This window comes from Cryptomeria japonica, chromosome 1 (genome assembly GCF_030272615.1).
Source record: "Cryptomeria japonica chromosome 1, Sugi_1.0, whole genome shotgun sequence".
Classification (NCBI taxonomy): domain Eukaryota; kingdom Viridiplantae; phylum Streptophyta; class Pinopsida; order Cupressales; family Cupressaceae; genus Cryptomeria; species Cryptomeria japonica.
In genome coordinates, this window is record NC_081405.1 from 610,455,938 (window position 1) to 610,528,026 (window position 72,089).

The following is a 72,089-nucleotide window of genomic DNA, read 5'->3' on the forward strand; positions in this document are numbered from 1 at the left end:
ATCGGTTGTAAATCTCATAGCACAGAATACCGATTGGTATTGGTTTACATTAAAACCAATGCACTTTGATTAATATCGGTTAACATATTAACTATGAACACTGATTGTTATCGGGCTTAACCAATGCACTCCGATTAATATCGGTTAATATATTAATTGTGAACATTGATTGTTATCGGGCTTAACTAATACATACCAATTAGTGTCAGTTGTCTTGCATATGATAGACACGTTGATTAAGTATCAGGTGGTTTGTTAAGTGATATACACTGATTTAGGTTTCTATCCTCCTCCTTTGTAAACATCCCCTCCCCCATTGTCTAATATATCTATGACTTTTCCAACAACTTTTAATATCACAACAAGAGATAATTTTGTATGAGTTTCTTAAAGCCAACTTTATTACTCTCCCCTTGAAAAATTCAAGAAAAAACCATAAACAAAATTAGGACAATCCTTTTTTCAAGCATCATCAACTATTCCACTAATGAATGTCATGATTTGGAGATTAAAATTCAACAACTTATTGTAGTTCTAGTAACATTTAAATAATAGGTGACAATGAGTTATACACTCATCATATCCCTTCTAAATGACATTTATAACCTATTATGTTTTTATCTTGCTATATGACATTGGTAGCTTAATTACCTATTAGGGGCTCATTGTCATTCATGGTACTATGATTTCATGTGCAATCATACTTGGGAGGCAACGTAATAGCACAGTTCTTCTTGTCTCTACATTGTGGAGCAAGAATAATAGTTGTCAATTGTTCCTCTTTTGTAAGGATCCACTTTACCTTTGTTGATTTTTATCTTTTATAACTTGATATCCTTTCTTGCATAGAATTGTCCTGAATCCAAATTCTCTCCTTGCTTAGACATGTGTGTTCCTTTATTAGGACCTCTTTCATTGTTTTGTAGGAAACTAAACAAGACATCGACCTCTCCTCTCTACTTATACACAAAATGGCTAATTGAAACCACTTCATATACACAAAATGTCTCCTTGCACTGATCGAGCCTCAAAAATGTGACACCCTTGTTCAACAATGGTTGATACTCTATAACACGATGCCTATCATTCATGAGCTCAAGGTGGTTGCTTTCATGCTCAATAAAAACATGATCAGAACTTTTTGTAGTTTCACCGCCATCATAATATCATTTTGCTGTTGTTAACGTCATACATCCTCATGCTACGCTGGCAATTCATCGGGCTCTTCAATTTATTCACTCTTTATATGTTAGTGACTACCTTTAACTTATGAACCTTCAAATAAATCATCATAATGACCCCTTCACTATCTTGTGTTGAATGAAAATCCTTCAATTGGACTGCATTGTATAAGAATTTGGTGTGGATCTTTCATTCTTTCCTTGATTTGCCATTTTTTATTGTTCCACCCTACAATTTTGTATTTGAGGTATGTAAAATAGTTTCTCTATAGTCTTTTTTTATCTTCCTACATTATTTTGGTTGCCTTCATTTAAATTATGTAATGTTTCCATAATATCTCTTCACAACTATCTCTTCCTTTCTTTTGCAATTAAGAGATCAGTTGAATTGTAGGTAGACCCCTTCAAATGACAGGGTAGGCTTCCTTTTATACCTAATATATGTATTGAAATTATTTTATCCCGATGGCATTAAATTAATGTACATTCTCTTCTATCTAGTATTGGTGGAGTAGAGGTTGCATTGCATTGACCTAGGATACATATTTCCGTAGATACAATACACATTAAATGTATCCTAGGTCGATGCAAAGAAACCTCTGCTCCAGAGATCACCAGAAAATAGAGAAAGAATTTTAATTTAATGCCATCGGGATAAAAGGCTTTCAAGACAGATAAATGGTATGCAACTGTATCTATTTGGAATGCATTACCCAAACAGCGCAATCGACCAGTTGCCTTTGAAAATAAAATGGTATGATGAAATCTTTGGGCATAAAATAGATGAAATGCACTCCATACTACTGCTGCACAATATTTTGGTCGATGATATTTTTAAAATAGTAAGGGAAGGTGTATGGAATAACCGAATTCTTATTATTATAAACAATGAATATTTTAAGATCCTTTTATGATGTATAAGTTGAGAATATTTTATGAAAGGTCCCTAAATGAATACACTTTAAACTAATTTTAGCAATGACTATCGGATGTAGACAAAATGAATGATTTTTGGATTAGGATGGTACACAGAATCTACTATCAAAAGGTTGTCAAAAATTCTTGGGACTAGGAGGTGTGAAATGGCCTACTCTTATGCTTTTCATGCCATCAAAATTTGAGTTTGATTGTCATCATTTACTTTTCCAAATTCTTCACATGTAATTCCTGAATCAATCTCCTACACACAAAATGACAAAAAAATAGGTTTGTTGATGGGGGATTTCCTAGGTAAAACCACGGGTTGTGAATTAACCTTGAAGTATAATGTTTTCCTTTTGAGGGAAAGGATAGATCTAATCTAAAAATGCTTAAAATTGAACATGATACCTTGATGAATCTTTCTTGAATCCTCACACAAGGTTTTAGGATGTCATGCAGACTATTGATCATGAATATTGTTCTTTAACTTATGATATAGAGGAAGGGTGTGATAAATGAACCTTTAATATTTTTTCTTTGGAAAGTATATGCTATCCTGTAACTATGCACTGTTTTTGGACTCCAAAAATGACATTTTTACAAAGGAAGTATATAATGTTTTAACTCCCTGACTCCTAGACTCTCATTAGTCATCCAATATGATTCAAAACTAAGGAAAATGCAATCATTTACAAGGTTTAACCTTCTTAGATGCAAAATCCCTTATTTAGCCTCTCACAAACCCTTAAACGTAGGGTTTCTCATATACCCCTCTTCCAGACACTATACCATCCAAATGATGATGGATTCACCTTTCATTTGAAATGTCTAAACACTGTCAATCATAAAATGTGCCCCTCCTTGAGGCAAATTTTCTACTGCTGCTCCTTAGCAAGTAATTTCTCCACTCTTACATTCGTTGTTTTGGTGATCACCTTAGTTCTCCACCTAATCTGCACATCAACCTATTAGTAATTTATTGTACATGTTAGAGGAGTTCCATCCCATGAATATTAGGCCTTTTACATTCATGGAATGACCATTCTCATTGTAAATCAACCAAATCAAATGCCAAATTGCACAAATCTGTTAGAACAGTCAATGCAACTAGTCTAAAGTCTAAGACAAATGGATTATTAGTGCAACTTCCCTACAAATAAGATATTCAAGGTCTCTTAAAAGCATTAGGAATTCTAATACACACTCAACACAAAGTTACCATAAGCCAAAACACCAAAAAAATTCAAGAAAACAAAAATTTGCTCTTATTGCTTGTCCCAGTCTATACACCAACATTCTCTGCCATAAAAGATGATATCTTTATTAAATATCTCCTCTATTTTTGGAGGTAGACATCTTTAGGAAAAGATCTCTTCCTCCCTCTTTAAAATGGTCCCTTTAGATCTAATATAAAAATGCTTAAAATTGAACATGATACCTTGATGAATCTTTCTTGAATCCTCACACAAGGTTTTAGGATGTCATGCAGACTGTTGATCATGAATGTTGTGCTTTAACTTGAATTCTCCTTCAATTCTTGATGAATTCTTTATTGCTTGTTCACTTGGAATTTAATTGATTTTATAGTTAAAAGATCACTTGAATTGTAGGTAGACCCCTTCAAATGACAGGGTAGGCTTCCTTTTATACCTAATCATACATAAAGTATTTGAATTTTTTCTCACACATGAGGCAAGAAATGAGGGGTCATATTTTGGGTCCCAATCATGAGTCTTGTCAATTTAGGATGTGACATGCTAAAGTGGACATCAATGTCTCAAGATCAAATGGATCTTAAGTGATTGTTTCCCTTGCATATGATTTGTTTGGGTGATAAACTTCACCATTCTACTCACAAGAATTTTATTAAGTCTCAAATATAGGGAAACGGAAGGCTCCAAATAGAAAACTTGTACATGCAACTAAATCCATTGACTAATCAGAAGAACAAAAGTAAGAAAAGGTTTGATCATCTGAGAGATGTTGTAGACTTGCAACTCACCAGCTACTTAGTTTTTGTGGGTAAGAATTGTTTATGTTTTGGTTATGGTTGTGGTGTTGTAGGGAGACATTTACAAATTTATATCTATTTTCAATATTTAATGGTTTATGGGTTTGTAATGGTAATTTAATGTTCTTTCATATTTTTGTATATATTATTTATAATAGCCTATTATATTGATTTGTTCTATTATGGATAATGGTGTGGGTCAGACAGCTTTGCCATCAGTGCATGAAAGCATTGTAGGAGTTCTACTTTTAAACATTACATGAAACATTTTTAATTTATTTGATTTAGTGTTATTTGAAAAAAAGTTTATCAATGATGTTTCCTTTCTCCAAGAATTGTCTAGGATCTTTCTGTCAGATAATATGTAACATCCAATGACTAAATCTTTTCTTTACAAATGCTTATTTTATTTAATTATCATCTGAGCATGAATTAAAATTTATATCTGTATGGAAGAAGAACATACAAGATGAAGACTCACGTGGAAGTAAATTTTGTAAAAGAAAGAAAGCAGGCATTATCTTGAATGACATGGAAACAAGCTCATCAGCTGCCTAGAAGAGAGCAATTGGAGAAAAGTAGAGGAAAGTGTTAAAGGGTGATAAATACATATAGAGTATGCAATACAAACAAACAATGTCGAGAGTGTGTGATGTGACGTCTCGAATTTATGTCTGGAGGGACTAACTAGTTTTGGAGTTCCTGTGAAACCTATTGGGCCATGCTTGGAGGTAATCAATGTGTTCATGCAAGGAGAACCTTTTTTATATTATGAGAATGATGCTTTTGCACTGAAGGATATTTGGAAGGCAATATCCAAAAATTTCTATAGTGTGGAACCAGAGTTGGCGGACTCAAAGTAATTTTTAGCTTTCAGAAGACCAAGAGGTTATGTACAAAATCTCCCAATAGAAGAGTGATTTCAAGCATTACCTCTCCCCCCCATGACTATTCAGGAAGCACTTCCTCAGACAAAGGACTATTGGCCTCCATGGGATCAAAGAAAAAAATTGAAGCATAGACTCTTGACAATGTGGTGGTGTCCTTCGTGAAGAACTTTGCACTATAATTGAAAATTCATCATGGAAACTGCAAGATAGTGAAGAGAAATACATTCTTGAAAAGTGGGAAGAATGGATCATGGTTTGGGTGGGGCTAGGTTAGGTGGCTCCTCTAGAGGTTGACAAGATAGAAATCATATTAGGATTTGAAAAAGATCACACTCATGGAACTTCGTGTGCGACTGATCGATTGCGCTATTTGGGTAAGCATTCCAAATAGATACAGTTGCATACCATTTATCTGTCTTGATTAAAGCCTTTTATCCTGATGGCATTAAATTAAAGTTCTTTCTCTTCTATCTGGTATTGGTGGAGAAGAGGTTGCTTTGCATCGACCTGGGATACATTTAACTTGTGTTGTATCTGTGGAAATATATATACCAGGTCGATGCAATGCAACCTCTTCTCCACCAATACATACTTCTACAGATACAACACAAGTTAAATGTATCCTAGGTCGATGCAATGCAACCTCTTCTCCACCAATACCAGATAGAAGAGAAAGTACTTTAATTTAATGCCATCGGGATAAAAGGATTTAATCAAGATAGATAAATGGTATGCAACTGTATCTATTTGGAATGCATTACCCAAACAGTGCGATCAATCAGTCACACACAAAGTTCCATGAGTGTGATCTTTTTCAAATCCTAATATTATTTCTATCTCACCAACCTCTAGAGGATCCACCTGACCTGGCCCTACCCAAACCAAGTTCCATTCTTTGCACTTTTCAAGAATGTATTTCTGTTCACTATCTTGCAGTTTCCCTTGTGAATTTTCAATTATAGTGCATAGTTCTTCATGAAGGACACCACCACATCATCTAGAGTCTATGCTTCAATTTTTTTCTTTGATTCCATGGAGGCCAATAGTCCTTTGTCTGAGGAAGTGCTTCCTGAATAGTCATGGGGGGAGAGGTAATGCTTGAAATCGCCCTTCTATTGGGAGATTGTGTACATAACCTCTTGGTCTTCTGAAACCTGAAAATTACTTCGAGTCCTCCAACTCTAGTTCCAAACTACAGAAATGTTTGGATATTGCCTTCCAAATATCCTTCGGTGCAAAAGAATCATTCTCATAATAGAAAAAAGGTGCTCCTTGCATGAACACATTGATTTCCTCCAAGCGTGGCCCAATAGGTTTCACAGGAACTCCAAAACCAGTTAGTCCCTCTGGACATAAATTCGAGACGTCACATTACACACTCCAGACATTGCTTGTTTGTATTGCATACTCTCTATGCATTTATCACCCTTTAACACTTTCCTCTGCTTTTCTCCAATTGCTCTCTTCTAGGCAGCTGATGAGCTTATTTCCATGTCATTCAAGATAATGTCTGCTTTCTTTCTTTTACAAAATTTACTTGCACATGAGTCTTCAGCTTGTATGTTCTGCTTCCATACATATATAAATTTTAATTCACGCTCACATGATAATTAAATAAAATAAGCATTTGTAAAGAAAAGGTTTAGTCATTGGATGTTACATATTATCTGATAGAAAGATCCTAGACAATTCTTGGAGAAAGGAAACATCATTGATAATCCTTTTTTGCAAATAACACTGAATCAAATAAATAATAAATGTTTTATACAATTTTTAAAAGTAGAACTTGTTCAATGCTTTCATGCATCGATGGCAAAGCCGTTTGACCCACATCATCTCTCACCATCCGAATTCCAACGACAACTAAAGAAACATCCGACAAGGATGTTGTATATCCGACGTCACTTCCATGTTAGACAGTCATCGAGGAGAAAACATAGCATCTGTCAGAATTTTGATGGTAATCCACTAAAATTTGTGGTCAGGGTAGAAAATATAGCTGTCATTGGAGGAGTTCATAATGTCATCGGATGACCGACACAAATGGCATCGTCGAGAAGACCGACGACGATTTTTTGATGGGAAAATTGGTCGGAAGTCCAACGTGGTGTCGTCGGAATTCCAACAATTAGCCGTCAGAAATTAGGCCCAAATGTACTAGTTTTTCCACCGTTGGTTCCTTCTCATAAACTCTGATTTGACCTCTATTCATCTCATCCACCTTGACATTAGCACTCTCCACAATTCTCTGCAATCTCTTGTTATAACATCTATATACTTTTCTTTCATTAGAATAACCAAGAAATATGCCTTCATCACATCTAGGATCAAATTTGCCAATTATATCATTTCTCTTGATATAAAATTTACTACCAAAGATTATGAAATACTTAATTTTAGGTGTATTTCCAAACCATAACTCATAAGGTGTCTTACCAGTTTCTCCTTTGATATGAACTCTATTGAATGTGTATACTGTCATGCTCAAAATTTCTCTCTAGTAGACATGAGGCAAATTAGCTTCCACCATCATAGTTCTAGCTGCATCCAAGATAGTTCTATTTTTCCTTTCCACAACTCCATTTTTCTGAGGTGTCTGGGGTGTAGAAAATTATCTCCTTATCCCATTCTTTTCACAATAGTTGTTAAATTCACCAATGTGAATTCTCCACCATGATTTGATCTTAAGCATTTAATCTTCAAACATGTCTTAGTTTCCACTTTAGCCTTAAAAAATTTAAACTTTTCAAAAGCCTCAGATTTATCCCTTAGAAAAGTAACCCATATTATTCTAGAATAATCATCAATGATTAGCATGAAATATCTATCACCTTGAAAACTTTTAACTCTAGTAGGGCCACACAAATCAGTATGAATAAGATCTAGAACATCATTAGATTTATCTTGTATCCTCCTAAAAGAGGTTCTGGCCTATTTACCCATTTGACATTCTTTACATACCGGATTATAGGGCTTCACAATCTTAGGTATATCTCTACCTACCTTTGCTGAATGGATCTTTACAATGCAATCAAAATTCACATGACACAACCTCTTATGACATAGCCAACTCTCATCAATTTGTGCAATCAAACATGTCTTCTCACTGGAATTCAAATGAAATATATTACCTTTTGTCTGTGTACCAGTTGCAATCTCCAAACCAGATCTGTTAATGATTTTTCATTTTCCATCCTTGAACTATAATTGAAATCCCTTATCCACCAATTGTCCTACACTTAAAAGATTATTCTTCAAACCTTCAACAAAATAAACATTATTAGCATTTTTCTTACCATCCAATGATATAGATCCTTTTCCTTTGATCATACATGCTTTGTCATCTCCAAATCTAACTAGACTACCATCAAATTCTTGCAAAGATAGAAACTTCCCTTTATCTCCATTCATATGATGTGAACAACCACTATTAATTACCCATTCATCCTTGTCTTCAATTTTAGCAGCAAGTGCCTTCTCTTCAGGTACATTCTCTGCCAATGCCATAATATTTTCCTTGATAGCCAAGAACACCCAATTCCTTTCCATTTCAGGAACCACTAGTAGAGTCTTCTATCAGTTCATCATCAGAAACATTAATACCTTCCTCATCTGTTATGTAGCATGATTTGTCTCTATTTTTCCTGTACTTATACGTGTTCTAATATCTAGGATTAGGCTTAAAAGATCTTCTAACTCTTTCTTTAAATATTGAATTCCTTTCAGGACATCTAGATGTAAAATGACCAATCTTATTACATGCAAAACATTTAAAAGGTGCTTTTCCTTCATACTTACTTCCTACCAGTCCTTAGGTACTCTTCTAAAAAATAGTGCTTCAAGTTTCTCAAACTCATCATCTTCTCTTTTGATATCATCTAATTCATTTGCATATAAAGCTTTCCAATATTGCTTACCAGTTGATGATGTAGATGCATGAAAAGCGGGTTCAGACTTCATAGCTCCAGAAGGTCCAAATTCTTCAAGCTCAAAAGAAGATATTTTCCCAACCAAGGTATCTCTATTGATAGATGTATTAGCCATTGTTCTCAACTTATTAATAGTAGTAGCCTTCATCTTCTAAGCCAACAGTAGGGCTCTCAGAACTTTAGAAACATTTCATCTTCACTCAGAGTTCCACCACAACATTGAATTCCCATAACAATCTCATTTACCCTTTCCATGAATGCAGTAATCCTTTCATCTTCTTCCATCTTTAGGTTTTCATATCTCACTCGATAACCATCGAGTTTAGCAATCTTCACTGTAGGGTCACCTTCATTAAGAGTCTCCAACTTATCCCATATAGCCTTTCCAGATGATTTGTCAGTTAATCCTATTATTTGCTGATAAGAAAGTGCACACAAGAGGGCTTCTCTTGCTCTACAATCATTCTCAAGCTCCTTATCCAAGTTTTCCAGAGGAGGATTGCCAGATGCCAGATTATAATGTGTCACACCATTCTGTGAGATCTCCCAAATTGCCTTGCCAAGACATCTTAGATGAGTCTCCATCTGAATCTTCCATACTATGTATTTTGTTCCATAAAGCCTAGGAATATCTCTCGGAAAGATAGCTCCAGATGAACTAGATGAACTTGAATTGTTAGTCACCATAGGATCTTCCTCAAGAGGTTAATCTTTCTGCAGAGAGGACCAGAGATTTGATACCAATTGTTAGATAGTTCATATAATCAGAAGATAACTAAGAGGGGGGGGGTGAATCAGTTGTCATAGATTACTAGAACATTTAGCAATTAAAACTTTAATACCGGAACCCAAAACATTAATACCCAAATGCTTAAACCAAGTACCAGAATAGCAATTAAATCAATTAAGCATAAACAATAATCAGAGAATAAATACCATCCACATGACACCAGGATTTGTACATGGAAAACCCGCTAAAGGAAAAAACCATGGTGGGAAGCCTACCCACAGTCAGATAATACTTCTACAATAAGTATGTGAATTATAATTGAGGGGCCTCCACTTCCAGGAAGGCCAACAACCTAGAGCGCACTAGTCATGACAAAAGGAGTCTCACTGACTACAATCCAGAAGAATGAATGAACTGCAAAGATAACATCTCTTATGCCTACGTACAATTTCAGTTGAGCTCAATACGGGAGGACTAAATCCTCTTACATAAACCCAATTCGATCTCCACTAATTGAACAAATCCTTTGCCTGAATGATATTACATTATTCACACATTACATATCCATTTCCCATTCCTTGACCATAACATAATGATCTACAATGAGATCTTACATCATATATATACAAACCCTCGACCATAGAAAATCAGGTCGGCCACCAGACAATAAACCAATTACATAATTACAAAACATGTTTGCCTTAGACCAAACAAATAATATTCAACCCATAAGACATCTCGGAAACACATCGAGAGGTCCAATTCACACGTTACACTAAGTCGGTCCATAAACTAGATCAATCGAGACCCAATATAGGTCCACACACTAAAGCAATGATCTCCATTTGCCAAGTCTCAAACATGATTATCATCAGCATCTTGAATTTATACCAGAAGTTGCACCAACACCACTTATGCATATCATCACAAATATTCATCAAAGCTCTGTCGGTGAAACCCTCGTCGAGTCGCCAGTACCACAAGCCAAGCTTCCAAGCAAATAGGATAGCATCCGATCTCCAGACCAAAACCAACTGACTGAATATGAACATGAGTATCATGAATAAGATAATTCCATAACCAAACCATACTGGATCATGCCAGATCCAAACCAACTAGAAACCATACATCCTACCGAGACCAAAAGGGTGTGGGTAAAGCATCCAAAACAACTAGTGTTGACATCAATGACAAAAAATCAATGCAACACATAATCAATTCCTCCAAATGGCCAACATATTAATGATCTTATGGTTCTGGTGATGTTCTTTGTGTTATGTGACATTTTCGATGGTGTAGCATGTTGCCGTTGATGTTGGTGAGATTTCTGGCGGTGTTGCATGTTCAAGGATTTGATTTAGGTCCATGTTATGTTGTCTATGGCATTGTATTGGTTAGTTGGTCGATTTATGTATCGTGGGATGCAATTTTATTATTGGTGTTAAGGGTTTAGTTGACCTTTTAGTCAAGGTGATGGTTTGTATAAATAGGTGTTATATTCATGTAATTTGGGTATGGTGGTTGTGTCTACATTATAAGAGAGTGGTATATGTGTGAACAAGTGAATTCATCTTTCAGCATGAAACGTTGAGCAGAGATTGTAGAAGGGCAGACAAATGTGCTTAATCGAAACTATCATTAGGCATTTGGAGATGTTATACTTTCAATTCATTTAAACTGGATTGTAGTTCAAATATTATTGTAATGTAGTAAACCTTCCTTGAGGGTTGTAGCCTTATAGGTCATTATAAATTGAGAGGTGAGCTCTAGTTAGTGTGCTTGAATGCATGTGCATTCCCCATTGTAATATTTACACATACTACTACAGAGTATCATCTTATTGTGGGTAGGTTCCCACCGTGGTTTTTCCCTTAACCAGGTTTTCCACGTCAAAATCTTGGTGTTATGTGTGTTCATTTATGTTCTTATTGGAGCTGATCAGATCTGAGGATTGTGCTTAAATTGTTTAGTGAAAACTGATTCCCCACTTCCCAGTTTTCCTTCATTATTGTTGCTGACGTGACTTTAATCGGTTTTTCAACTAGGAGAAGGAGTTTCTAAGCTGCAAAGTGGCTACAATAAGGAGGATCTCCCTAGAATTTGTAAGGATGCAACTCTTCTCATAATGAAGTACTTCACCTTGGATGGCAGAAAAAGAAGGATCCATACATAAATTTTTCCCATGCTAAATCATCTTTGATATGGAGTTAGAATGAATTTCCCTTTCTGGATTATGTCTTCTTTGTTTCAGTCTATTTTTAATTCTATTGAAGAGGGTAAACCCCCTCTCCACCAAAGTCTCATACCGAGACTATATAGCTTCCACTTATCATTATCCTCTATTGTGGTTGGGTCTACTTATGATCCCAATTCGATTGTTAACCTTATTATTACACCCTCTAATTCTAGGGAGAAGATTATTCCTCAGTCTGATTCTAAGTTGTGCACTATGAAAAACCCTCCTAAAATGGCCAAATTTAGGTTCATTGCTGCCACCAAATAGGACCAACATGTGTGTGCCCAATCTAATATGCAAAAAGATATGGTTAACAAGATTGTTTATGATGCTGGCTTTGAGTCTCAATCCTCGAAGGATTTGGACTCCTCAGATACCTTTGGATCAAACTAGTCCCCTACTAATATTGGAGGAAACCCTAGCCCTCTCCCCTAAACCCTCCCTTCCCAAATAACTCCAAGCCCTAGAGGACTAGTTCGGCTCTAGAAAAAATTATGAAGGACCTACATCAAGATGCCTAAAGACAAGAAGATTTGATAAAATGGCTCTTCATGCAAATGAATGTGGCCATTAAGAAGAACAATCGGCTCAAGGCGATGGCTGAGGTTGAGGCTAGGGCCAACATTTGGCTTGATGAGTTGGATGAGGATAGTGTATGGAAAACTACCAATGATCTTGTGGGTATTATTGGGTAGTGGGAAATGGTGGGCCAAAAGATTGCTGACATGGACTCCAAGATTAAGAATGCAGGTGATGCAGGGGCATCCCCAGTTCTTGGCAATCTTTCATCAACCAAAAGCATTTCTTTTCAGTTTGTTTTCTGTTTTACAGTTTCAACATTTGTTTCTGCATTTTCTTGCATTTGCTCATTGGATCTTCCAGAGCTAGGTTTTGCTTTTGAACATGATCATCTTCCTTATTTCTAAATTCTGAAACATTTGGATCAATTTCCAGAAAGGTATCGCTTCCGGATTTTGAGACAGAGTTCTGGCTTAGAACACCGAAACCACCTAGACTTATTTGCTATTAGTGATTCTTGAGGATCCTTTTTGTAGCTTGCAGAGCTTTAGTTCATTGATTCCAATGTTCCTTGGTGTGTGTTAGACCTTCCCTTTGATTCGCACTTCATCCTTTCAGTTTTCCAGAGGAATCTCTTTGGCAGAGGCTGACCTTGTGGTTTTTCATGGTTGATCTTGTTCTTCGGCATTTGTTCCCTCTTGGGCTGACCTAGATCCCTCTTGACCATATAAATCAATGCAATTTAGCATCATAATTTATTAGAGAGAACATAGAAGACATATCTTAAGATTTAGAGGTCTGGAGTTGACTGATTTTGTAGTTGAGCATGTATGTAGCAAGCTTGTGAGCCAAAGCTTGTAACCTGAATGTTACCGGTTATTTGTAATCAGTTTTCATGATCTAATTCATTCAGTTTGGAATCACCTACATCATATCTTCTTGTTTCTGTTACATGTTTACTCTTGTTTCCTGGTCCAGATTGATCTCTTGGAGGTCCCTCCTAACCAGTGACTGCACAAGCAGGGTGAAATTTATACAAGATGGAAGAGATCAACAAAACACAAGAGACCCTTAAAGAGAAAATTGATGAGGTCAACTGTGCTTTCAAGGATGTGGCTAGCAAGCACAATACCTCCCTATAGGCTATCCATGATGAGATGGAAAGGAGAAGGGTGAAAAAAAGAAGATGCATGGATTCCCTGGGCATAGGCTCTAGCCCCATCGCTTCAATTGTTAAGGCCACCCTTGACTCTGCACTAGTGTCCTCTTGTTCTAGGATTGGATATCTAGTAAAAAATATTTCTTCCTTGATAACATTTTAAGTTTGTGCCAAGATATGCAGGACAAGGGTAGCCCCACATAGTAGACTATGACTTTGTGTCTATGTTGGGTGGTTGTTAATTATTTTGGTGGTCTCAGTTCTTTTTTGTCTGCTGGTTTTTTAGTATAGTTGTTGGCTCTCTATTCATCCTGTTAGGTTTTTGTTGTGTTTTGGTAGGGGCTCTTTTTGTTAGTTGTGCATCCCTCATGCAATATTGGTGTCACTTTGTAGTTATGTAATGGTATGGGCCTATCCCACTTTTATTAATCAAAACATGTATATTGTAATGCAACATTTGAAACTCACCACATTTTAAGTTATGTTTATATTCTATATAAAAAACCTATGAGGGCCCTTTGGATATGGATATCATTCAAGTCCCAACATGTTGACCTTATTCATTTAAATAAACTCAAATACAAGTAGAACATTTTCACATACATCTTCTTGGATTCATTTCAAGGTATTATACGACCTTTTTCCAACCATAATGTTTCGTTCACAGTCCCTCTTCATGTAATTATCGATCTTTTTATTTTATATTTTTTAATTAAAATTGTGAATAATTATTGTTATTTCCTATATTAATGTTTTGTTAGATATTACTCATGAGATTTTATGTTTGTAGGTTTCAATATGGAGTGCACATTGCAAGAGTGTACATAGAATCAACAATCATATTCATAGCCTTTTAATGATAATATATTATTTTAGTTTCATATTGGATGTTAATTTTAATTTGACATGCATGATTCATAAAACCTAAAATTGATCTAAATTGAATTACTTAATACAACCCACAATAAAAAGCATCAAATAATGGATAATGTACAAGTAATATGTTTTTAATAAAGGATAGAAAATTAACTTGAACGTACCTTAACACCTCAAAATGGTCCATAGTTGATCTATATTTTATCCATTCATTAGCCAAGGTTGAATTTGCAACATGAATTTAACTCTTAAAAATTCAAAATTCAAAGTAGAATTTTACCTAATGAGGTTGACTAAAGAGAATAACCTTTGCATAACAAACTCTAACAATATCTATACAAACATTAATTCGTTACTTTCATATATAAGGACAATATTTACATATCATTTAAGTCAAATATGTGGCCATGAGGATCAATTCAAAAACATAGAGTTGAACTAAAATAAAAACTAATTTTGTGAAAGCAACATAAATCTAAAATTGATCCAAATTGAATTACTATATACAACCCATAATTAAAAAGTCTACAAATTACACAAACAACTAAATTTATGTTTTTGTTTTATTTATAAAAAATATACTTATATCTAATTATTACCACTCTTAATTCCAAAACAATTTATTTGTTACTTTATTATCTTAAATTTATTAAAAAAATCCATTTTATTTGTTTTTAATAATAGAATATATACTTATTGTTATTAGTACCCGCATGAGAGATGTTTTAAGTTCATTGAACCTGGTCCAATAGATACTTAATTGTGATAGGTAACGCATATAAAAGATATTTAAAAGTTCATTGAACCTGGTCAGTTAATTTATGTATAATTTGACCAAAATAGGTCAAAATCAAAATCATTTTAATTTTAGTTTTATTTTTTATTATTTAGTTTCCTGGAAGAAATATCTCATGTTCGTGGCTGGATTAAAGTTAGGGTTTTGCAGGTCCAATCGTAGTGCTTAAATTCGTTGCAGGGACCTCGTTGCTTTTGAAAAACCTTTGATTTTATTAACAAATCGCGAATGCCTCGGATAACCCCTTGTTGAGCTGTTTTAACTCAAATATTCCTCGTCTTCTTTTAACTTCAATCAGGCAAAATTGTATAATAGAAATGTCAAAGGGAGAAGTGAAGAGTGAGATTGTTTCTCTTTTAGATGGTGGTCTGACTGAAGGAATAGATGCAGTGGATGGCGTAAAGAGTGCAGGAAAGAAATACTTTCTGCCAGGAGAATCGTTCAAGAGCTGGACCAATTATGGAAAAGCTCTTTGGCAAACGCCCCAGCGGTTCAAGGACCGTGCGCTTTCAAGGGCAGACGAGATGAAAGAGGTGGGAGATATCAGAAAGAGGAGTGAGAATGAAATGAGGAGGACACTCAACTGGTGGGATTTAACCTGGTTTGGATTTGGTGCAGTCATCGGAACAGGTATTTTTGTGCTGACTGGACAGGAAGCCCACAAGGACGCAGGCCCTGCCATTGTCCTCTCATATGCTCTCTCGGGATTTTCCATTATGTTGTCTGTCTTTTGTTTCACTGAATTCGCAGTTGAGATTCCTGTAGCAGGTAATTTGTGATCCCATTCACACCCAGAATTCTATTTCAATTTGGATGTTCAGTGATTTAAGCTCTTCTCAAAAATGGGGGCAGAGGAAAAAGGGATAAGAAACATCAATCGATCAAATTTAGTTATTTAGATTAACAGTGGTGCTAATCAATCAATTAATCAAATTTTCAGTTCGGATGCGATTTTGGCTAAATTTTCACTTCAACTTTATCTTTTCAAACAAAAATCTTAGCAATTTTTTGTTAGGATTTTTTATATCATCTAAAATGAATTAGGTTTCTGGTAAATCGTTCATTTTGATCTCTTTTATAATTTTTTTTGCAGTGGAAGCCATTCCCAGTGTAGATAATTTAACCTTATCTGTGTGTTCTAAGTGTTCAAAATAGTTCAATATATTTATTACGCCGTCTCTTTTGGATAATTGCATTGTGTTTGTAACGATTAAGATAATTATTTTTATCTCTAGCAAGAATATAACTTTTTATAATTTATGTTATATAATTTCATTTCATTATCATTTAAAATTTTGATGCTTTAATTAGTAGATAAATAATTTTACATTTTATTGAAATTTATTTTACATCTGTAAAACTAATCTGGATAACTATGATCTCAACCTCTAAACTAGATTTTTTTTGTCACTTGAATTATTAGATATGAAAGACAACTCTGTTTCCACCTTTTTATCTTATTCAAACTATTTGATCAATATAAAGTTTTGAATCATATGTTTTCAATTTAGCAGATGCCACAAACAAAATATAAATATCTATTTTTTAACTTAAATAAATTTAATGATAAAAGAATATATATTTTTTGACTAGCTAATTGGGTTTGCTTAATAGTAAAGAACTTGTACTCTTAAAAGAGAGGTCACAAGTTCAAATCCTACAGAGGTAGAGTATATATCCCTTATGGTAAACTATAAAATAGAATTAGTTAATTAATCTCATAAACAATTGATATATTGTAGTTGAAGCACACACTCCCACCTTAAACAACTTATATATTAACTACAATGAACATAAACTATACCTTAAACCTTATTTTGTAAACTATAAATTAAAATTAAATTAGATTAATGATAAGAGATTTTCACAATCCATAGAAAAGATAAAAAGTTGTTTCTGGATTAAATTGTGTACAAGATTTTTGAATCAATGTTTTGGATCACACTCCTCCATCCATCATCAGAATAAAAAAAGAGAAAAAAATCCAGAAACAACTTTCTATTTTAAATTAGATTTATAAAACATATTAAACAATGATTATATAAAATTTGGCAATGATAATAACCTACTTTATTGGCAGGCGGTCCATTTGCATACTTCCGGGTCGAGTTAGGAGACTTGGCAGCCTTCATAGCGGCAGGAAACATAATCTTGGAATTGGTGGTGGGCGGAGCCATGGTGGCTCGATCCTGGACCTCTTATTTTGCCACTCTACTCAACCATTCCCCAGATGACTTTCGCATCCACACAAACCTGCCCTCAGATTTCAACCTGCTGGACCCCATTGCCGTCGTGGTCACCCTTTTGGCATCCCTCACCGCCATAGTAAGCACACGACTAACCTCCCAGCTCAACTGGATCTCAACTGCCCTCAACACAATCATCATCCTCTTCATTATCATCGCCGGCTTCATCAAAGGAAACCTATCAAATCTCACTCCTTTCCTTCCCTACGGCGTAAAGGGCGTCTTGCGAGCCACAGCTGTAGTCTACTTCGCATACGGAGGCTTCGACGTCATAGCCACAGTAGCAGAAGAGACGAAAAACCCGTCTAGAGACATTCCGCTGGGTTTGCTCGGCTCCATGTCGGGCATAACCGTCATATACTGTCTCATGGCACTTGCTCTCGTTCTCATGCAGAGTTACATTGATTTAGACGTCAACGCAGCATATTCTTTAGCATTTCAAAGCATCGGATGGAAATGGGCGAAATATGTTGTGGCGCTGGGATCTCTGAAAGGAATTACCACTGTTTTAATGATGGGCGCAGTTAAACGGGGAAGGTATTTAATGCACATTGCCCGAACTCACATGATTCCGCCTTGGTTTGGCTTAGTGAGCGAGAAGACCGGGACACCTATCAATGGAACGGCATTCATGGCAATTGCCTCCGCATCGGTGGCCTTCTTTTCAAGGCTGGATGTGCTCTCTAACCTTCGCGCTATCAGTTCTTTGTTCATATACGCGCTCTTGTCGGTTGCTCTGCTTGTGAGAAGACATTATCTTAGAGGGAAAACTTCTGCAAGTCGCGCTTTTCTTTTGACAACCTTCATTGTTGTAATTATATGCTCATCAATAGGGACTTCTGTATATTGGGCTCTGTCCAGCGGATTGATTGGGTATTATATTACAGTTCCAGTGTGGTTTCTGGCCACTGCTGGTTTGGCTTTGTTTGTTCCCCAAAGTAGAGAAGCCAAATTGTGGGGAGTGCCAATGGTTCCGTGGGTTCCTTCCTTGTCGATTTTTATCAACGTTTTTCTGATGGGGTCGCTGGATTATGAGTCGTTTGTCAGATTTGGGGTTTGCACCATTGTGATGTTGGTCTATTACGCCTTCTTTGGACTTCATGCCTCCTTCGATGCTTTTCACAGTGTAGGTGATACTTAAAATGTACGAGAACATAAAAGAAAGGAAATATGTGAAAATTTGTTTTTAAATTCTCCTTGTTGTAAGAGAATAGAGAATGTAGAGAAAGTGAAATATATAAGAAAATGTAGAGGAAATGAAATATGTAAAAATTTGTTTAGATTTCTTTTTGGGGTGAAATTTAAATGCAAGCAAATGTAAAAGGAAAGAAAATATGTAAAAATTTGTTTTGTATTTTTTTTTGTTATGTGGGTGATATTTAAATGTTTTGATTGATAAAAGTGGGATAGGTCCATATCATTATATATCAGCATAGCAACACTTAGGGTGCATGAGGGATGTGCAGCCAGCCAAAAAACCTCCCCACTAACATAAAACAGAAATCGAGTAGGGCACCCAAAAAAGTTAGTAGAGAAACTAGAAAACCAAGAGCCAGAAGACACCAAGGCAAAATCAGGGGTGGCTTTAACCAGGGACTCCGTGGGGCCAAAGCCCATAATCTGGGCCTTGGTCCATTTTTGTTTCTTCTCCCTTTTCTTCAAATTAGCTTGTATGGTCCAGATAGCTTGTAAAGAGACTTTATGGATGTTGGCCCCATTTCTGCAGGCCAAATTGGCCTCTTCGGAGCGCTTAATTTCTTCCACCTCCATTTTAGTGCAAACATCTTGAGCTTGGCATCCATGCCTTCGATCCTCCCAAATTTTCCTTATTGCCACATTCATCTTCCCAAAAAGCCACTTCAACAAATCCTCCCGAATTTTCCTTATTGCCACATTCATCTTCCCAAAAAGACACTTCAACAAATTGTCCTATCTTGACAATCATCTCGTGGGTGATATTTAAATGTAAGAGAATGTAGAGAAAATAAAATATGTAAAAATATGTTTTGCATTCTCTTAAAATAGTGTTTTGCATTCTTTTAAACAAAGATTCTCTTTCAAGTCTAATTGAAAATAATTTTCAATTTTTTAATAAATACCGTCAAATGTGCATTCTAAGAGTTGCATTGAAATTCTCTATATTATTTCTTATAAATTCTATTATAAAATGGAACATGCATGATATATGTCTAATTGAAAAATCTTTTATTATAATCAAAATTTTTGTTTTGTTTTTTTAATATATTTATTTATATTTTTAATAAGATATATTTTACTAAAAATTTTAAATTAACGACTTTTTTTACTTTTATATATATTTAGTTAATAATAAAGTTAAAGGCAATTATTAACATTTATTTTAAAAATATGTTATATAAAGAAAAATAACAAATTTAATTTTTTTTTTCAACTTTTGAAATATATCTTAAAAGCTAATCTTAAAAATTATTGTCACAATAATTAACAAAGTACAAATCAAGTTGCACATAAATTAATACTCTAATATGAATTGCCATAAACATTAAGCACTAAAGATAAGTAAAAGAATTGTGATCGATTTGTTCACATGAAAAATAGTTATTATTTATAATGTAGTAATCACTTATTATATTTATAAAAAATGAAGCAATCAAAAGAACTATAGATATTGTAACTTTATACATAGTAAAGCTTACAAAGAGGCTATATCTTTTTTTTATTATAGCTTTATTTTTTATATTTTCCAATAAAATAATCTAATTAATTTTTATTTATAGAGTTAAGAAATTTATTAGGTTTTATGGATGTCGACTAATATTTAAATAATTAGATTACTAAATTTATTTATAATTTAATATTTGAACTAAATTTTTTGTATGTAATATAAACTGAAGTTTGAAAATGACAAATTTTAAGAGGATGAAGCTATCCAATTTTATCAAAAAAATTTATAATGAATAAACCTTTTGATATTGTCAGCAAAAATGAAAATTGCAGCCATATGCTAATCCTTTACCATAACATTGACAACTAGGTAGGTAGTATAAAGAGCAAAATCATGCACATTTTCCTATGAGTAAGAAAGTGCTCTATTGCCACTATTATGTATCCAACCAAAATCTCGCTATATCTAATATAACTGCTTAACTCTACAAAAGCTTAAAGTGAAAATTAAGGAAACAAAATTCTGATCTAACAGGCAAGAAAAGTGTAACATATGATTCAAATCAAAAGTGTCAATGTCATTCTGCAATATAATCTCAAGTATTGCTTTGAGTCATACCAGAGAATTACATGGATACATAGCTTTTTGAATATATAATATTGTCCAACTCAGACCCGACACCCTGCCTCAAATGATAGTAGTGTAAGTTACAATACCCACTCAAACTAATGCTGAAATCTAAGAAACCTAGTATAACTTTCGACTTGCTCCGTCTACTTTTACGCTAATGAATTAATGACAAATGATTGCTTGTTCACTCTTGTGAACATTTAGTTTTAATCATATATTTAGGTTGAACATTCTTTATCAGTGGATTTCTTATAAAGAATGTACAAAGATGAAAATCCATAATACCTATAAAGAAAATGATAACCTGTATAATCCAATACCAAATGTCTTTGATGCAACCAAATTGATGGGAAATTTTTCGTAGTCTTATAAATTCTGCCCTGTTTGCTAACAACGTTGAAAATGGTTGCTCTTTTGTATGGCCTGTTCAAAACATCCATCTACCATATTATCCATCTTTTGCCTGTAGTGAGCTAAATTCTGCATAATAGCAATTAGCATTTCACTAAATTTCTTATGAGATTAGGAAATCCAATTTAACAATAATTCTATATTTGATGAAATACAAGTAATGTAATTTATTTTGTTGCCTTTAAGAGTATTCTTCATCATTATTTAGTCATAAATTTAAGACAAGAAATAAAAGAATACGGGTTAATAGAATGAAACCCATTTATAGATAGATGCATATGATACCCTAGTAAATGCATAAACTCCTGCCTCTAAAGGTGCAATAGGAATTCCCTGTCTAATAAATTTTCCTGCCTTAACAATGTAAAGCATGGGCATTCCAGTCGATAGTTCAGGGATTATATCGTGTACAAATGCAATACTGTAGATCGATTCCGAGGACCAAACCAAAACAAAGTTTAAAAAAAATGCTAAGGAATTTGTTGCTTAAAAGCTGCAGTGGACATGTATGTTAAACCATCAATTTACCTCCTAGAATGTCAGCTTGTCCAGATACATTACTATAAACCGCAAATAATTTCTATTGAGGCTCAATCTGTCAAGCATATATGTAAAAGTTAAAATTCCTATTCCAAATGAATATCAAGATTAAAATGTCTATATTACCTATTATATATAGACGAAAAAGAAATTGAATACAAACAACATAAAATTTAATTTTCATAGGTGAAATGTTAGGTACTATGATTTAATTTTTCCATTCAGTGCTGAGCTCTTCTGCTGAATTATTTTTGTACAATTTTGGATGTTAAATCTTGGCTTAGGATTTTTTAAGTTTGTTGTAGGATTTCATGTTTGAGTGGTTTAAGAAAAAAGGGCTGTAAAGACAAATTAATATATGTTTTTGTTAGTGCGACACTTAACTTTGGCAACATGCAAAAGCTCTGAAAAAAATGAACGGGATATAATTATCAATTAATGTCAAATTCTACCAGAAGCCACTGTCTTGTGTGTTTCCACCTTAACTGTATTTTATAGTGAAAACAACATTTACACACCCATACTCAATAGATGGAGTTGTTGTTCTTTGAAAAGGTGAAAAGAAAGGGACAAAAGATTGTACCTCTAGCATGTATGTCAGAGTCTTGAAACCTGCCCAAAACAAATTATCAAATCATTAGTGTGAAAAGAGTAAAAAAAGTAGACTTAAAATGGTGTCAAGATCTAAGCATATAAGTATACATCTTTGAGGATGGTCTGGAAAGCTAGCAGGAGCACTAATTGCAATACACAAACATACACATTTGATTTGTTAGATGAAATACAATCACGCTTGTTAGCAATGCTTTCGTGTAGAGACCAACCCACTTGAAAATTCATCCAGTAACAGAAAGGGGTTGAAAAATTTCAAACTCTGGTCTATTCACAACAAAGAATTTGATCAGATAGACAAGAGAATGAACTAATAATTATAATGATATTTACTGGTTCAAGTACTCAAGTAGTCTAGAAAACTGAGAACAGAAGCACTAAATTATCTTTTAAACGATATAAAAAATATACAAGCATATTGAGAAGTTGTAAAGGAAGAAGTGGGTACCTGCCAATACTGTGCTTGACAATGGCACCATCTCCTTCATATTGTTCTCTGACCAACACCTTCTTTGCTACAAAAATGTGTGGTGTCACAAAAGGAGTCTTGTCATTCACTCTTCAAAAGTTCCAAAATTTTGCTGATGCTAGTAACAACAGAATATGCAACTTATTGAAGTCTAATTGGCTGCTCATGTTTAGTTTAATCACTGTTTAACCTTTACGCTATGCTATAGTTTCATGCACGGAAGGAACTAATAATTTTATTTTATTTTTGGTAGGAAAGTGAAGGTGAACTAAAATTTCATAATTTGCCTCAATATGATGTAATTTAAATGCAATTAAATTGCGATACATGAATTGTAATTCGCCAATAAAATATCATAATTATTAGTTATATTAGGGTTATATCAACAATCTTTAGTTGCCACCATTGATTTAAAACATAATCTAATGACTATCATTGTATTCCATGAGGTAAATTGTGCATACAAGTTGTACCGCCTTTATTTCCATTTTCGTTTCTTCTTTCGTTTCGCCTACCCCCCTACATACATACATATATATATACATAGGGGTTGAAATTACTTTTAAATTGTTGACCTCAATGAAAATCAATGGTCTACAAGCAATTTTTGCCTCCATGAGTATTACAAACTGTTGGTACATTTATCTCATTAAATACAAAGAGGGCTATTAGATTATTTTAAATTAATAGTAGAAACTAAATAAGTAGAGTCCACCCCTTAAACTCATTAATGATTTCCATCTTTAGGCCTCTATTTTTCTATTAACAATATTTTTTTTAAATGAAATGATTCACAATAGGAATTAATGCATACTCTTATTATTTTTCAAGATTCACTAATATTTCCTACCAAAAAAATTGATATAAAAAAATTCACCAATAAAATTAATTTTTTTTTTGAAGAATGGAAAGATTCACCAATAAAAAATGTTTGTTTAAAATAAAAAATAAAAAAATTCACCAAGACTATATACATTTTTTTTGAAATAGGGTTTCTTAAAGTTATCATTGATTTTCAATCCAATGTATAAAGAGAGTCGTGTCTATCAAGCATAGTGTTAGTGGCGTTGTTGGGTTTGGGAAGCAATGTAGGCATTAAAACAAAAAAATGAAGGCAACATATTGAACATATTACCCTACCAAAAAGTTCTATTGTAATAATACACAATCAAATAAATTTAGTAATCATTTAATTATGAGAAAATTTGAATCATAAAGTGTCCACTACTGTCAAACATCGTGTTGAAATCCAGGTTTGTAGTGGCCAAATGGCTATCAAATTAAATAAAAAATAAACAACGGCAACAATCTAATGCCCATCAAATTATGACATATTGAATTTCTTGGATAGTCATTAGGATGCTAAATTTTACCATTAATATGAATTTGTAACATTCTTAGGCCATCAAATTTAATTATAATCTATATGGTTGTAATAGTTTTTCAAAAATAGCCAAGATCAAGAGCTCAATGAATAACACAGTAAGAGAGATAAAACATTGATCATAATAAAATGTATTCTAATCAGGATACAAAATACCATCAACTGGATCATAAAAAATTACATACAATGAAGATGAGCCTACTTATAAAAGTATGGATATAAGAGCACACAATCATGACATGTGGCTCAATGAGAAACAAGGGTAGGTGAGGGTAGGTAAGAGAAATGATAAAGTATTCCACAAGAGGTGAATCACCCACCAAAGGTGGATTGTAACAACAAGATAAGACCATAAAAGGTGGAATTTATCCTACAAGTAACTTCCCTATGTACACACTTCCTTAAGTGTCTCATACCCAAACTACTATGATATTACCCTAAGTACACTTAAGTAAAGTATAATTATGAGACATAATTTACACCAACACCCCCTTACGTGTAACTTAGAGGAATGTAGACTCAAGCTACCAATGAAAGAGGGGTCTGAGCTACTAGGCCATGTTAGGTATCCATGTAAAAATGCAAATGCAAATAAAGAAATACAATGCAATCTCTCACAAACAGAGAATGGGAGGAAATCACATGGGAAAACAATCCCCCCAAAAGAGAGATGAAAATACAAAATAACTTTCAAAGAAGAATGAGAAGGAGAAAACCCTATGTGAGGAAAAAGTCCCCCCCATAAGAGAGAAGAAAAGAGACCAAGTAGCCCCCCCTCAATGTAGCGTTTGCACCATTGGTAGAAGCTACTCCATGATCATAGAACAACGTTCCTCCCCTTAGGAGGAAACAACACGAAAGGTGCATCCATGAAATCTCTCCAATCCTGAAGGGAAGATGTAGTAAAAAAACTCAAGATGTATTGAGTCTCTAAAAATTGCTTAAGTAACCCCATGTCGATGCTAAAAGTTTCCTCCTCCAAATCAAGTGTACTAGGTGACATTGCTTAAAAAGACAATCCAAGATCTAGTGAAGATGAATGTAGAACATGATCCAAAGACTCAAGTGTCTTCTCTAACAATAAAGGGATGTCCTCCAAATGTTGTACACGAGTATCCACAATCATGTCAACCTCAAAAGAATGATCATGTAGAGAATGAACAAGAGGGTTAGAGTGTTCCCTCACACAAACTGAATAAGGATTGTCTCCATCAAAGAGAAGATGAATATCATCAGTGATGTCTACCAAATATACAATGTAGGACTCAACAAACAAACCTACAATATATATGAAGTAGTCATACCAGGGAACTGAATCTAGAAGACAAGGTATATCCTGTTGCACTGAATAACAAGAATAGCGAGCTATAGCATCATCTGCATCATTAGGTACAATAAGTGATATGATATCAATAGGAGGAGATGAAATACAAGTCTCAAGAATGGTTTCACACGTGAGAACAACAAAGTTCAAGTAACCAAAGTTCTCCTTGATATTTTAATCCACACAATAACTGTGATCATCATGTGAAGAATCAACCTCATCAATATGATCAAAATGTGAAAAGGAGTACAACTGAGATGCATGATCCACCACACCATTTTCAATGATAGCTCTACTCTCTATGTCTCTAATGATAACTGAATTAGGTGTGAACTCCATAGTCTTCCTTGTTGCGTAATGAGTGATCTGATAGATGGAAAGAAGATTGTTTTTCAAATGAGGTACACACAACACATCATTGAAGGAGTTATCCCCAGTGGCAATAGATCATTTCCCAATCACATTCATATGTGTATGATTTCCTATCAAAACTATTGGCATATTGCAAGGCTCAAATGAAGCGAACATAGACTAAGAAGATGACATATGATGAGAAGGTCCTGAATCTAGAAGCCAACTCCCCAAATCATTTGTAGTAGAAAAATGATCTTGTCCTTTACTTGTACCAAAAGTGTTATCCTTTCCTTTATCAAATTCCTTTTCTTTGGAAGAAGAAGCTGAAGTAATAATTATAGAAGGCAAATTGATTCTATTATTCATGAGATGTTTCAATTAATCAATATCCTTCTTGTAATAATGGTGTTCATCATGTCCTGACTTCATGTGCAATATGCATAAATAAGCTTCTCCTTATATGGTTTCCCCTTAGGTGAGGATGTAGAATCATCATATTGTGGAGAGGATGATTGTGCTCTATCTTGTTGTAGCTTTGTCTTAGACTACTTTTGGTTCTTGCCTCTTTCTTAATTACTTTGAATCCTTTTATTAGCCACCAAATCTTGGGACTTTGAAGACTTGAGAATCCCCATTATGTTCAATTTTGATTTATCATGTATCAACATCTCCATGAGTGCATCAAATGGTGGTGGAGTGTTTGAGGCACCTTGAGTGAACTGATGGGTGTGAAAGAAAGAACCCAAGGATGTATACTCTAATGGAATCTTGTCCAACAAGTTGTAAACCAATTGAGGACCCTTCTTGTCAATGCCACAATCCTTAATCTTTTCTCTTACCTCATATTCTTTCGTGACATAATCTTGTATTGTGTCAAAATCCTTGGGATCCAACAATGTGAGTTCATTGTCAATCTTGTAGCCTCTAATATCATCAACTTGACCATACAATTTCTCATAGATATCCCAAGCTTCCTTGAGCGTAGTACAATTCTCATTGTAAAAAATGATGTCATCTGATACATACTTTCACAAAATTCCAAGATCCATAAAACTTTTAGTGATCCATTCCAATTGAGCATTAGGATCATGTTTAGGATTTTAGTGTTGTAATTGTTTCATTTATATAGTGAATGAGTCCTTTCTTCCATTAGCTTACTCCATGCTTGAATTTTCCATGATGCATGATTATGTGGAGTTAAAAGTGGAAATTTAGGAGAACCCATATGAACAAAATGAAGGAAAAAAGGATAAAGAGAGACACAATCACATGAGACACCCCCCAAAATTCACTCAATCTAATAAACCCACCCCAAAATGATGATTTGGCACTTTATACTTAGTTTATGTAGAATGGGCCACTTGCAAACAAGCGATTTCAAGATTTTGATTTCAAGATTTCAATTGTCTCAAATTGGCTATACATGAATCAAACCAATAAAGTAAGAGAGATTTGAACCAAAATCCAAGCAAATTATAAGTGCCAAATAGACCAAATACCGAAAGTACAAATTCTACTCAAAATGGGAAAAATCTTATAGCAGCACATGAAAGTAGACAAAAAATTATGCACTTTCAAAACAATGGCACCTGCAGAGAAGGTTGTATGAGCTTGAACAAAGCCTAAGAAGTTGCAAAATTGAGGATTGGAGAGGTACAACTATTAAAAAATAAAAATTCTAAAAAATATGTTTACCAAAATAAAAAAATAACCATACCACTATAGAGAGCACAAAATATTAACCCAAATAAAAAGTGATTGTACTAAAAAATGGAGGTCAACGAGTAGGTGGTTGTCGCATGGCTCACCTAGGAAGGTCTAAATGGTCGGATGGAAAATGCCATGTGGCCAATAGGAGGGCACCAAGTTGCACTATTTTGGTGCTCACAAATCTCAGGCAACGTTGGTGGGGCACAAGTAGGTGCACCAAGGTGGTGGAGCCGGTAAGGGCCATAAAAATTGGCCAATTAAGGGAAAACAAATGACAGCTGAGAATCTGGTATGGCCCTACAAAAGAACATAGGTGCTAGCAGTACAGAGTGGTGGGGTCAATGGTACCCCTCCTGTGTATATGTACATAATTTTTTTTTCATTTTTTTTGAATAACAAAATTTTTAGAATGATTATTAAATAACTAAAAAATATTTTAAAAATAAATATTTTTTATTTAAAAAGAAAACACATACCGTACTACCCAAATGGGGTAAAATTTTTATGCAAATCCCTAAAATTTACTTTCACCAAAGGCAAATTTATACTCCAAATTCATGAAAACGGCCTCCCGAACTCAATGGTGAGGTCAAAATCGACATAGGATGCCTCCAAAAAAAATTTGTCTTCAAATCCAAAAATCAAATGCTCTGCATTGTCTCAAAAAAGTCTACTCAATGAAGCCCCAATGACTCTAATACCATATAAGAATTTGTCAAAAATAAGCCAAGATCAAGAGCTCAATGAGTAGCACAATAAGAGAGACAAAATATTAATAAGAATAAATTGTATTCTAATCAAGATGCAAAATACCATCAATTAGATCATCAAAAGTTACATACAATGAAGATGATCTTGCGTATAAACTCAACACCATATGAATATGTGAGAACACAATCATGACAAGTAGCTCAATGTGAAATAGGGGTAGGTGAGGGTATGTAGGAGAAATAATAAAGTATTTTACAAGAGGTGGATCACCCACCGAAGGTGGAATGTAACAACAAGATAAGACCACAAAAATTGGAATTTCTCCTACAAGTAACTTCCCTATGCACACTTCCCTAAGTGTCTCATACCCAAACTACTATAAAATGCATTACCCTAAGTCAACTTAAGTAAAGTGTAATTATGAGACATAAATTACATCAACAATGTTCAATACACGTCAAATTTCATTACATCATTTTTTCTAGAAATGATTCAAATGGACATGAAATGTTAACAATAACAATATACTCCTATGCCTTATTCCAAAAATCAACTATTTTTGGTGGGTTGCTACTCATGGTAAAATATTTATTATTGACAATCTAAATAAAAGAGGTTTCTCCCTCATCGAGAGGTGTATCCTATGCTACAGGGATCTAGAGAATATTGATCATTTGTTTCTACATCGCCAATTTGAAAGGGAGGTTTGAGATGAGCTTCTTGTTGATGTTAAAATTATGTGGACCTTCCCTAGGAGATTTGAAAGACCTCATGACTCGTAGTGTAGTCATAGTCCTTTTACACACCCTATTTCTAGAAATCTATGGCTCAAAATTCCCCCTTTAATTGCATGTGATATTTGGAAGGACTGTAAAAATAGGATATTTAGAAAGGAAGCTTGTAACAATAAAGTTTTGTTCCACATAATAAAATAACAAATTAAAGAGAATGTAAATGCTGATTTCTCTAGGACAATGATGGGGAATCACCCATAATCTTCTTAACTCAAACTAGCATAACATGATCTTGTCTTATAATAAACTTTCATGGCTATTCTAAAGGAAATCTTGTCTTATCTAGAGTGAGAAACATCATGAGAAACTGCAAGGGTCATTTGATAGAAGGCTACTATGTGAATTTGGGAAGAGGATCTAATTATAGGGCAGAGGCAATTACTTTCTGGCAAGGGCTCAGGTGCCTCTATAATTTAAACTATCAAAATTTCATCTCGGAAGGTAACTCCAAACTAATTGGACTATTTGAATGGAAAGATAAATATCCCTTTGAAAATTAAAAATTTTGTGGAAGAAAGTAAAAGGTTGATGGGCCTATTTCACAAAGTTAAGGTCCAACATATTTTTAGGGAAGGGAATGGTGTGATTGATGAAGCTGCTAATCAAGGATTAAATCACAAAGAATGGGTTTTTTTAATTATCTATGGAGACCTATCGGGCTAAAAAAATATCTTGGTGAAGGAAAGGACTAATTTATACGTAAATGACTTCGTCTCCTACATGAGTAGTTAAGAATTTTATGTGGTTGAATTTTCCTTTTCTTTTGTCATTTTGAAAATGGGCATCAATCTTTTTCAAATTCAAATGAAGGGGATGACTTAGATGATAACTAGGATGCTAACTCGGTGGTTATATTTGGATATGTGCTAGATCTCTACTAGGATATGTGATGGCACAAAAGATATTTATTTCTTTTTTGGCATCTCTAGTACAAAGTCTTTTCTCTACCACTTGGCCTTATTTACTAAGGATGGTAAAATTATTCGATGGAAGGGTGATAGTTGTATATCTCATATTGGAAAGATTTCCCATGATGTGAGATGTCCTTTCACCTGTGGGGAAAGCGATGAAGATCATTTTAAACATAGCCTTTTTGGTAAGTGCTTTTCATCTAGTGGTGCTAGAATTACGAGTGGTAGCTTTTCTCTTTGTTGCTTTCAGCCATCTTTCCAAACTTTTGTGCTTCAATCTCATGAAATGGGGTGCCCTTTGAAGAGGCAAAGTTAAAAATTTATAAGGAGTTCCAAAATAATGAAGAGGTGTCCAGGATTTTTTCCATAGAAGAGATGATGTCCTTTTTCTTAGTTGTGAAGTCCTTTATCTTAGCTTCAATTGGCCACATCTCCTTTTTCGTCTTGCTAGAGCTTATTGTAGAGGTGACTGGGTTGAGGAACGAGGCCAAGAATGTTGACAAAAGAAGCTTTGGTGATTACAAGCACTACATGAGGAAATTTTTTAAGAAGGGAGAAACTGGTAGTGGTGTAGAATGGGTATGATCATTTTGTCCTCCCTAAACCCTATGCTGTTGTGAGTTATTTTTTTATGACGTACTTTACCTTAAAAGGCCGCTAGACTACTACACATGACTACCATTTTCCTATCCTGAACCATATTAGGCATGGTGATAATATTTGTAGACACCTATAATTGTCATGTTTAATTAAATAAATATTTTATTTATTTAATTATTTTATCCTAACTCTTCTATTAATTAAATAAATTCTTATTTATTTAATTAATTCATTTATTTTCCTCTAAGCCTTTCCTCATTTAAATAAATATTTTTTATTTATTTAAATTATCTTTTCCCTAAATTAAATAGATATTTTATCTATTTAATTGGTCCCACTTCCTCTATTAGTTAAATAAATCTTTACTTATTTAATTAATTCATTATCTTTTTCACTTCTATGATACATATCATTGATCCTTTAATTTTCTTCTACCTACCCTTTAATCCTAGCCAACCATTTATCTTTTCACATCTTAATCATATCCCTCCATTTTCTAAAGTGTCTTTTGAAGAGACCATAACTTCTCTCATATTCAACACATTAAAATCATCTATTTCATCTTAGTATATTATTGTAAAAGTGGATTTGAGTAATAATTGGAAGTTCTTTATCTTGTTTATGGTAGAATAAAGTAGATATTTGATTTATTTTTAGTAAATAAATGTGATCGAAAATGCTTCTAATATGTCTTCCCGAGTGTGCAAGATATTACAATGCAGATGAATGAGTTATTAAATAACTCGTGACAAGAAGAAGCTTCAAAAATAATTGCAACAAAGAGCTCCAGACAACTCCATACATTGTAGAAGGCCTTTAAGACATTAAGATAAGAACACACTCCAATATTCATGAAAAATCATGGAGCATCAGTCATTCCTAAATAAATGGGCAAAGTATCTATTTCCTACAAGTTGCACTTGAACACTATATTGTGTTATCTTTCTTTAACAAAGATAACTCAAATTACCAAAACACTCCAATGTGATTGAATTATTATAAAATATTATTCATGATGATGAAAAATTATTTAATCAACTAAACTGAAGAATAATTACTTCATTCATGTTGAGAAGTTGAGACTTCCTAAAACTCAGGCACCCAAAAATTGTGAAAAACGCAGTCTCAATGAAATTTAAAAATTCAAAATGATATGGAAATTATAATTGAAGGGATAAAAACCATTTTGAGGGTTTGGGAAGATTCATAATAGAGAATGATAAGTGTGCATCAGAAAATAATTGAGACGGGTGGTGAGATGAAGGACAAGAACTTTAGTTTTCTCAATGTTTGTAAACAACCCCTTCAAAAGTGGATCTTGGATCCACATTATTAGTGGATTATCTAGGTATATATGGAACAAAAATTATATAAATATATTGTAATCAATCAAGCAAAGGGGGGGGATTAGAAAGGCTTGTTTTAGCTCAAGCAAATAGGATAGACTAGTTTCATTTCCAGCAATGTATTTTCTAGAATTTCGTAGAGTAAATTTGAATTCAAGCAAATATTTCCTTTATAGCTTGTGTGAATTATCTTAGCATTTTCAATTCATGCAAGTGTGCCTTAGCTTAGCCTTTCCTTTCATGCAAGTGTGCCTTAGATTAGCTTTCATTTCCTACAAGTTAGAATAGACCATCAAACCAGTTTTCTTCATTCTCTTTTGCATATAGCCATGGACACCACCTTGGATTGATAAATTAAATGATGAGGATTACAAAGACCCCATAATTTTTGGTTTTGTTCCTGGGATAGGTGTCATTAAGGAATCAAGAAAATCAGTTTGGAAGCCTTTTAGATTTAGAAGTTTCCCAAGAAAAAATTGTCTATCATAACCCCTCCAAAATACCAGATCAAAACCCCTAAATACCAAATCTAAAGAGAAATGCTATTATTTTTTTCAAAATATCCCTAGTTGGAGGACCATCACTCCAAAGTGCTAACAAAGGATATTTATTTTAAGAAATAATTGATGGTTTATTGCTTGCAAGAGGTAAAAAATACAATGAAGAGATCTTATCTTCAATAAAAAAGCTTGCAAAAGAGAGAATTATTTAGATACCTTCAAGGTCCAAAAATGGTCGCCCAAGTATATTTTTGAAGTCAAAGGAGGGCTTCCCAATCAAATATTTGAAGAACAAGGAGTTGATTCTAGTCATGGATGCACCATATCAGAAGGAAAGATTACAATATCTCTCTAATTAGCATATGCATTTTCTCGAATGAAAATTCATGGAGAAAGTTTCCATTTCAGAGGAAAGTGAAGCATTGAATTTCAAAAAAATTGTCATCATTTTTCCACTATCTTTTCTCAAAAATTTGAATGCATGGAAACATATTGTAAGAAAGGGAAGATACTTTTCAGAACCAGTTAATGGTTATGTGTAACCTATGTACATCATTTTGTAGAGTAGGTTAGGGTAGATTTGTTTCCTACAAATATGTGCTTTGCACATTCTATTTCCTCTTCTCAAAGATTGTAAGCATGCACCTTTTATACAAGTTGTTTCACTCAAAACTTGTTGCACATATTTTGGCATCATGAATGATTTGTTGTCGTAGTCTTGATCTCTAGTTGTAGCACTAAATCTTCAAAAGAATGGAAGAAAAAAATGGCAAAAAAATCTAAGTTGTTAGTCACCATAAAGGATCAAGTTTCATTTCTCAAAAGTTGAAGAAATTCTTTGCATTAATCATAGGAAAAGTGAACTAAAACTCATGCATGATGGTTGCATAAAAAACTAAGGTAAAATCGGGTATCTACTTTATTATTTTACTCTTATTGAACTTAAAGTTCTTTCATTATATTCAATCCATTCAAAAAGAAGAAGAAAGGTGACTAAAAACTTATTACAATATTTATGGATCTGTCAAGAGCTAAAATTTTTATTTTAAATGCTAATCGGGAGTCATCAGGAGCCATCAGGAGCTACCCAGAGCTACCTAGAACAATTGTTATAAAAGTAAATTTATTGAATTTTAATGCTCATTACGAGTTGTAGAGGGACCTACAACACTTTAGGTGTGGAGAAGATGATGAGACTATAACTTGTCTCATATTTAACCCATTAAAATCATCTATTTCTTCTTTTTATATTGTTGTAAAGCTGGATTTGAGTAATAATTGGAAGTTCTTTAGCTTGTTTAACATAGAATATAAAGTAGATATTTGATTTATTTTTAGTAAATAAAGGTGATACAAAATGCTTCTAATATGTCTCCATTAGTGTGCAAGATATTACAATGCATATGGATGAGTTATTAAATAACTCATGATAAGAAGAAGCTTCAAAAATACTTGCAGCAGAGAGCTCCAGACATTGTAGAAGGCTTTGAAGATATTAAGAGAAGATAGAGAAGACTCTTGAACACTCCCAACACACAAAAATATTCATCAATAATCATGGAGCATCAGTCATTCCTAAACCAATGAGAAAAGTATATATTTCCTACAAGTTGCATTGTGTTATCTTTCTCCAACAAAGATAACCGATGTAGAGTGAGTTGTCTCTAATCTATTTGTACTACCTTGTCTAGGTATCTCCTTCAAGCTACACAAGAACCATCCAATGATTCTACACCTCACAGCCTCCAAGGTTCTATAATAATTACCCTCTCTGAACTTCCCAAGTTCCTTAGGATAGGGTAAGCTCTTGTTGTTTTGTGAGTTCCATTCTCTTGCTTAGGAGACCTTGTTTTCCCACTCCCTTTCAAACCCAACTTGAGAGTTCAACCCCTCTACCATAGGATCTTCATTCCCCACACTATACACAAAAGTATGAATGGTCTTGTATTTATTCCCAATCCTAATCCTTCCTCAATAACTTTAATTTTTACCAATTCCAAGCTTCACAAGCAAACTGCACTTTTAGGCCTATATGGGAGACCTAATTCTAGTAGCCCTGCCAGCGGGGTATTTTGCAATTATTTGATAATATTACCTAACAACCCTCTTAAATATTTGGAATTATGGACACCCTTTTGTGTTTTACATACAATATCTCAAAATTGGAGATGGGTTTTGTTTTTAACATATCTAACCCTTATAGGGCTAATTAGGCCTAATTGCCCCTTCCTAGGCCTAAAAAGTAGGGATTTACTCAAACACCTTCACCAGTCATATTGACTGAGTGAATTGGTGATAGTTTTGGGTCTGCTCTTCCATGGGGATTTCCAATCCAACCATACTTCACATGCATCTACCAGATTCACCCAATTAGGGCCTTTTATCCATGTTACCTAATGCTTGCCAACTCAACATGCCAAGCCTAAGGTATGGTGGAAAATATTTTTTTTAGCTTCCCTTGATTCAAAACCAAAAATAAAACATAGTATACAATGAAACCTAGCATTCCATAAGGTTTTAGAGTGGGTATCCACCATAGAATGTTAGGTTGGAGCCATTTTGCTCTCAAAACCTTGGTTTTTTAGAATTTTGAACCCGCCTGTAACAAAATGAAGATTATTTACAACCTACAACACTTCAAGACTCCAAATCAAAAATAAAAATGTAGGTAAGACACCAGTCTCACAATCCATGCCATTTTTTCAGAATTCTCAATCCGTACATGCCATTCAAACTTGTGAAGAATAGGCAATAGCTCGATAGAACACACCAAATGGACAAACCAATTTTTTTTTATTTTCTTCATATCTTCAACAACCGATTATCATCCATTTTTTTAGGCCTTATACTAGCCTTGTAGTAGTTACATATTCTCACAACCCATTGTGTCAACCAACTAGTCATTGGTGTATGAAAATGTTGCAAAGTTGCTATGAGCAACTTTTGCAATTTGTTGCATAATTGAGCAACTTTGCTCAAATCCAAACTTGGTCACCTCCAAGTGACTTGTATGACCTCCAAAACATCAACCAACCTACATTAACCCAAAAACAACTTATCCTATTAAGTTCTCTACCTAGCACCCTTAAGAGCTGACATACCAACATTGGCCAAACAAACTCTCCTAGGGCCCTTACAATTATTTGAGCACACACTCAATGACCTCTTGGCCTTATTACAAAACTAAAAACATGATTCCAACATCCTGGAAACAAACTCAACAAAAATTGCTAAGTGCCCTTACACCATACTCTCAGGGTAGGAAGGACTCAAGTGCCTTGAGTGGATAGGGTTTGAACACTGGTTCCATGTTGTAGTATATCTCCTTTTGACATCCATGTAGCTTCAAAATCAGGGAGACTTGTCCATTTAACGAAGTAATCTCTATAGACTCCTTTCCTAGTCCTTTTGATAATCTTGGAATCTAAAATGCAATCAAATGTCACCAGTTAGGTTGGCGGTGGGTATTGTATCCAATATACATCTTTAGTAGCAATAGGTTCTTCTTGGTTTGTAGTTGACTGGGTTCCTTTATACTGGAACAAATCACATACATTAAAGATTAGTGATATACCCAAGTTTGGTGGTAGTTCCACCTCATAGGCATTGTTGTCATACTTATGCACTTGACCTTAAGAGATCAAATCTTCTTCATGCATATTTTGCTAGGATACCCCTTAGGGAGTCTCCCCTTTCTCAGATAGGCCATAACTAGATCACCTACCCTGTAGTGTACTTCTCTTCTTATTTTGTTTGCTTAAATCTCATATTTCTCATTGTTTTGTTGTAATGTTTTCATGACTTGTTCATGGATCTCTTTCATATTCTCTGCAAATTTTTCACCTTGGGAACTCCTATGGTCCATGGAATTGATATCCCTGAGTTCTAAGATGCCCCTTGGATGACATCCATATACAATTTTAAATGGACTCTATCATGTGCTCCTATTAACAGAGTCATTGTAGGCATAGTCTGCTTTTCCCAATACTAGATTCCAAGCTTGACTATGCTATTTTGTGAGACATCTCAACAAATTACCCAAGGATCTATTAACTACTTTAGTTTGACTATCAGATTGTGGATGGTATGCAGATGAAAAAGAAAGTTTGGTACCAAGTTTCTTCCACAAAGCTCGCCAAATGTGGCTCATAAATTTTACATCTCTATCACTCACTATACTAAGAGGAAAACCATGGATCCTCACAATCTCTTTCAAGAACAACCCTTCTATATTGGAGGCATCATTAGTGCATTTACAAGGCACAAAGTGTGTCATGTTTCTAAATCTATCCACTATGACATAAATACTATCATATCCTCTTCGAGTTCTAGGTAAACCAAGGACAAAGTCCATACCCACACACTCCCATGGATTTGTTGGTAGGGCAAGAGGCTGATATAACCCTGCATTGTTGGAGGTACCCTTAGCCTTCTGACAAATATCACATTGCTCCACTAACTTCCTAACATTTGATTGTAGTGTAGGCCAATGGTAGAATCTTCCAACCTTCTCTAAGGTCTTGTCAAGACAAAAATGTCCACTTAGACTGCCCTGATGCTTCTCCTTGATGATATTGTCTCTCATAGATCATTGTGGTATGCAAAGTAGGTGTCCTTTAAACAATAAGCCTTCATGCAACATATAATTAGAAGAGGCAAGATGACTAGCATTAGCAAACTTTGAGCAAACATCATATGCTTGACCAAAATCTTTGTCACCTTTGTAGAGGTCTTTGAGGTCATTTAACCCCACACTTTGTAGTTGCACCTCTTGAATGGTTAGAACCCTTCTACTTAAGGCATTTTCTACCTTATTTGTGACTCCTTTCTTGTGCTTGATGGAAAAGGTGTAGGCCTGCAAATACTCAACCCACTTGAGATGTCTTTGATTCAATTTCTCATGCCCATTCAAAAAACTAAGTGCATGATTATCAGTGTAGACTATGAACTCTTTAGGTAACAAATAATTCCGCCACTTCTTGAGTGCTCGCATCATGACATATAGCTATAGATCATAGGTAGAATACTTTTGTTTTCCTTCATTGAGCTTCTCAAAGAAGAATGCAACCTGGTGACCTTCTTGGCTCAAAACGTCCCCTATAGCCAACTTGCTAGCATGACACTCCACAGTGAAAAGGTAATTGAAATCAAGGATCCTAAGGTAAGGGAGTTCTGCTACCTTTTGTTTTAACAATTCAAATCCTTGTCTATTGCACCAGTCCACTTAAAGTGACATTTTATCCCACCTTTGATGGTGTTCAAGATAGGTGCACAAACATGGATAAAACATCTAATGAACTTCCTATAAAAAGAAGGCAAACCATGGAAACTTCTTACATCTCCTATTGACTTAGGAGTAGGCCAATTCACTATTGCTTCCACTTTTGATGGATCCATTTTAAAAACCTTGAGAAACTACAAAACCAAGATACACCAATTCAGTTTTGAGAAACTCACATTTATCCAAGTTGATTATCAAATATTATTAATGTAGCTTCCTCAAAACTTGATTCAAATGTTTGATATGCTCTTCCTTTGACCTGCTAAAAATCAGAATGTCATCAATATAAACAATCAAAAACTTACCAATGAACTCTGCAAGAACTTCATTCATGAGTCTCTTGAAGGTGCTAGGTGCATTTGTGAGGCCAAAGGGCATCACCAACCATTCATATAGCCCCTCATTTTTTTTAAAGTTTGTCTTCCATTCATCAATAGGTCTGATCCTAATTTGACGATAACCTGATTTCAAATCCACCTTAGAATAGTAGCAAACTCCACCTAGATAGTCCATTAGATCCTCAATCCTTGGCATTGGGAGCCAGTATCTAATTGTGATTTTATTTATGGTCCTTGAATCAATGCACATCCTCCCCTTTCCATCTTTCTTAGGTGCCACAATAGTAGGCACTGCACATGGACTTAAACTCTTCTTTATCAAACCTTTATCTAGCAATTCCTGCACTTGCTTTGCTATTTCCTCATCTTGAGTAGGTTTCATTTTGTAAACAGCCTGTTTGGAAAATTTGAACTATATATGAGGTCTATCTGATGGTTAACATATCTCATAGGGGGTAAGGCATCTGGTATCTCATTGACAACTATGTCTTTGTACTGGTCTAGCAAGGTCTGCACCTCTTGAGGTATCACTGATTTGATTTTAGTCTTTGTCTCTTCTTTGGGTTTCACTATGAGAGCACATCCTTGGTTCCCTTCATGCTTAAACAATTTCAAGAAATATTTCCCACTGAGCAACATAACACTTTCAATCCAACATTTATTTCTTCATCCAAATCAATCAAGGGGTCTATTTGAAACTTTCTACCATCCTTGGTGATAACATAGGAATTCTTCTCCCCATCATGTATGGCTTTGACATCATACTGCCAAGGGTGTCCCAACAACAAGTGACATGCATCCATGGGTAATATGTCACATAGCACTCTATCCTTATAATCTCCTATTTCAAAATCTACCCAAGCTTTCTCTCTACAAGCACATGCTGACCTTTACTCAACTAAGACATCTTATAGGGGGTGGTATATGGTAGCCTTTTCAATTTTAGTTTGTCTACCATCTTAACTGCTACAATATTCTCAATAACTCTGAATCCACTATAACTTTACAAATTTTACCATGAGATCTACCAGTGGTTTTGAAAAGTGTCTTCCTTTGTGTAGGTTCTTTGAACTTTGGTACCTTCAACAAGGTCCTTCTTAGCATTAGACTCTCTCCATCTAGGACTGCCATGCCTTGGTGATTGGTGAGATAACACTTTGACAATCTTCTTCTTGCATGAACTGAGTTCTCTTGTCTCCCATGTGAGAGCTTGAATTATTTCCAGGATACTGACTCATGGTATGCCCCACTTGATGGTATGCCCCACTTGATGACAATGGTAGCATTTTCCAATGAAGACTATGGTTCCTCTTCCCGAATTGCCAAATCTGCCTCTATATCAATTTCTCCCTCTAGAGTTGCCTCTAAACTATCCTCCTTTCTTGGGATTATCACCACTATTCTTTGATTGATTTCCTTCTTCATTCTTGCTGGGAATATAGCTTCTTCCAAAGGTGCCTCTTCCTTTGAAACCTCTGCCACCTCTGCCCCTTTGATTATGTTAACCTTTCCTTTTGATCTTATCTTCTCCTCTTAAGGCTAACTGAAATCATTTATGGACTATGTTAGATGCTATCATGTTGATCTCATCTTGAATGATTTGTCTAAGGCCATTTAAGTACCTTGCAACCTTCTCCACTTCTTCCTATTGCTTACTAGCTTTTAGTGTAATTTTTTTGAACTCCTTTGTATAGGTACTCACATCCATTTCTCTTTGTTTCAAATTCTGCAACTTCTTGTGCATGTGCACCTCATAATCTATAGGTAGGAATTGAGTTTTAATCCTGATCTTCATTCTCTACCAAGAGGCAATCTTCTTCTCTGGGTTTGTTCTCTTTCTTCTTGTGTCATGTTCCACCATACTAGGGCTAATCCCTTCAATCTTGACTTGGCCAAATTGACCCTCTTTTCTTTTGCAACTTGCTTATATTAAAAAATGATTGTTCAAGGATTCTATCTAATCCAATAACTCTTCTCCATTTAGGCTTCCATTGTAGATAGGTAAACCTTCCATGTTGTCTTTATTGAGTGACTTCAGGGCATCCAAGAAGATATATTGTTCTTTGTCCAACTCCTTCTTTTATGGTATGACTCCTATCACATCTGCATCTTCATCATCAGTTTCATCACCCAATTTAGTGACTTTGCCCTTGCCTTTCTTGGTTTCTTGCTCTCAGGCTTCACTTAGAATGTCTTGGACCAACTTCCTGATTGCCTTTGGTGGCATGCTGTTAGCTTTTGACTCTACCTTTGGGTCTGACATACACCACTTTGTTCAATCAAATGGTTTTGATACCAATTTGATGTAGAGTGACTTGTCTCTCACCGTTTTGTCCTGCATTGTCTAGGTATCCCCTTCAAGCTACACAAGAACCATCCAATTATTCTACACATCACAACCTCCAAGGGTCTACAAGACTTACCCTCTCTGACCTTTGCAAGGTCCTTAGGCTAGGGAAATATCTTGTTGTTTTGTCAGTTCCATTCTCTTGCTTAGGAAACCTTGTTTTCCCACTCCCTTTCACACCCAATATGAGAGTTCAACCCTTCTACCACAAGATATTCATTCCCCAAACTACACACATAAGGATGAATGTTCTTGTATGGATTCCCAACCCTAATCCTTCCTCAATAACTTTGACATTTAACAATTCCAAGCTTCACAAGCAAACTACACTTTGAGGCCTAAATAGGAGACCTAATTCTAGTAGCCCTGTCAGTAGGGTATTCTATGATCATCTAAAAATATTCCCTAACAACCCTATGAACCCTTTGGCATTCTAGACAACCTTTTAGGGTTTTTTCTTTAACATATCTAACCATTATAGGGCTAATTAGGCCTAATTGCCCCTTCCTAGGCCTAAAAAGTAGGGATTTGCTCAACCACCTTCACCAGTCCTATTGCCTGAGTGAATTGATGATGGTTATGGGTATGTGCTTCCAAGGGGATTTCTAATCCAACCTTTCTTCATCTCCATCCACCGTATTCACCCAATTAGGGCATTTTATCCATGTTACCTAATGCTTGCCAACTCAATGTGCCAAGCCTAGGGTATGGTGGCAAATATTTTTTTAGCTTCCCCTGACTCAAAACCAAAAATAAAACATAGTATATAATGCAACCTAACATTCCACAAGATTTCAGAGTGGGTATCCACCATGGAACGTTAGGGTGGAGCCATTTTGCTCTCAAAACCCTAGTGTTTAGGGCTTTTGAACCAGCCTGAAACAAAATAAAGATTATTTGCAACCTACAACACTTCAAGACTCCAAATCAAAAAAAAAATGAAGGTAAGACACCAGTCTAACATTCCATGTCCTTGTTTTGGAATTCTCAATCCGTACAGGTCGTACAAACTTGCAAAGAACAGACAATAACTTGATAGAACACACCAAATGGAGAAACCAAAATTATTTTATTTTCTTCAGATATTCAACAACCTATTATCATCCATTTTTCCAAGCCTTATATTGGCCTTGGAGTAGTTACATATGCTCACAACCGATTGTGTCAACCAACTAGCTGTTGGTGTATGAAAATGTTGCAAAGTTTCTATGAGCAACTTTTGCAATTTGTTGCATAGTTGAGAAACTTTTCTCAAACCCAAACTTCAAAACAACATCAACAAACCTACATTAACCCAAAAACAACTTATCCTATTAAGCTCTCTACCTGGCACCCTTAAGAGCTCACATGCCAACACTGGCCAAACAAAGACTCTTAGGGCCCTTCCAATAATTTGAGCTCACACTGAATGGCCTTTTGGCCTTATGACAAAACTAAAAACATGATTCCAACATCTTGGAAACAAACTTAACAAAAATTGCTAAGTGTCCCTACACCAATAACTCAAGTTAGCAAAGCATTCCAATGTGATTGCATTATTGTATAATTTTTTTCTTTATGATAAAAAATTATTTGATCAACTAAACTGAAGAGTAATTCCTTCATTCAAATTGAGAAGTTGAGACATCCTAAAAAGAAGGCACCCAAAAACTGCGAAAAATATAGTCTCAATAAAATAGTGATATCTCCCTCATTTCTCAACAAAATTCAAAAATTCAAAATGATATGAAAAGTATACTTAAAGGGATAAAAACCCTTTTCAGGGTTTGGTGAGATTTGTAATAAAGAAGGATAAGTTTACATCAAAAAATGACTAAGATAGGTGGTGGGTTGAAGGACAACAACTTCAATTTTCTCAATGTTTTGTAAACTCCCCTTTTGAAAGTGGATTGGTTGGATAGATGTGGAATGAGAATTATATAAATATACTGTAATCAATCAAGAAAAGGGGTGGATTAGAAAGGCTTGTTTCAGCCTGAGGAAATAGGATAGACTAGTTTCATTTCCAGCAATGTATTTTCAATAATTTCTAAGAGTAAATTTGAATTCAAGCAAGTATTTTCTTTCTATCACGTGTGAATTATTTTAGCCTTTTCAATTCATGGAAGTGTGGCTTAGATTATCCTTTTCTTTCATGCAAGTGTGCCTTCGATTAGATTTCATTTACTACAAGTTAGAATAGACTGTCAAACAAGTTTTATTCATTTTGTTTTGCATATAACCATGGAAACCGCCTTGGATTGATAAATTAAATGATGAGGATTACAATGACCCCATCATCTAATTAGAAACCTAACACTTTAATGAAATCAAGAGACTTTACAACCACAATCTATTCTTTGTTGATCTCTTTGTTGGAATCCAAGAACATTGAGAGGGGGGTGAATGAACGTTCTACCGAAATGATCAATTTTAACCTTATTAAAGCATGCATTCACCAACCGGTATTATCGGTACATATATAATTGAAAGAAGTAAAGAATCCAATAAGCCAATCACATAAATTAATACCATAACACAGTGAATTATACATGGAAAACCTCAAAGATGAAAAACTATGGTGGATTTGTGACCCACAATATCAATCCACTAGCCATATGAAGAGATATTACAAAATACAGGGGGCTGCACTTGCAGGAAGGCTTACAGCCTAGAGCACATTGCTCAATCACAAAAGGAGCCTCAGTGAGTACATACAAATCTAGACTACAATCCAGAGAAATAATTGAACTGCAAAGATAACATCTTCTATGCCTGAATACAGTTTCGGTTAAGCTTTGTCTGTTCGGTCTGAAACCCTAAACCTTTACCGGAATACCCTCTTACATAAACTTTGCATTACAAAACATTATCACATTCTCGTATCCTTCCATATTACAAAATGATCTAATCAACTAGCCTATGTACCCCTTGCAATCCATCATGTCTTATGTCGGCTTGCAAAGATAATTACAATATTAATCTACATGTCATCTTAATAACATAAATACATATATATATAAAATAATTGATGATCCCAGATCTCCCAAAATGATGTCGACCTCCAATACTAATAACCTAATTGTAAACCATGTTGGCCTGCAATGTCAGTAACCAAACAATTCCATCCAACCTGTCAATGCCGATGTCGGTGAAGTGTCTGTCAATACACTACTAAACCAAAATATGAAGCCAAAACATGTTGCCATCAATGACAACATATTGAAACCAACCAATTGAGTTTCAATTTCTAACAATCTCCCCCTTTGGCATTGATGGCAACACTCAGTGAAAAGTGATCATAGTTTCCATCTGTCGGTTTCATCCTGAGCCTACTCCCCTGAGCTGAATATCCATCTAAACAAAGTACTGCATACCTCCAAATCTCTTAAATATTTTTCACCTATACTCCCCCTTTAACATCAATGCCAAAAATAACAAAAACCAGGACAAAGAATGAAAGACTATACAAAGAATGTCCCCAAAATATACCTTACCAGAGCTGAATACACTTGAAAATTTTTGGATAGGCCTTCTCCAAAACCTCTAGATAGGTACCCCAACCAGATTTGAAAGTGTTGGAAATAGATACAAGTCTATTAAGCATATGGCCATATGACACTTTCTCATTAAGCTCTGTCGGTGTGGGCTTACCAACCATATCTATACACTCCTTATGTAAACTTAATGAATCCAACTCGGGACTCACCAATCCTCTAAGACTTCTTTCTCTCCTTATGATTTTATCTTTTTCTCTCTCAAGAGATAAAACTTGGCCTTCCAAAACCAAAATCTGACCATCAATAGATGTAGTTAATGAATGTGAACCATCAAAAGAATTGACTATACCTACAATCTCCTCCTAAATATCCTTAATCCTTTTATCTTTCTTTGCAGTAAGTAAACCTATGTTACAACATACTTTGTAAATATTAGTACACTACCTCAAAGCATTATCAACCAATTTCAACTTATCATTAATCTCCTTCCTCTCCGACTCAATCATCTGATCAAATGTTTCTCTCTTTGCCTATGTAAATCTCTCCAATGCCTATCGGTTTGATATCTACTTTAAAGACAGAAAGTCCTTTGAAATGTGCTCAATGATTGTCTTAATCTTACCAAATGGGTTTTCTTCTTTGTCAAATTTGCACTCCGGGACAAGTCTATGCCAAATAGGGATAGACTGATCAATAATGCCTTTGTCCATAGATCCTTCCTTCATCATTTTTTGTGCAGTCATCATCATGAGTTCAGTAGAACTCATATCTGTAATGCTTTTCTTTTCAACCTACGAGTTGTCAATTGACAACAATTATGGGCTCACTATCGGTTCCCTATTGGATTCCTCTTTCTTCTCCTCTGATTGTTTAACTTTATAGCTTCCTCACTTGCACCGGTGGCTTCACCACTTGGTGTAGTCTCAGTAACTACCGGTTCCTCCCTAAGAACTGTGTCCTCAACCTGTACATTCTGATCCAGAGGACTATTATCCTCGACATTAGTAACATGTACACTCGCAGCCTTTACACTCTATGTATCTGCTGCTATCTCAACATTTTCCTGTACATTTATTTCTACCGAGGGCTCTATATCCAATATCTTAATAGTTTTCAAAATTGAGGGTGAAGTACCCACAATACCTTTACCTTTCCCTTCAACCTAGATTTCTATAGTATTTGTCTTAGGTTCCAGTGAAGTATAAAAACCATGGTTCACTGCAAAGAATTGAACCCATGCCTTGTGTGTCTCCTTGACTATCTCATTGACCCTACCTAACATAAGACTAATTATTAAGTGCTTGTTGTGGAAGATCTTCCTATCTGCAACCTCAAGTGACATGTTGATCTCCTCTGAAGTAATAGAAACACAAATAGATAACAACTTCTGAATCTTTATATGTCTATCCTCTTCCATTGTTGATAATCTTCTAGCATCTAAAATATCATATAACTGTGTCAGTATTTGGTTTTCAATTTCTAACAAGGCTTTCTTATAAATATTTAAATAGAATAAAACTACTTCCTCGACTTCTCTATTACTAGATACAAGTGCCAGATCAATGTCATCCTTCTTTTTTCTTCTTCCAGTGCCGAAAGGGGTTGAAGGTGTTTCCTTTGGAACTCATTTATGTGTCAGTACCCTGATAGAAACTTTCCTAACCGATTGTTTCTTTTCTTTACCTTAGTCTCTTCACTTTTCTTTCTCAATACCCTTTTGAATTCCAAGGGTGTGTCATCATCAAATCCGGATTCTGCTGCAATAGGCTCAATGAATAATTCTGGCTCTTTTCTCTTCCTTCCTTTCTCTAGAATAACATAAATTAATTCTTTGATATCCTATGAAACTTATTCCACAAACTTTCTTGCCTTGCCCTGCTACTTCTCCCTCTTCTTCCGGTTGAACCCAGTTTCAACCTCTTACTTCTTCTTCTTAGTAGTACTAAAGTTTTTATAGTTTCATCAATAGGTGCATCAATCAACAACTGTGCATAAGCATCTAGAATATGTGCATCAACTTAATAACACATTTTCTCAATCCAAATCTTCCACGGTCTGACTGCCTCTATCAAAGTTTCATCTTTCTTAACCATGAAGCATATCTTGATTGATTATTTCTCAACAGTTTGCTTTGGAACTCTCTCCCTAAAATTCATATCCTTTTGAAATGCCTTAAAGTAACCCCAAACGTTTTCATCTTGTTGACTACCCAATGTAGCAATAGATTGTTTTAGTTGTCTCCCTACCGGCATATCAAATACCCATTGTCTCTTCCCAAAACCAGGAATCTCATTAATGAAAAAAAACATTAAACAAACAATTAGCTTACCATAGCAGAATGTTCCTTTCTTCTCTCCTTTGATCTTCCCTAGGTTAATTAACAATTCATCCAACATCCAACCATAGGGATCCAGCCTCTTATTTTCTCATCATTTTATGTGTTGCATAAATGCAAGACCTAGAAACAGAATTCAAACGGTTTGATTGAGTTACCTTGTAACCAATGACCATGCTTCTGAATCTGATATCTCTATCGGTGATAGTACTAACCCTCATTGATCACTTGTTCGATGTTGTGTCAGTGATCTTGTTGACTAGTTCATTAGAAACCTTCTTTTCTTAGGACGTTGTCCAACCTGCAGTAAACCAGTGATTTCCCCGATGGCCTCCTTCGAGATCTTATATGGTATGTCCAACCAAATAAATTCTCCATGCACTCTTCTCAAAACATATCTAACAATCACATCTTCAAATTCCAGAATATCCAGAATGCTAATAAACCCTAGATCCTCAATATGTTGATACTCGGGCTTAATCTTTCCATAATCTCCCATTAACTCATTCATGTACATTCTCTTAATATCATTGGTTCCCAAATCCTCAATATGACAGTGAATGTAAGCTCTGACATCTTCAACATATACAACTCCTTCTGGGACATGTCCAAAGTAGCAATATGTAGATATCACTTGAAAATCGGCTTAGGATGGTCCTTGACCTCAACAACAGTAGGATTTGCAATAAAAGTAGGTTTAAATGATGATCCCACTTTCATGATGAAAGATAAATACCTGTGAACAGTTGATGGTGAAAAACCCTAAAGAACTCTTCCAATTGCTGGTGAAATCGCTCAAGAAGATATCAATCACACTGAATCGGCTTAGACTTCCTCTAAATCGCTCTAAATGTGAAGAGATCAGAAATGAAGTGAATTCATCCTTTTAACCTCCAAGAAACCCTAATCCATCATTGATATGAATGACTTCTAGTGAAAGATACTAGATCTCAATCAAAGATATTTTTGTCAAATAAGCATCTCCAATGTCTCAAACATCTTCTAGAACCTCTTCCTGGGGTATATGGATTATCATCATGAGTTTTTCCTACCTTTAAGGCATATGTTTTAGTTACCGGATGAGCTTTCTGTTGGTGCAGGAGCAACCTCCTCTGCTGATTGAGTAACCAGTGCATTTCTATCTACTGGTTGTTCTTCTAACTTCCTGGCCCATTTCTTCATATTATATTGTCGGATTTCATTTACATTCTCTTTCCCTTTATCATTTGATCCATCATTATCAACCAATGAATTTCTACTTCTATAGAACTTAGCAATATGTCATGCCTCATTACATGCATAGCATGTAACAGTGTTCTTTTAAATTTCTTTGCTAAAACTGGTATAATTGTTTGACCTGCACTGATTAGCCATATGTCCAAATTTTCCACATGCGTAACATTTAACATTCATTCTGCAATTTTTTATCTTTTGACCATACTTATTACATTTAGAACATTGACCAGGAGTAGAATCAAGGTTCTAATTTGCTCTATTTCTACATTTCCTAGCCATGTGACCAAATTCATTACAAACAAAACATCTACCATTAAATTTATAAGCATTAAATTGCCTTACTAGTGCCTTATGGTTTTGATCTTCATTTGCAATACCGGAACTCTCTCCTTGTTCAAATCCAAGTCCACTAGAATCTCCATTCTGTCTATGTCTCCTGAATAACTCATCAAGCTATGCTAAACTAACCTTGAATTTTTCTTTATCCTCACTTGCAATAGTCAGATCATCTCTAAGAATTATCATTTGTCTCTCAAGTTCTTGTTCATTACTTTGGAATTGTACTAAATCAGTTCTCAACATATCTTTTTCATGAACAAACCTACCACATTCATCAAAAAAAAAATCAGAGATACAACAAGATTTTCTTCCTTTTTCTTCATGTCCTCAATCTCTTTTGACATCCTCATATTATATCTTGCATTTAATTCCTCATAACCATGTTTCCCTGACTCAGCTTCAAACATCTTTCATTAAGTGCATCTTTCTCTTTATTATCCTTATTATGCAAAAGTTCCTTCGTCCTAGCTTGAACAAATGACAACCTCTCCTATAAGACAAGAATGAATTCCTGAGCAGAATTCAATTCATCTTGTAACTTCAATTTCTTCATCCTTTCAACATCATAATCTTCAAGTGCTACCTAAAGTTGCTTCTCCAAACTCATATCCATGGAATCCGGATTCAGGATCTTCCTCAAGCTATTAAACTTCCTCCGAGGCACAAGGCTCCGATACCAATAGTTGGAATCCAAGAACACTAAGAGGGGGGGTGAATCAGTGTTATACCAGAATGATCAATTTTAACCTTATTAAAACATGCATTCACCAACCGGTATACTGATACATATAGAATTGAAAGAAGTAAAGAAACCAATAAGCTAATCACATAAATGAATACCATAACACAAAGAATTATACGTGGAAAAAATCAAAGAGGAAAAGTCACGACGGGATTTGTGACCCACAATATCAATCCACTAGCCATATGAAGAAATATTACAAAATATAGGGGCTTGTACTTTCTATAAGGCTTACAGCCTAGAGCACACTATTCAATCACAAAATGAGCCTCAATAACTACATAGAAATCTAGACTACAATTCAGAGAAATCATTGAACTGCAAAGATAACATATTCTATACCTAAATACAATTTCGACTAAGATCTATCTATTCCGATCTGAAACCCTAAACCCTTACCAGAATACCCTTTTACATAAACTTTGCATTACAAAACATTATCACATTCTCCTATCCTTCCATATTATAAATTGATCTAATCAAGTAACCTATATACCCCTTACAATCCATCATGCCTTATGTCAGCTCAATAATATAAATACATATATATCAAAAATAATTACCGATACTGGATCTCCCAAAATGATGTCAGCCTCTAATACCGATAACCTGATTGTAAACCATGTTGACCTGCAATTTTGGTAACCAAATAATTTCATCCAACCTACTGATAACGATGTCGGTGTCGATGAAGTGTTTGTCGGTACACTACTAAACCAAAATATGAAGCCGGAACATGTTACCATGTTGCCATCAATGACAACATATTGAAACCAACCAATCGAGTGTCAATTGTCAACACTCTTGTGCATAATAGAAAATCTGAGAGAAAATATATCAAACAAGATCAATGGAGATTAGAGACAATGGAGATCAAACCCTACTTGGCATGTGAGTAGTATTATTGTTTCAATTTGTTAATTTGCATGTTCTTCAGTTTGCTCATTGGTGTATGGTGAATGTTTTATTGTAGAAGTGGGATTGTTTGTGGTTGGATCTTTGTGGTTTTGCAATAGTTTGTCATCATCATTTTTTGCCTCACACAATATTAATTTTCCTTGTTTTCTCTTTACTTCACTTCCTGCTAGTATTTCTAATCATGCTAACCTGCCACTCCATCAAGGGTTTATCTATATTACATGTACAAGTATTTCTTTGACCATTCCCCCCATCATAGCCATTTCTTACCCTCCCTAGGAATTATGGGCAAAAAAATGAGGCCCAAAGTGCTTCTATTAGAATCAAGATTATTGAAACTAACCCCTTGCCTTCGAATGTAAACACCCCTCTTGCAAAATCTAAAAGCAAGAAACCTTGTGTTGAGCTAGAACCCAAAGCCCTTGAAGTGGCCCTACAAAAAACTAACCCTGATAAATGAAAGTTGGAAACAAATAAAAACAACCCTACTAGAGCTCAAAATTTAGAAAATGGATTCTAGCAAGAAAAACATAATAATTGACCTTGATTTAGATGATTTTGAGAAAGAGGATGACCCACATGAAAAATGAGAAGAAGGCAGGTATTTTTGGTGAATGAAAGTCTTCTCACCTCCTTGCTAAAGATAAGACAGTCAAAATTGAAACCAATGATGTGTCCCCTGAACCGGTTGAGTTCACCTCAGAAGATTAAGATGACTCCTCTAGTGAGGATACAAAAGATGACTAATTTCAAGTAGAAGAGGAGGAAGAAGAAGAGGATTGTAAGGAGGATTTGGATGGATTGAGTCATTCTTTGAAGGAGAAGGTGAAATTAGAACAAAATTCCCTTCCTCAAAATTCTCTTGAGGATGTGGAAATGGTGCCTCTCTCAGAACACTCCTACTAATAAGGAGAATTGCAGTGCCAAAAAATAGAAAAAATAGATACTTGAACTCCAGGTTAAGGTAATTAACCTTGAAGCGAAGGTGGAGGAATATAGGTAGGGATATCAGCTAATAGGAAAGACCCTAAGTTTCCTATTAGCTAATACTGATGGTATTATGTGGAAAGAATCCATGGATTTGTCTTGGGACAGAGCATGATAAATAAAAATGCTAAAAAGCTGGGAAGGATGGCCACCTACAAGAGGAGCAGAAAGAGGACACAATTTACCTTGAGATCTAGGATGAACAGATGCAACGAATGGAGTAGGACTAGAATCTTATCAAGGGCGACTAAGATGCAACTGGATTAGTGTCATCTTTTCTATAAACTTTTATATGAATAGGCTTGCATGTCATATGTTAGGGATTTTATATTAAAAAAGTTTATTGATATGATCATGGACTCATTTGACTTATTGGCTAGTACCTATCTTATGGATACATGGTGCCTAGACAAGATTATTATGTTTATGTTGGTATGCTTTTTTTTATTACTTTTGAGAGCTCTTATTTGAACTTTTGGGATGTCTGGATGTCTGAAGTTAGTGGTTGTGTTATTTCTCTCTAATTTTGCTAATTTGTGCAGGTTCAAGGCCCCCTCCCTGCTAAAGTAATAAGATCTAGTCTACTCCTATAAATGCAGATGTGTGTGAAGGCAAAGGTGAGAGCTAAGACAATAAAAACCCTAGCAAACAAGATCTGTTACTTTCTCTTTTGGTGCCTACAATGCTGAATCTAAGGATGAAGATGATGATCCTAGAGAAGATGATGATGATCTCCTCATTGACATCTTGTTGGGTGCTTACCTTCTTCCAAGATTGGAGGCTAAAAATGATTCCAATAGCAATCTATATTGTGGACCTATGCATGAGTTGGGTGTTGACGATGCTTTGACAGATGTGTTTGGTTGGGAGGTACAACGAACTAAAGATTGTGTGATTTCTCCCCTCCTCCCGTCTATTCATGGCCTGGATAGGGTTTTCTTTTTACCTCTTTCACAATAGTTGGTGTGGATATTGTAGATGCCAATGCTAAGGTTTATTGTAGTCCTATTGTGGTTAGTCAATCCTCCTCAAAAAATATTTGTGGTATGAGCCCCCTAATGTTAGGGGGTGGGATGGGGATAGATCTCTAAAAAGGCTAGGTTCGCTAACCTTGTTAGCCCCCTTGTGGGTGGTGTCTCTAAGGAAGGGGCTTTTGTTTATTCAAATTTTGGTAAATTGATCCCACTATTCCTCTTGAGGATCCTATTGGGAAATATGTTGGTTCTCATAAAAATGGTTTATTATATAGTGCAAGTCTAAATGTAGGCCTTGAAGGTCTTGGGGTTTCAGTTGTTCCCAAAAGGTTTGTGTAGGACGAGCTCCATGTGACTACTACTCCTCCTTTAATTGATCCTTCATCCTCTATGGAATTTGAGTAGAATGTTGTGTATATTCTTGATTCTTTTCTTACCAAGTCTTTGGAATGCCTAGGTAGTTCTCTTATGGGCAGATTTTGTAGCCATACTCCTCATATTGACATGGTAAAGAAAAGGGCCTTACAAGTTTGAAATCTCAAAGGAAAAGTTAAGGTAACAACTATGATGGATTGATAGTTTGAAATTCTAGCAAGGAATAATTGCTAGAATTTTGGATTGTCAGATCATCTTGCTCCCCTCTATTATTTGGGTCTCCCTCTGTGTAAAAAGCCCCCTAAAACACTCTATGCAAAATGCCCCCTGAAACATTTTGGAGTAGCTTGGTTGATAGATTCCACAAAAAATTAGCCCATTGGAAACGGGCCCTTCTAATCCAAGCGAGGAAAATCCAATTATTAAAATCCTCCCTCTAAAGTCTTCCTATGTATGCTTTAAGTCTGTTTAGAATTCTGACCAAATTTGTTGACACTATTGAAAATATTCATAAGTCCTCCCTCTAGTCAGGGGTTGAGGAGAGGAAAAGGATATCTCTGATATCCTAGGACAAAGTTTGTAGACCTAAATAATTGGGTGGCCTTGGTCATAGAAACATAAAAAACCATTAATAAAACCCTTCTCGCCAAACAAATCTGCAGATTGTTTGGGAAAACTAGTGAATGGAATTCAATCTGATAAGCCAAGCATATGTAACCTCAGACATCTCTTATAGATTTTTTGAATTCCTATGATTCTCCTTCTGGTTTTTCTATTTGGAACTATGTTGTCCAATCTAAAATGGTTGCTAGATTAGGTAAAAGATGGACCATTGGTAATGGAAGAAAAGTCAATTTTTGGGAGGATTCTTGGTTGTTGGAGACCCCCCTCTCCAATAAGGTTTTTTTTTCTCCCTTTATCTCTAAGTGCAAAGCCAAATTTGGTACCAAGGTGGCTAATTACTAGAGGGATAACCACTGGGTGAATTTGAGTTCCATAGACCCAGCCCTCAACACTATGGATGATTAGGCAGCCAACATGGCTATCCGTGTTGATCGCATGATGAGCTGGAGAGGTGAGATGGATCTTCCTCATGAGGCCCGTGCTTTCCTTATTTATGATATATTGCATGGTTATGAGGGAGTGATAAGGAATAATGACAACACACTTATCAATGAAAAATAAATAATGAATCGGAAAGAGCGACACTTGAAGATTGAGTTGGCATTTAATGCAGACAAGACCTCGCACGCTTTGTGGGTTCCCATTTCTATTTTGAAGACCTTCCTACTGTACACTTTGATCTTTGTTTTTGCCCTATTCTGCATTGTGAAGGGAAGGAATAATCCAGTATCTGACGCCATCTAAGGTAACAAGAAAAGAATTGAGTCGCTCTCCTGTGATGAATGGGAAGATAAGCCGAAGGCATGAGCTATTCTGAAAACGACCAAGATCATAGGCTATATGGTGAGAATTGTTGGAAAAAACTCTACCGTTACCAAAATTTTCAAGAAGAATTAGAAAGATGGAAAAATTACCATATGAGGAAGAAAGGTTGAAATTGACAAAGGGATGATCGCAGAAGTCACTGGCATGCCCATGGGAGGTAGAAAATTTAATAGAGACAAAAATCTTACAGAGGCTTCTATCAAGCGATTTTTGAAGTAGGAGTTTGATAAAACCAAGTTGGTGAAATCCAACAAGACCTACTACTCGCCAAAAGTGATAAAGAAGGTATGGAGATGGGTTTTGTTTGTTGTCATGCAATATGTTACTCTTGATGGTAGATACTCTCGTGTCTATGGTTATCACTTTATGCTTCTGAATCCTTTTCGCAATAAAGATATGATGTCTATACCCTTCTATCTATTTAGCTCCCTTAACACTAGCATTAAGGATTTTAGGGCTAAGCCAAATAGTAACCCTCCCATGCATGAAGGGTTAATGTTGCTTTTATACAACCATGTCAAGGCCTCCTCTGTGCAACATTCAATCACTGAGATTTCATATTCGGATGATGAGTTTGAGAACTTAGAAGACAGTGAAGATAAGGGGTCTGATACTGAGTGGGAAGATGATGGTGATAGGATTACCTCTTCTAAAGGTTCTAGCAAGGGGAAGGACAAAGATATGTCTTCTCGGTCTAGAAAAAAAGAAAGTGGGAAAATGGGAACTAAAGGAAAAAGGAGTAAGGTTTAGGAGGAGGAAAGTTGGCTTGAAAATGATGATGAGGGGATGGAGACTAATAGTGATTATGTTACCCCACTGTCTAAGAATAAAAATAAGCAAAGCCCTGTCATCACTGATATCAACTAGATAAAGGAAATAATTCTCTAAATGTCCAACCCAATCCTCTGAACCCCAATGAAAGGACAGATGATGTTGAATAAGATGGGAAGATGGTAAAGGAAGGTGATACTCTTCCTCCCTATGATAAAACTACTAGTGCTAACGTGGAGACCCTGGATAATACTGCTCCTAAGTTCAACATTGATAGCATAAACTCTCATATTACCATGTTGAATACTACGAAGAGTGGATTGATGGAGTTCTACAAGGTTATTGATTTGTTCTATTCAAAGATGAATAGTTTGAAGAACAAGCAGGAGGATTCATTTAGGAAAGTGGATACCTTAGAAGTTGTTGGAATAGGTAAGCTCAGTACCTTGCCTAACTACCTGAATGAATTGACAAAAGCCATCAATGATGCAGAGGCTATAACTGGTGTGTATGGCTCTCAATTTAAGGTTGTGGAGGATAGATTCAATGATCTGGAGAACTGGGCACTCAATCATGAGAACACCTTGAAGAAAATTGGAGAACAAAGCCAAAAAATTCTAAAAGCCTTTGGCGATAGCTTCAGTGTGATGATCAGCAAACTAGAATAGATCCATCAAGAAAAAAACATAATTGATACTACCGAGGATAAGGTTCCGAGTCTTGAATGGGGGACTACTGGTCATGGATAAAGAACTCAAGTAATTACTAGGAAGATGACCCAGCATGCCAAGGAGCTAGAGGAACTGAAGAGCCCTGCTGCGTCTATGGTCCACCTGGAGCAAGAAGCGGTGGAGCTTATCATAAACCTTTCTTAGGGTCTGTTGCTCTTGGTTGTCCCTTAGTTGTTTATGTGGCGTCCCTTTGCCTCTTTTGGCTTCTTGCTAACCTTTTGTCTTTGCCAACTATCTCTTTTTTTTGTTTTACTCTATCTAGATGGTCTTTAATGTCTTATCTTTTGATTATCTCTCTGTAAAGGGTTTTAGGGCCCCTTCAAAACATGTTTTTCACTTAATCGAAAACAACTATGATGGATTATTATTTTCTATTTTCCTTTTCTAATTTTGAGGACTATGTTAAGACCCTTAGTAAGGGACCTTAGTTCTTGTGATTTAATGGCCCTTATCTTTTTAAAGTGGTACCTTGGATTCAACCCTTAGAATGACTTTAAGTTCTCTTTTTAGGTCTAGTAACCAAGACTACCCCTATAATTTTGGAGTGAAAATATCTTCATGTCCATTGCCAACTCTATTTGATAGTTTTATGTAAATGACCCTATCACCAAGTTCATGAAGCATGAGTAGTATGTGAGATTTTGTGTACTGGTGGATTAGGATAAGGTGTTTCCTTCTCATCTTACCCTCTCTTTTAAGTATGGTAAATATTTTGAGGGAATTAAATATGAAAGTTCTCTAATTATATGTAATGTTACAAGTGGTCAAGCGGGTCAATAGTGCACTATCGACAAGACCAATTAGAGCACTTAGTTTATCTGGAGAAAAAAGATATTGGCCTCTTCCAAAAGAGATTAACTGAATAATGGATAGTAGGGGGGATTCTCCTTCTGAGACCTTTTCTCCTTCAGAAGCTACAAAAATGTACAAGGACTCTACTGGTGGTATTCTAGATTTCCATTAGCATAGGTGTTTGGAAAGATGGTTCAACAAAAGGTGGTTTTTCAGTTGTTGAATCCTAATGATGCTTTTGTGGGTTTACCTTGTCTCAAGAAAAGAAGTCTAGGGGAGAAGAATCACAATACTATGATTAACCAGAAAACTCTAGATGACATCTTTAAACCTCCCAATTTTTTTAGCGGAGGCTAACTTTTTTCCGTTGTTGTTTTGTTAAGTCTTCTTTGTTGAAGTTGGTTTTTTTGTCTCTCTACTCTTTTTTGAGGTTCCTTTGTATTATTAATGCTCCATTAAATTTACATTGATAGTGGGCTTTCTCTCCAAGCCCCTTCCCTATTTAATCTAATAAAGAAAATCTAGCCCTAGACATTATAATTGATATAGTCATTACAACCAATGCACATCAAAAAATTTTACATGAATTCTACTAAAGACAATGACAAAGGATGTTAGATGTTAGTAGTAACAATCTTCCCCTATAGTCTTTGTGTAAATCAACTTATGAGGCTATTGATAGTGCATCAAGTTGTTTCCTTAAGATGGACCCAGATATAATTAATTTCTCCCATATTTCTTATGCTCATACCCTTATGGATATTTATTAATCAAAGGCATTGCTAGGATATATTATTCTCCATGTGTGTGAGAGTCCTTGGACTTAGATGATTAACTATGAGGGAATTCCATTTCATTGTAGATGTTGTTTCTTTGTTGAATATTTGGCCTTTTCTTGTCCCCATGGCTCTCATCATAGGTCTTCCTCAACCTAGTAGAAGAATGCTCTTCTAAGCCACCTCATGGTATTCCTTGATATTTCGGATGTTTATTTGGATGATTCTGTTGACTTAGTGACTCCTTCCCTTACCACTTCAATTGGTTCAAAGGCTATAGATGATGTTTCTTCTATCCTAGCTCTAGGTGACTTGGGAAGATCTCCTCTTTCTTTGATTGTCCTAGACAATTAGTTTCTGACACAAGAAGTTTCTCCATCAAAACTTGGCTCTCATTTGGGTGGTGCTTCTTACATTTGTTCTAACGGAGCTTCCTCCCCTGCTCCTATTTTTTCTACTCATGATGAAGCTACTTCTTGGATAATTGTTCATCATGAGAAATAAAGTTTGTTTTTAAGGGTCCCTACCTTTCAAGATATTCCTTTGGGAGTGAAGTTAGGTGCCAATTTAGATTTTAATTGATCTTTCTAGTTGTTGCTTTTTGTATAGTTTCACTATAGGATTATTGTCCTCATTAATAGTTGTAATTTTGTTTAGGATTCTCTCTTCTTGTTGTTGGTCACCTCTCTAGGAACTTATCTACAGTTTACCAAGGTTTGGACCCTCTAAAAAAACTCAACTTATCTTAGTAATAAACAATCTACTTATCATAGTAAAACTCTTGGTTTCGGGTCCATGTAAAACTGTTTATCTTTATCAAAAACAATCTACTTATCACAATCAAATGAACATCAAATTTAAACAATTAAATTTTACTCATGATGGTCAAAAAGACGTCAAGTTTAATAATAGTGGGTTTATTCATGACAACCAAATGAATGTTAGTTTATATCTTTTTGTTCTACATTATTGCCAAATGGACATCAAATTTCATGCTTGTGAAGGTCAAATGGATGTCGAGTTGAATATCATGTTTCCTTTTGTTACGGTCAAATAGAGTCAAATGTGTTGATAAAGGTCAATGGGCTCTCAAAATTGGCAAAGACTTCAAATTGTACCCCTTAACAATAAGAAAGTGGGTGTCAAATTTAACACTTCCATTATTTTAAATTCTATTGAAAATAATATTTGAATGCACTTCTAAAGCTTTATTTTAATATATTTTGTTGTCTTGCTTCTGTGTTCTCTCATCTACATGTGGAACCCAAAAGAACTTAAAGATAGACTTTTAAATTCATCGAATCAAATGACTGGTGGATCAGCTGCTAAGAAATAAAAAGATTTGTATTGCTCAAGGCTGCCCTTTTTCAAGCTGAATTGTTTTTGAAATATGTTATCCATATTCATTGCATTAAGCTTTTGTAATGTTTGTATGTTTGATGAAAACATTAAATCTCTCTGCTCTGATTGTAAGGCTGCAAGTTCACGTGCCTTTCTGTTTGTCCTGTTGTTTCCTTCACGATCGATTGACTGTGTTTTCATTATGATCTTTTATAATTTTTTCAATTGATAAAACGCCAATCCTAATGTAATTCATTTCCTTTAGATTTAATTAGTTTATTGAACAAAGCTGAAATATAATACATTTAGTTGTCACCAACACAGTAAACCGCATCGAACGAGGCGTGGAGTCCAAAGAAGGCATAATAGACCAACATCACAATAGTGCAAACCCCAAATCTGATGAACGACTCATAATCCACTGATCCCATCAGAAACACGTTGATAAAAATGGACAAGGAAGGAACCCACGGAACCATTGGCGCTCCCCACACTTTGGCCTCTCTACACTGCGGAACAAACACAGCCAAACCCGCAGTGGCCAAAAACCAAATAGGAACCATAATGCAATACCCAATTGATCCGCTGGACAGACCCCAGTATGCCGAAGTCCCTATGGACGAGCATATAATGACAACAATGAACGTTGTCAAAAGAAAAGCTTGACTTGCAGAAGTTTTCCCGGTAAGATAGTGTCTTCTCACAAGCAGAGCAACAAACAAGAGCGTGTATATGAACAAAACGCTGATAGCGCGAAGTTTAGACAGCACATCCAGCCTTGAAAAGAAGGCCAACGATGCGGAGGCGATTGCCATGAATGCCGTTCCGTTAACAGGTGTCCCGGTCTTCATGCTCACTAAGCCAAACCAAGGCGGAATCACGTGGGTTCGGGCAATATGTGTTAAATACCTTCCCCGTTTAACTGCGCCCACCAATAAAACAGTGGTTATTCCTTTCAGAGATCCCAGTGCCACAACATATTTCGCCCATTTCCATCCGATGCTTTGAAATGCTAAAGAATAGGCGGCATTAACATCCAGTACAGTGTAGCTCTGCATGAGAACGAGAGCCAGTGCCATGAGACAGTATATCACGGTTACACCCGACATGGAGCCGAGCAAGCCCAGGGGAATGTCTTTAGACGGGTTTTTCGTCTCTTCCGCCATGGTGGTGATGACATCGAAGCCTCCGTAAGCGAAGTAAATTACTACTGTGGCTCGGAAGACGCCCATGACGGCGTACGGAAGGAAAGGGCTTAGATTAGATGGGTTACCTTTGATGAAGCCGGCGGTGATGATGAAGAGGATGATGATGGTGTTGAGAGCAGTTGAGATCCAGTTGAGTTGGGAGGTTAGTCGTGTTGATAAGTGATGCTGCTCTAGCATGCAACTCCAGTTTGGACATGAAGCTATCCATTCATCACCATGCATAAGCTATTTTTAGTTAATAGTTTTTTTTTGTTGATTCATGCAAATAAAGCATGTACTCCAACATGCATGAATCCTTAGGACTATTTTTAGTTTTTCTTTTTGCATGAGTTTGTTTTTAGTAAATAAAGCATGTTGTGCATGCACTTATTGTATTCTTAATTTAGAGAGTAGTTTGTTTTTTTTAGTTTGAGAGCCTTAGTAGCTTTCCATGCAAAGCTAGGAATATATTTAGAACTGCAGTTATTATTTATTTTTCTAGACTGCAAATTCTTTATATATACAACCTCTATGTAATTTTTTAATTAAGCTTCAATAAAGATATTGGTGTTTTTTTCTTTTTGTTGTTATTGTTTACTAATCAGTTGGTTCAGAGAGGATAGGTCAGGTTCAAAATTCTACAAGTGGTATCAGAGCAGGTAAAATTGTTTTGGGTTAAAGTTTTATTGTTGGAATTTCGCCAAAGTTAATCATGTCAAATTCTAACCATATGCCCGTTCCAGAATTTGATGGGAATGATTATGATTATTGGTGCATTAAGATGCTGACCTTTTTGATTGGAAAAGATTTGTGGGAGATTATTGAATCAGGTTATGAAGAGCCAACTGATTGGAATGCCCTTACAGCCAATGAAAGAACAGCAAGAAGGAAACAAGGAAAAAGAATGCTCAAGCTTTGTTTCACATTCAGATAGCTCTTGATAAGAGCTTATTTCCAAGAATATCAGGAGCAACAACTGCCAAAGATGCCTGGAAGACTCTACAAGAAGCTTACCAGGGTAGTGATCAAGTTAAAGTGGTCAAGCTTCAGACATTGAAGCAAGAGTTTGAGAATTTGAAGATGCAAGAAGCTGAAAGTATAAGTGATTATTGTGTCAAAGTCAAAGATGTGGTCAATAAAATGGCTACACTTGGAGAAATTGTAAGCAATGAAGTTTTGATAAAAAAGGTGTTGAGATCTTTGACACCCAGATGGAATCATGTAGCAATAATCATAGAAGAAAGCAAGGATTTGACAAAACTACAGTTTGATCAACTGGTTGGATCCCTGATGTCTCATGAAGAAAGATTGAAAGATTCTTTTGAAGGTGTAGAGAAAGCATTTTCCTCTAAATTGCTAATCACAAAAAATGAAGATGCAAGCAACAGTAGTGCCAAAATCAATCAAGGCCAAGGTAAAGGGCAAAGCCAAAATTCTTCAAGAGGTAGAGGAAGAGGTGGCTCAAGAGGAAGTGGTGGTTTCAGAGGAAGAGGTAGAGGCAGATTTGATAAGAGAAATGTTCAATGTTACCATTGTAATAGGTATGGCCACTTTGAAAAAGAATGTAGATTGAAAGAAGGTAAAAGTGGTAACTATGCTCAAGAAAGTAGTGACAATCCTCCTGATCACTTATTTTTATCTTATGCCAAGGGTGAAAATACTAGTAAAGATGTTTGGTACCTAGATTCTGGATGCTCTAACCATATGACAGGGAATGAGAAGTTGTTCTCAACAAAAGATGGAAGTTTCAAATCCAAGATCCAGCTTGGTGATGATAAATCATTGGAGGTTGTTGCCAAAGGAGCTATGGAGGTCCAAACAAAAGAAGGTATAAAGAGTATTCATGATATTTATTATACTCCACAATTGAAGCACAATTTGTTAAGTGTTGGGCAGCTATGTGAGAAAAATTATAGAGTAGTCTTTGAGAATAAGACTTGTACTATCTATGATAAGAATAAGGATAATAGGGTGATCACTGTTGTTTCTATGACAAGAAATAGGATGTTCCCCTTGAAGTTTGATGAACATAACAACAGTTTGGCAAATATGGCTTATGAGGATTCAAGTTGGTTATGGCATCTCATGTATGGGCATTTAAATTTTTATAGTTTGAAGTTTCTAACCTCACATGCATTAGTTTCTGGTTTGCCCAAGGTTGAGGAACACAAGGAGGTTTGTGAAGGTTGTGCTAAAGGAAAGCATGCAAGAGAAAAGTTTCCAAAGGGCAATGCATGGAGGGCTCATCACCCACTTCAGCTTGTTCATTCAGATATATGTGGTCCTATGCAGACTAAGAGTTTGGGTAAGTCATCATATTTCATCACTTTTATTGATGATTACTCACAAAATTGTTGGGTATATTTTTTGAAGGCCAAAGATGAAGCCTTGGATACATTCAAGAAGTTTAAAGCCCTTGTGGAAAATGAGAAAGGGTGCAAGATCAAATGTTTAAGGACTGATCGTGGAGGAGAGTTTTGCTTAAAGGCTTTCCAAAGTTATTGTGATTTTAATGGCATCAAGAGGCAACTTACTACTGCATACACACCTCAACAAAATGGAGTAGCTGAAAGGAAGAATCGTACTGTGGTTGAAATGGCAAAGTGCATGTTACAAACCAAGGGATTGAGCAATTCTTATTGGGGAGATGGAGTTGCTACAGCGGTGTACATCCTCAACCGTAGCCCCACCAGTGCACTAGAAAAGATGACTCCTTATGAAGCTTGGTATGGTAAAAGGCCTAATGTTAATCATTTCAAAGTTTTTGGTTGTTTGGCTTATGTGCATGTACCGGATCAGAATAGACAGAAGTTAGATGCAAAGAGTGAGTCATGTATTTTTATTGGGTATAGTGAGAAAAGCAAGGCTTATAGATTGTATAATCCCCTCACTAACAAGCTTATTGTCTCAAGAGATGTGATTTTTGATGAAGGGGGAGTTTATGGTCATAAAAAAGGCCATGTTGAGAAGCCAAAATCTATTTTGAATGATGATATAATTGCTGATATTGATCATGAGTAGCCAACTAATGTTTCTATATCCAATGGTTTAACTCCACCGAGCAACCCTTCATCAAGTTCTTTAGTACCAAGTTCAAGTCCAGCTTCTTCTCCAAGTTCTATAAGGAAAGTAAGGAGATTGAGTGATATCTACCAGAGGAGTGGAAATCAAGTACATGAAGAAAACCCAGTAGGTGAAACAGTGAATTTTGCTTTATTAGCCAAGGCTGATTTTGAACCATCATGTTTTGAAGATGCATGTACTAATGAGGTTTGGGTGAAAGCCATGGAAAAAGAGATGGATTCCATTCACAAGAATGACACTTGGGAGTTAACAGAACTTCCACATGACAAAAAAAGGATTGGCACCAAATGGGTCTACAAGACAAAATTTAACAGTGATGGGAGTGTTGAAAGACACAAAGCGAAATTAGTTGCTAAAGGCTTCACACAAAAGTATGGAATTGATTATGAAGAGACATTTGCACCAGTAGCAAGACAAGAGACCATAAGAATGCTGATTTCATTAGCAGCTCAAAAGAAGTGGAGCATACATCATATGGACGTGAAAAGTGCCTTCTTGAATGGGTACTTAGAAGAGGAAGTGTATGTGGAGCAGCCACAAGGTTTTGAAGTGGAAGGAAAAGATAATTATGTCTACAAGTTGAAGAAGGCTTTGTATGGCCTCAAGCAAGCACCAAGAGCGTGGTATGCTAGGATTGATGGATACTTTCAGGAGAATGGCTTCCAGAGAAGTAAGAGTGATCCTACCCTATACTACAAACAAGAAGGTACTGATATTCTCATCATAAGTTTGTATGTTGATGATCTTTTGTATATGGGTAGTAGTTCGAAGATGAAAGATGAATTCAAAGCTGCTATGATGAAAGAATTTGAGATGAAAGATCTTGGTCTAATGAAATATTTTCTAGGAATGGAAGTTTATCAAAGTAAGGATGACATTTTCATTTGTCAAACAAAGTATGCACAGGATATGCTGAAGAAATTTAATATGACTGATTGTAACCTTGCCTCCACTCCAAGTGCTCATGGAGATTTGTTATGTAGAGATGATGGTGCTGATTTAGTTGATGAGACAACTTACAGAAGTATTGTGGGGAGCTTGATGTTTCTAATCCACACGAGGCCTGATATTGCCTATTCAGTTTCACTTGTTTCAAGGTATATGACAAATCCATCTGAAATACATATGAAGGCAGCCAAGAGGATTTTGAGGTATGTGAAAGGGAATTCAAGTTTTGGTATTCATTACTACTCTTATGAAAAGTTCAATCTTGTAGGTTTTAGTGATTCAGATTGGGGAGGTAGTATGGATGACCGTAAATCTACATCTGGAAATTGTTTTTCTTTTGGTTCTGGTTTAATTACCTGGAGCTCAAAAAAGCAAAGTATTGTTGCCCTCTCATCTACAGAAGCGGAGTACATTGCAATTACCTCAGCAGGTACACAAGCTCTTTGGCTCAGAAAAGTTTTGGAAGAAATTGGAGAAAAACAAATTCAACCTACAGTAATTTATTGTGACAATGTGAGTGCCATCAAGTTAGCTAAGAATCCGGTTCATCGCAGCAGAACTAAGCATTTTGATTTGAAATATCACTTCATACGAGATTTGGTGCAAAAGAAGGATGTCGAATTGAAGCACATCAACACCCAGGATCAGCTAGCAGATATATTCACCAAAGCGGTTGCGAAAGCTCAGTTTATAGCACTACGAGATAAGATTGTCAGCCCTCTCAGCATCAAGGGGGAGTATGTTGATAAGTGATGCTGCTCTAGCATGCAGCTCCATGTAACTCCAGTTTGGACATGAAGCTATCCATTCATCACCATGCATAAGCTATTTTTAGTTAATAGTTTTTTTTGTTGATTCATGCAAATAAAGCATGTACTCCAACATGCATGAATCCTTAGGACTATTTTTAGTTTTGCTTTTTGCATGAGTTTGTTTTTAGTAAATAAAGCATGTTGTGCATGCAGTTATTGTATTCTTAATTTAGGGAGTAGTTTGCTTTTTTTAGTTTGAGAGCCTTAGTAGCTTTCCATGCAAAGCTAGGAATATATTTAGAACTGCAGTTATTATTTATTCTTCTAGACTGCAAATTCTTTATATATACAACCTCTATGTAATTTTTTAATTAAGCTTCAATAAAGATATTGGTGTTTTCTTCTTTTTGTTGTTATTGTTTACTAATCAGTTGGTTCAGAGAGGATAGATCAGGTTCAAAATTCTACAAGTCGTGTGCTCACAATGACGGTGAGAGAGGCCAAAAGGATTACCACGACGGCAATGGGGTCCAGAAGGTTGAAATCTGAGGGAAGGTTTGTGTGGACGCAAAAGTCATCTGGGGAGTGGTTGAGTAGAGTGGCAAAATAAGAGGTCCAAGATCGAGCCACCATGGCTCCGCCAAACACGGATTCGAAGATTATGTTTCCTGCGGCTATGAAGGCTGCCAAGTCTCCCAACTCCACCCGGAAGTATGCAAAAGAACCGCCTGACAAAAAAGTTATGATCAAAGATGGTGCCGCTCCAATTAAAATGGTATTTTAGTATTTGTATCATTTGTCAAGAGTCTATAATCTTTTATAAGGAAAACATTTGTTTTGGTGTCATCATTATTTTAGACGTTCTATTGCATTTATCTATGTCCAACTGCACAATGATTTAACTTTTGTTCTGTTGGTAGAATATAATTAACAAAAATGGCCAGTTCATTGTCATTATTATTAATATATAGGTTGTTTAAAAAAGGTCCCACATATAGACAGCAGGTGCTTTAATTACACCATATCAATTGTTTATGGGAGGCCTGCAAGTAGGCAGATGGTTCAGAGTATATTCTTTCACCACTAACATTATTTAGGTTTAGAATGAGAAATAAAAAATTAGTTTGTTTGGCATATTTTTTAATTGTTTTAAAGTTTTAAATAATCAAATAGTTTAATTAAGATAAAAGGTGGAAGTAAGCTGTTTCATAATTAACATTACAAATTTTAGTAGTGTATCTAAGTATTGTCATGTCTAAATATTAAGTGTATATATTTTTGAAGATCAATCTAATGTATGATCCATCTATAAGAGCAATAAAAGTCTTGAATGCTTTAACTTTTATAAAACTGTAAATAACACTGATGATAATTCTAGATGAATAGAAGGGAATGATAGCCAGATGAACATATATTTATAAAATAATATTTATGTACAACAGTTGTTACTTCAACGCCTTAAGAATACCTGCAAGTGCACAGATGATATGACTTTTTTTTGCCTCACCAATCCATTCTGCTTGTGGCTGTAATACCTTGGGGGCCTACTTTTGGTAGAGATGTACCCCTGAAGTCCAAACGATCGAAGCCTTACAGAAAATAAAAAATAATTGTATAGAGCTTTCCTATAAAACTGGGTTATAAACCATCCCAAAGGTCATTATACTAGAGCTCTGCACTTACGCCTTTCAGCCTTCAAGAAATTGTCTCAAAAACCATTTTAAAGATAAGAGGACTGAAGCTCTGCACTTACGCCTCAGCCTTCAATGTTTCCTAATGGACGGAGGTGTATTTGCTGTGCACCTTAATCTTCAACTTATTGAGTTATTTGAGTTCTAACTTCCCTCTAAATATTGAGAAGCGTCTCCTTTGAGCTGTTGCTTCTTGACACAGCCCTTTGTGTGGTTGGTCATAGTATCCCCAAATTTGACCAGTCATGTCAAATTGTTGCCACTCTTCAACCATGGTTTTACCAAGTAGTTTACTCTTATTTTTATCATTTGATTCTTTCTGAATGTTCTCAGTTTGACAAATCAGTAATTCATGTGCCTCTTGCATTGACAGTAATCATGCCAAATTGTTTTTTCTCATTAGACTCTGTCTCAGCATTCTTAATCTTCCTACAATTGCTACCTCAATCTAATAGCATTAATCAAAAAGCCAATCTGAAAATATTGGGATTTGAAGTATCGAAAGGAGAACAAATAAAAAAATGATTTGACAGCGTATAGATTCCGCAAAACAAAATTCACTCAAACCATGGCAAGTAAATTACCTCAAGCTTATGCATAAATCGTTTCTTGTTGTAAATGATGCAAATGAGAAGAAATGGGTAGAGTTTGTAGGGAAAAATTATGAAACCCTGCCACAGCAAAGAAATGAAGAACCAAAACCAAACTCCCTAGTACACAAAGTTTACACCAGAAATTGAGAAATCCTACCATAGGCGCTGTCAACAGTGCGGATGAAGGAAAAGGGCAAAGTTTGCAATGTAAAATTAACGAAACCAGCATTTTAATTTAGCCTACAATAGAATTCCATACAGAGCCTCTATCAACGCCTACAATAGAATTCCATACAGAGACTCTATCAACGCACTTGTTCTCTCCCCGTTTTCAATCAACCGAAAAATATTTCTGGTGTTAAACTCCTGATTCCAGTGGGCAATGCCCACGAGGAATAGCCTATCCGGTAATAATGAGTAAGAAATTAACAGGTGGAAATTGAGAATTTCTGGTAAATTATATACATTTAGAAAAAATTGTATCGACACTGAAAATTGATCAACTAATCGAAATGGGCAATTAACTAGCACTAGCGGAAATCTAAATAATCAAATTTAATCGACCAATGTTTATCATCCCTTTGTCCTCTGTCCCATTTTTGATAAGATCTTAAATTACTGAACATCCAAATTGAAATAGAATTCTGGGGTGTGAATGGGATTACAAATTACCTGCTACAGGAATCTCGACTGCGAATTCGGTGAAACAAAAGACAGAAAGCATGACAGAGAATCCCTAGAGAGCATAGGAAAGAACAATAGCAGGGCCTGCGTCCTTGTGGGCTTCTTGTCCAGTGAGCACAAAAATCCCTGTTCCGATCACCCCACCGAATCCAAACCAGATTAAATCCCACCAGTTGAGGGTCCTCTTCATATCATTCCCACTCCTCTTTCTGATCTCTCCCACCTCTTTCATCTCGTCAGCCCTTGAAAGCGCACGGTCTTTGAAACGTCGGGGTGTTTGGTAAAGAGCTTTTCCATAATTGCTCCAGCTCTTGAACGATTCTCCGGGCAGAAAATATTTCTTTCCTGCCCTCTTTACGCCATCCCCTGCATCTAATCCTTCAAATGGATCACCATCTAATAGTGAAACAATCTCACTCTTCAGCTCTCCCTTAATCATCTCTATTATATGATTTTGCCTGACTGAATAAAACGGAGGGAATATCTAATAAGGCGTTATCAGAGGCATTCGCGATCTGTTATTACCCAAAACATTCCTCAGAGGAAGGGGATTGGACCTGCAAAACCCTAGATTCCCTCCGCCAAAAGCAGCAGACGAATCTTTCCAGCTTTAAAATAAAAAAAATGAAACTAAAATTATAATTGTTTTGACTTATTCTGTACAAGTTAAGATGAATAAATTAAATGACTAGGCTCAATGAACATGCGAACATCTCTCATGTGGGTTACAACTTACTATCTATTTCTTTTTATTGAAGACAAATAAATGGTATTAGAGCATATAAATAATAGTAAAGTTATTCTAGAATTAAGAGTAGTGATAATTGGACGTAAGCATTCTTTTTACAAATGGTAAAAGGAGATGAGAATTTAGTTTTATGTGTAATTTGTAGAGTTTTTACTATGGGTTATATTTAGCAATTAAATTTAGATGAATTTTAAGTTTGCGATGTTTTCACAAATTTATTCTTTATTTTACAAGGGTTTGAGTCTAAAGTAGAAGACTGATAGTATCTATAGATAGTGTAGGAATTAGTTGTGCAAAGGTTATTCTCTTTCATCAAATCTCTTGAGCTAATTTAATACTTTGAGTAAGGATCAAAGACATATAAAACAATTGTCTAGTGTATCGCATCCATTGCTAACGATGCAAATGTTGATGTTAGTTGATGTTATAATGATGCATTACTCTCTCTAAATTATAATATCATAATTGGATAAGAGATGGATGATGAATTAGATTGCTTCATAGAATGAAATAGTGATTTTCCTTTTACAAACACGCTATCATGCAAATCACACATTTCACACTTATGTCAATATATAATTGTTAGTAGGTGGACTATTGACCTGAGCTATTAGTAAATTTTGAATTTTGAAAGTTTGGAGGTCAATGTCATGTGTTAATCCTAATTTTTGAATGAGACAAGTATGGATTCTTATGATGTGTGAAGGTGGGTTCAAGTTAATTTTCCATCTTTTAATTAAAAACATACCACTTGTACACTATAGATTTTATGTGGTACAATCCAATCAAAGTTAATCTAAAATAGAGGGGAAAAGTGTAATCTATGCACATTTTAGCCTAACATTTTCCTTTCACTTTCACAAGTGAACTATTATGAATTGGGATATGCATGTCAAATTAAAAAAAAACAATATGGAAGTACAATAATATGATCTCATTAAAAGGAGGCTATAGATATGGATGACAATTCCATGTATGCTCTTACAATTTCAACTCAATCTTGAAACCTATAAACACAAAATTTCAAAGTAGTAGTGTCTACCAAAAATTGAACATATGAACTAATAATAATTACTTAACAATGTTAATAACAAAATAAAAAATAAAAAGAGAGATAATAAAATGAAGAGAAACGGGGAAAACAACATCATGGTTGGAATTAGGTTGCACAAGGCCATGAAATGAATCCAAGAAGGCATATGAAAAGGGTTATTTGTATTTAAATACATTTAAATGAATAATGTTCTAAATATTGGTAAATAAGTGATATTCACAAACAAAATTGTAGGGAGAGTTTAACTATAGAATGTAAATACACTAAGACTTGAACAATGAGTTTCAAGTGTTATAGTTTAACATCCATGCTAGTTTATTTGTAGTTATGGTGTGAACAATTGCAATTTATTTTTAAAATGAATCACTATATATAAAAAATAATGTTGTTGGAAAGATGAATGGGAATAAAATACCACTTGTAGTAGAGATAGACGTCATTCACACAATTTAAGAGGAATAATATTTTGAAAGATAACAAAAAGTATCACAAGTTGTAAGAAGTGGTCTTATATTTGTATATGAGATAAATAAAAGTGTGGAGCCAATCATTTTGGGTAGTAAATGAATTCATCAACAACATTAAGAATCGAATAATTTCTTTCACCTTTCCAACTTCTAGGTGTTTTTTGCATATTAATGAAAAAGTTGGCAAGTGATGGATGTGTTTTTGCATTTGAAATGCCATTCCTTCTTATTCCTCGTGTCTTATTTATGTTTATAGGGATTTTTTCGGGACTTCCAACCGTGTTTCCTTCCTTGGTGCTCCCACTGTTGGGTTGGGTGGGGAGGTTGGCCATGGTGTGAAGGTGGTTTCTAGAGTAGAGTCTCTTGGTTAGGTCGTGCCTATGCTCAAAAACTTTGTCAGCCCTAGTTTTAGGATAGGGCAAGACAATGTTGATGTTAGTGGTCTTAGTGATCACCTTGTCCCTTTCCTATGATCTTCCTCGATTAATAAGTGTACTTATGCACATGCTTCTTGATTTGGTTTCAGTCCTACTTGTCCCTAGCACACATTTAGACCGCTTATGCCAAATCTTCTCTCATAATAATATGTGGTGCGGATGTTGCTAAGAATGAAGCTTTCTTCTAGAGTTGCAGACTAGTCTATTTTTTCATTTCTTTGGCCTTCTCTTCTCATCCTACAGAATTAGGTTCTGACTTATTGGAAGCCTTTGGTTTTGGGTAAGATAAAAAAACTTCGATTTTTCATTGCTGAGTTTGATTCATCTGAGAATCTAAATATTGTGTTGGGGCTTCCTTGGGCTTAGGGAGAGCATTTTCCTTTTATAAAACTTTAGACTCCCTCTTTTAACCCCATTATAGAGCTTATTTTCGTGCATCTGATTTGGGTCAAAATGCCTTATCTTCTTCTCCAACTTTAGGAGGATTCCTACTATGAGGACATTGGCAACTATATTAGTTATTTTATGAAGGTTGATGATGTCACTTATAGCTTGGGTAACCCCACCTTTGTGTGCATTCTCATTGATATTGAAGTTTCCAAACCTCTTCATGGGGAAGTGGTTCTGATGGTTAGGGACATGCCTCAAGGTCACAACAATTGGATTATAAAGGTCCCACCTTTCATTGTTGTCATTTCTTTGCTACTATTCATTTGGTTTGAGACCACTCTTTAGTGCATTAGAAAGGTACTACTAATTGGTGGAAGGATGTTAAGGAAGATTAGTTGACTTTTGAGGGTTCCTGTATGGTGGTCCCCAACTAAGGTACTACTAAGAACCATGATCTAGGTGTGTCCCTTTCATACTAAGATATTCCTTCAGTATTTCTTAATGTTTCTTTGGAGCCTCCTCCTATTTCTAGTTTCTCTCTTGTTATGGAAGTTTCTCCCTCCCAAGTACCATCTTCTTTGGTGGTCACTGATTTCCATGTTCTCTTGTTGCACCCATTATGGTTGCTGTTGTTCTTCCTATTGTGGGATTACTTCTTGTTTCTTCTATTTTTGAGGGGGTTGCATGATAAAATTGCCTGAATTGTTATTTGTCAAAAGAGGCAAGTTTCTTCTCCTTCTCCCCTTACTCTTTTGAGGTTAGTGAAATATATTTCTCCTAATCAAGTTTGGGACCCTCATTTCTCAATGGTTCCCTGCTCTAGTCAAAATCTCTCTCTCCCTTCTTCTTCTCCTTCTTCTCATTCTCTCCTCTCATGAGTTTTTCTTTCAACTAGTTTGTTGCTCCTATCAAAAGCCTCTTTTTTTAAAAAGCACCTATTCTATTTTGGTTTTTCCTTGTCTCACTACTCATGAGATTCCTCTATTCTACCTAGATAGTTGTTATGTATGGGTTTAGGTCATTTCTCACTTTATCTAATCATAAGATTAAGAATATTATTGTTTACCATTGGTGTAATACATTATCAATGGCTAATTTTAGATTAGTTTAGTTTAACAAATACATCATTAGTTACATCGTTAGTTAGGAGGTTAGATTCATGCAGACATTTTTCATAAGGGAAATAATGGCTTTAAATAGCCATTTAGAGATCAATGTAATATATCCTAGTTGAACCCCAATTGAATAAAAGTAATCTCAAAGTCTTTTAGCTTAATCTCTTCTTCATATTGTATCACAGCAAGTGTGATGGTTTAGATTTTAGTTATTTTCTATTGATTTTAAGATCATTATTTACTAGGTGTGAGTGACATGGGTAAGCATATTAGATGAGGGATAGATCTCATGGATCGATACAAACAAATTCTTACCTTCCTATAATGAATCTTTTAATCATGTGTATTGTTATTTACATTTGATATAAACCACACTACGTCTAGAATATAGCAAAGAAAAGTCATTTAGAAGGTGTGTTGTAAGGAGGCAACATCGATATAAGATGTGATGAGTAATGGGACTAAGGTGCCTTCTAATCGCATTAAGATGCCCTAAAATGATTAGGTTGCCTTCAAATATCCATGGAAAGATTATAAAGAGATAAGTTCAAATACTCATTTTTTTGGTTATTCCTTGTTGCCTAAATCACCATCGTTGGATCATATTTTTCTCTTTTGATCTAGTTGCATTGTCAATATTTTAGGTTCTTTATTTGTTCATTTTTTGGTTGTACTATGGAGTACACCATTGGCTTCCCCTATTTTTTTCTTGTCTTTTTTAGTTTTTGTGTGTTGTTATGTGGAGTAAATGCATGATAAAGTAAACTTACAAGTTGTAGTGACATGCTAGATAATCTATTTCCGATCAATCATGCAAATAATATTATTTAAAAAATTAAAGGAAATTGATGTAGTCAATGTAATATCTTGATAAAGGTTGGTATATTGTCTTGAGTCTAAAACAAGAAAAATATGGCATTGAAATTGATGAAAAGACAATATTTACTAGTGACAATGTGTTGAAGTTGGAATGGGTACCAGACTGGATAGCTATAGTAGCAAGTGGCTATATCAAGATTGAATTCAATGATATGTATACTACATTTGGAAATGGGATCTCATTTATAGAAGCTTTGTATCCATTATTCTTGGTTTTGATCTAGAGGTAGGAAAAAAATGACATGCTAGGTGGAGGACTAAATCTAGAGGCCAAGAGGATAAGGAATTAATAGATGATCTATTCAAGAATGTGACAATCATTCATTTTCAACATATGGGGACTCATTAATGGCTACATAGTAATTTGCATGCATCTCATATTAGTATTAATTTAGAGGTAACTTGATTTGCAAGA

At 35.3% G+C, this 72,089-nt stretch overlaps 3 protein-coding genes across 3 annotated transcripts; 1 reads left to right on the forward strand and 2 right to left on the reverse strand.

The window, feature by feature from the left end:
• Positions 1-15,351: 15,351 nt before the first annotated feature.
• On the forward strand, positions 15,352-18,798 carry LOC131060088 (cationic amino acid transporter 5). The gene is made up of 2 exons (XM_057993191.1): positions 15,352-16,016; positions 17,329-18,798. Exons 1-2 carry the CDS (start codon positions 15,566-15,568, stop codon positions 18,633-18,635), a joined length of 1,758 nt encoding a protein of 585 aa, XP_057849174.1. The 5' UTR covers positions 15,352-15,565; the 3' UTR covers positions 18,636-18,798.
• Positions 18,799-57,698: 38,900 nt separating this feature from the next.
• On the reverse strand, positions 57,699-66,921 carry LOC131060090 (cationic amino acid transporter 5-like). The gene is made up of 3 exons (XM_057993193.1): positions 66,573-66,921; positions 64,106-64,344; positions 57,699-59,018 (listed from the first exon to the last, which is right to left on the reverse strand). Exons 1-3 carry the CDS (start codon positions 66,622-66,624, stop codon positions 57,951-57,953), a joined length of 1,359 nt encoding a protein of 452 aa, XP_057849176.1. The 5' UTR covers positions 66,625-66,921; the 3' UTR covers positions 57,699-57,950.
• Positions 66,315-67,023, reverse strand: LOC131060089 (cationic amino acid transporter 5-like). The gene has a single exon (XM_057993192.1). The coding sequence runs from the start codon at positions 67,021-67,023 to the stop codon at positions 66,637-66,639; it is 387 nt and encodes a 128-aa protein (XP_057849175.1). The 3' UTR covers positions 66,315-66,636.
• Between the last annotated feature and the right edge of the window lie 5,066 nt (positions 67,024-72,089).

Coding starts and splice junctions, on each gene's coding strand:
- LOC131060090 (XM_057993193.1), bottom strand. CDS start 66,624: ATGCTTTCTGTCTTTTGTTTCACCGAATTCGCAGTCGAGATTCCTGTA. Junction 64,345..66,572: donor AGTCGAGATTCCTGTAGCAG/GTAATTTGTAAT, acceptor CTTTTTTGTCAG/GCGGTTCTTTTGCATACTTC. Junction 59,019..64,105: donor TCCTTTTGGCCTCTCTCACC/GTCATTGTGAGC, acceptor ATGCTAGAGCAG/CATCACTTATCAACACGACT.
- LOC131060089 (XM_057993192.1), bottom strand. CDS start 67,023: ATGATTAAGGGAGAGCTGAAGAGTGAGATTGTTTCACTATTAGATGGT.
- LOC131060088 (XM_057993191.1), top strand. CDS start 15,566: ATGTCAAAGGGAGAAGTGAAGAGTGAGATTGTTTCTCTTTTAGATGGT. Junction 16,017..17,328: donor AGTTGAGATTCCTGTAGCAG/GTAATTTGTGAT, acceptor CTTTATTGGCAG/GCGGTCCATTTGCATACTTC.